At 36.3% G+C, this 72,089-nt stretch overlaps 2 protein-coding genes across 7 annotated transcripts; both read right to left on the bottom strand.

Moving 5' to 3' along the window:
• Window positions 1–35,637: 35,637 nt before the first annotated feature.
• LOC110899605 (haloacid dehalogenase-like hydrolase domain-containing protein Sgpp) lies at window positions 35,638–39,552 on the bottom strand. Its single transcript, XM_022146490.2, has 5 exons — window positions 39,395–39,552; window positions 37,145–37,259; window positions 36,926–37,077; window positions 36,569–36,830; window positions 35,638–36,040 (listed from the first exon to the last, which is right to left on the bottom strand). Exons 1-5 carry the CDS (start codon window positions 39,421–39,423, stop codon window positions 35,861–35,863), a joined length of 738 nt encoding a protein of 245 aa, XP_022002182.1. The 5' UTR covers window positions 39,424–39,552; the 3' UTR covers window positions 35,638–35,860.
• Window positions 39,553–47,492: 7,940 nt separating this feature from the next.
• Window positions 47,493–51,000, bottom strand: LOC110899604. 6 transcript variants are annotated; one of them, XR_004876253.1, is made up of 6 exons: window positions 50,078–50,999; window positions 49,821–49,951; window positions 48,424–48,539; window positions 48,289–48,348; window positions 48,063–48,219; window positions 47,493–47,805 (listed from the first exon to the last, which is right to left on the bottom strand). XR_004876253.1 is itself a non-coding variant. In XM_022146489.2 (5 exons), coding segments are annotated over exons 1-5 (309 nt in total). In that variant the 5' UTR covers window positions 50,079–51,000; the 3' UTR covers window positions 47,493–47,804. The 6 variants fall into 6 exon arrangements, 2 of the variants coding, with proteins under 2 accessions (XP_022002181.1, XP_022002179.1); XM_022146489.2 differs by lacking the exon at window positions 48,063–48,219 and having other exon boundaries at window positions 50,078–51,000; XR_004876254.1 differs by lacking the exon at window positions 49,821–49,951 and having other exon boundaries at window positions 47,495–47,805.
• Between the last annotated feature and the right edge of the window lie 21,089 nt (window positions 51,001–72,089).

The raw sequence follows: 72,089 nt of genomic DNA on the forward strand, positions 1-72,089 counted from the left end.
TGTAGCATGCCAGACGGCTTTTGATGCTCAGCTTTGACTTGCGTACAAGTCAAGCATTTGGCTACATAAGCGGCTACAGACTTTTTCAGGCCTATCCACCAACAATTTGCCTTTAGATCCTGGGCATCTTATGGCAATTCTTAGTTGTTGCTTAATTGGGGTTGCGGTAATTACTATATAAGCAATGTGAACCGTCTTTCTTATTTAATAATATAAAACTTTCAGAATATTGAGTGAGGCTATATGAGCCTACATCTTAAACCCTACTTAATCAAGGTTTCGATTGTTCTATAAGCAATATGGAGTTTTCGTAATACTCCAGCCCACAGCGGGATGTTAAAATTAATTCTACCTGCCTTCCAGGAGGTAAGCAGGGAAAACTTATTAGAAGATAATCTAGATACAGGGAGACTACCGAGATTTTTCATATCTCAGGCTCCAGTTCATTCATTATTGTTTGTGCCAAACAAGTGACACATATAAGTCCACGAATTTCCAATTCGGGAACATTTACTTGGGCAATTCCATTCTGGATATCTTCTTTGAATACTACTAGTCGACTTTAGTACAATATGACCATTGGGATATCTCAGGGGTTCCATGTATTAAACCTCCATACTGATCAGGCATGGAAATAATCTATGGGACACATTAGGATACGCCAATCCTCATTTGGTACTTTTATCAAACATAGTTTGGCATTCGCAGGCGATAGAAAAACAATGAAAGAAGAAAATAATTAAAATAACATATGTTGTTGTACTCTATGCGAAGAAAGAGTACTTTTAGATTTTTCAGAAGGATTTCTTGCCGATACGAAAAGAATTGGTTACTAAGGTTCCCTTGGTAAATTATACCTTGCGGATAATATAAAAGTTTGCTAAGCTTATGGTTTATGAAGATTTATGATTGCCTGTATTAAATCAGGACACTTAGCGGAAATTATCATTGGAAAAAGGATGATGAACATACTTGATGACATCGTAAACTGCCTTTTGGCGTTCATTAGGTGAGTTCAGGCATTTCTTCCTTTAGCCCTTCCCAGGCTTAGCTGCACCCTCTTGGGCAGCTTTATAGTATCTATCTCTACTACGGTCTTACTTACCACAGCCGTGATAGACTGTATTCCTCAGGTCCCTACATTCCGGGGAAATGATGACTGTTCCTTAGCAGATGTCACACTGCCTGGGTTTTGGTTCTATTCGACACTGCCCCTAATGTCTTTGCTAGCAATTCTTACATACAGGCTCTTACCGAACCTTCGTTGCTTTTTATTAAGCCTGTATTCGCTCTCTTTCTTAGATTTATGGGAGTTATCTTCCTCCTTTGGTTCGTCCTTCATATACGAAGTGTGAACCAAACTCTTTTCATGAGCAATTGGACATGGTCTTGAATGAAATTCAGAGCGAGGAGCATTCGGCCCTTGGATTATTTCATGAGCTTTCCATGGTCCTTCCAACTGCTGCGTAACCACAGCCAGGAGATCAACTCCATTAATTTTGAGGTTTACGTTTGTAATCTTTCGTCGCATTAATAGTATTGCGACTGTCGTCTACCTCATCCGAGTTTTCCATACTCGAAACTTGGTACCAATCACCAAGATTTAACAATTATTAGTCATCATTCTGATGACCTGACTTAGATTAGCCACGGCATTCATAAGCCGTATGGGTCATTCTGTTCTGAACATTCTTAGTGAATGCTATCTGGATGTATATCTATTACATTTAGCTTAGGTCACAAAAGGACCATCAATGGCCTTTAAGGTTTGGAGCTAGTCCAATATCTGCTTGACAGGGGACCATGATGTCACAACTGTCTTTGTCACAAGGACGTTTATAAATAGCTCAAAGGCTATCCTTACATGGCCTTGGTTATATATATGTATATACATAAATGGCATAGAAGCCTGTCGCGAGGGACGTAGAAAGATATGGCGATAAGCCTAGTCTTGAAGGATATAAGTAATCATATGGCACGAAGGCCTTGTCGTAATGACATTTAGATGTGGCACAAATGGCCTTGTCTCCAGGACGTCATAGGACCTGGCACTAAGGTCTGTCACCAGTGATGTTAACATTTAATATGTTAACTTGTCACGAACGACGTATTAAAGCACGGAGGCTAGTTATAGGTGACTTGTAAAATAAATTGTGGGTTTGTCACAAGGACATCAATTCATAGGTTGTAATCTTATTAGATCAGGAGTCTTAAGGCTTGAACATAGTCCTTCACCTTTGGACAGGGAGTCATAGACTACAAATGTCATCGTCTTGACAGGCGATTTTATTGACAGGAAGGTAAACCAATTAACATCACTCGTGGATGTCTATCTATAATTATCGTATCTACTGATATTAGTCATGATCACTTCGATCGCAGGGACTATTAGGTTTAGGTATAATCACCATTTTGAACATGGGATCATAAAGATCACTACTATCTTTGTCTTACCGACACTACAATAAAGTATAGCCCGTAGGCATTTCATCTCGAGGGATGTTAATATTATGATCATCATATCGATGCTACTAGTCAGGATTGCAATGATAGTATAGACTATAGGGTTTGAGTATAGCTCACCCCCTTGGGCAAAGAATCACAAAAGATTACGACTGCCTTGTCTCAATTGGATAATATAATATGGCCCTTTAGGCAAAACATCATTAAGGATGCTTATAATGGATTCATCATTTTAGATGATATAAGTCAGGATTGCATTAATCATATTGACTATTTGGCTTGAGCATAGCTCACCACCTTTAGACAAGGAATCATAAAGACCACAATGTCAATGTCTCATATGGGCAATTTATTATAGCCCGCAGGCATATCCCTTTTAAGGGATATTTATGGTATGATCATCTTTTCAGATGGTATTAGTTGAGATCGTATGGTCTCTACCAACTATTATGCTTGGACGTACTCCAATTTCTTTAGACAGGGTCAAGGACCACCACTGTCGTTGTCTTATCGGACGACAAATTTAGCCCGTAAGCGCTTCATCACTAGCGGATGTTTATAACATGATCATTTTATAGGATGATATAAGCCGTGATTTCTAAATCATTAGGCTAGATAAGGAATTGGGAAGAATCCAATATAAGGATGACTGTTGTGATTTTCTCTAATCACATTTGTTAAGAGTGCTAACATGTTCTTAAGTGTTAACAAGGATCTGAATCCCTTGAGTAGGTTTTACCATCTTGGCCGCATAGGCTAGGTTTTACCTTTAAGATTCTTTTTAAACTGCATACTGGCAGAGAAGGAAGGATATTTATTTTACTCAGGATTTTTATCATAAATCCTAATTTAAAAGTTAATACTAGCACAAATGGCCTAGTCGCGTAGACAAGTTTAATTTATAAGCCATGATTTCGGAGAATCGAGGCATTAAGGTTTGAATCAAAGTTCATTACCTTTTCTTGACAGGGAGTTGTAGGCTACCACTGTCTTTAGTCTCAGAGGACATTAACTATAGCCCGTAGGTACTTCCCTTACAGGGGATGTTTGTTACGGAATTGCCCCATAGGGACATTTACTAACCATGGTAAGCAGAGACCATATTTGGTTAATTTATTAATCATATTTATTTAGGATTTCTATTATAATTTATCCTAATTATAAAACATTAGCAGTTCTATTAGTGGCACCCATTGGCCTGGTCACAAGGACAATTTTAATTTATAAGCTAGGAATCCAGAGAATCAAAGCCTTGAGGTTTGAACCTAGTTCATTACCTTTTTCTGACAGGGAGTCATAGACTACCACTGCCTTTTGTCTTATATGACAATTAGTATGGCCCGTAGGCACTACATCACTATTGGATGTCTAATAAGTTTGGCCCGTAGGCACTACATCACTAATGGATGTTTAATAAGTTTGGCCCGTAGGCACTACATCACTAATGGATGTTTAATAAGTTTGGCCCGTAGGCACTACATCACTAATGGATGTTTAATAAGTTTGGCCCGTAGGCACTACATCACTAATGGATGTTTAATAAGTTTGGCCCGTAGGCACTACATCACTAATGGATGTTTAATAAGTTTGTCCCGTAGGCACTACATCACTAATGGATGTTTAATAAGTTTGGCCCGTAGGCACTACATCACTAATGGATGTTTAATAAGTTTGGCCCGTAGGCACTACATCACTAATGGATGTTTAATAAGTTTGGCCCGTAGGCACTACATCACTAATGGATGTTTAATAAGTTTGGCCCGTAGGCACTACATCGCTAATGGATGTTTTAAAAATGATCATCTTTATTGACGATTTAACCCATGATTTATAAATCACTAATTTGGGTTTTGGAATCCATAGAAGGATTCTCTTATAGGAATGACGTGTGCGATTTTTAACGAATCACATCTGCCATGGATGTTAACATGATCACAGAGGTTATCTGGAATTCTGAATCTTTTAATCAGGTCTTACCATCTTGGCCGGGTCTAAAAAGACACCTGGCTAGGTCTTGCCCTTTTTAGGTTTTGCCATTTTATTATAATGGTAGATTTTGCAATAGGAAATATTATTTTTTCCATTTATTTAATATTCTTGTTTAGAATGAAAGTTTAAATTTAATCATTCCACTATATAAAAATATAAGGTTGCCCTAAGCGGGACTTGAAAATAATAATGTTGTCCTCGAAGGGACTGAAAGGTAAATATGTTCTTATAAAGACTTATTAAGGAAACGATCTTCAGCAAGAGGAGTTTCTTCTTCATTCATTTCCTGAATGCTTTCTCCTTGGTTGCATGTTTCATCCTGGTCGTGGTACGAAGCTCAGCAGTTCAAGACTCCGGATGTGGAGACTTCCTATTACAGCTCCTTCGCTTGGCGACGTATAAAAATTTGGAAGCAGAATTTCCAGATCAGAATTTAGAATATTCCTATGTTAAGTCTAGACTCGAACATGTGCAATTGTGTCATTGAGATTAAACACATAAGGATAGTGTTTAATTCACTCAATGTTGGCTCTGATACCAACCTGTCACACCCCGATTTCCACGTGTCTCACCAGTGGGCCCGGTGGGGGATTACCGTGACGTAGTTGGCAACAATATAGTCAAACCACACAATATATGAATGCACAGCGGAAGCAAAAGATAAATATATTTTATTCCGAATAAAAGTAATATCCAAGTATTACAACGGAAAGTAAGGGATCCAAAGGCAGATCTATAAACATTGTTCTACACACTTTAGACGCCTAGAACTTGCAAGATTCCTTATTAATGTCCTGAGCAGCTTCCAGCCTATTACGTACTTGTACCTGTCACTTAGACTTTTGAAAATACGTCAGTTTTCACTGGTAAATACACTCAACTGACTCATTTGAAAAGAGTTTAGGAAAAATTGATTTAGATGCACCAGGCACAAATTATTTTGACACTTTGATTAAAATGCACAGAGGCAAAATTAATCTTTTATAACTTGAGACAATCATAATTATGATCTTGTATACAGATTTACATGTTCGTTGTACATTCAGGGCCCGATGTAGAAACCGAGTCATGATTAATAGACACATCACAAGTATAGGCCCACTGAGCGTGAGATACCGTTTCCCTTATGCAACTGTCAGGTGTATGCCTACACCCCGTGCATAAGACGTGACCATTTTATAATACAATGATGTCAAGGATATCCGGGACATGGTCATTAACCCCTAAAGGCTTTTATTTCAAACAATACAGATCAAACCGGGTTACCTCAATAACTTAATCACAATCCGATTAAATATTCAATACCCGACCAAGCGGTATTATTATACCGTATCCCAAGCCCGTATAGGGAAATAAGTTAAGAGTATTTACCTGAGCTAGCTCCTGTCTTAAAATAGCAAGAATAATAACTCAGCCGTATTCACTCAAGTAAGCGTAGGTACAATTTACCGGAAGGCTCTAGTCTGGAACGATGGTATAAATAACCAATTAGAATGCTAACGGGTCTTTAATTAAGCCTAAGCTTAGACCGGTTAGTCTTAAAGAATTGTTACGGTTTAATCGCGTGAAAGGCGAAAACCGTGAATGGAGTGTGATTTTGACCCAACAAGTTTGAAGACTTGTTTCATATGGGTATAACAATCATACTCTGGATTTTGGGGTTAAAACAATATAGTTTGACCCGTTTCGGCTAAATTATGTAAACCAGTTACATAAGCCGAACCGTGCGCGCAATAGGCGCAACGGGTAACCGTGAGAGTCTTACGCTTATTTCCTAAGTCAATATGCCTTAAAGAGGTTGTGGTATCAGTAGGATACCTTCCATGATGCCCGTAACGAGTTAATATTATGCCCCGTAGGGGTGTTTCGGTCATTTTAAAGACTTTTAAAAGGGCTTTTCGAGTTCTACAGGAAATCTGAGTTTCCCGACCAGTTTATAAAGTCTAAAATACTTTAATTATTATTTAAAATCAGTGGCAACTGGAATCGGGTCAAAAGACCTTGTAGAACCCATGTTTTGGCCGAAAAGGGCATATTCGGTATTTACCGAACCGTAGCCATAACCGCAGGTTATGAGCAAGGTAAAAATTATTAAAAATCTTTAAAATTCCCAAAATATTAATTTATAACAGTGGGTAAAATTTTTGGTGACGAAATCTTGGTTTAGATGGGCGTTATGCTAATTGCGCCGTTTATTACAAAAGTTTATTTTAATTGCGCTAATTAGCATAACTCTCATTCTAGACCTCGGATTGACGTGAAACTTTAAGGACATGCTTATAATTTATTAAGCAAGGTTCTGGTCCATTCACGTATCCGAAATACTCGTTTTAATTTCAAAAGGCCGTTACGGTCAACTTTTAGGCGAATGACGGGAATGCGCAAAAGACTCGGATTACTCATGAACCGATCACAGAGGTTCATTCCAATATGTGACCTGGTCCTAAGAGAGTCCTAAGGCATATCTATACCTCACTAAAACGGGTCAGAACTGAAGTCAAAACAAAAGTCAAACTTTTGCGACATTCGGCTCCGAACCGGTTCAATATAGCAAATGGTCGATTCAAACGAGCGCAAACAAGTTTATATACTTATTATCATGTTTTATGATTATCAAAACAGGTTTCATATCATTTATATCATAGATTATGCAAGAATCGTTAAAATGGAATTCTGTTGACTTTTTATGCATTCGTTTGACTTGATTTTTGACATAGTTAGAGTGGTGATCGTGGGGAACCCTTTCAGAGGTTTATTACCCACATAATTACCAACACATAACCATTTTTGATTCGACATAAGACTGAGCTATTAAGGATTTATCTTGAAGTCAAACCGTAGTTACGACGGTTTGATTTTTAGCTATATTACTAAGTAAAACTAAACCACAAAGGATTTAAACGACTTACAGAAGCTTGAACACGAAATAGGATGCTAGAATACAGCTTGGAAGCTCCAGAGACGATCAAGAGAAAGTGTTTGAGGTGTGGTGAAACTTATGCACATAACATGCCTATTTATAGCAAAGTTTTCATCACAACTTTTGACACACAGGTCCCCCAACTATCCACAACCTTCCAACATGAGTTCCTAATGCTTAGGGGTTGTTTAGGGACCAATTGGCAGGGTTTAAATGCATCTCATGGCGTTTAGAAGGCTGAACAGCCAATTTGAGCATGTTTCTGCATCTGGGCGCCTGACGCGGCCCGCATGGAAGATCCATGCACTTTGTACGCGGGTCGCCTGAGTTCAACATCAGACGCGTACAATTTAGGAGGCTCGCGACCCGCCTCAACTTAACCCAAAACGCAACGCGGCCCGCGAGAGGGTTATTTTTCAAAGATTTTAAATCTTTTGTAATGATGACTAAATCTTTGTAATAAATAACAAAATCTTTAGTAATTATTAATGAAATCTTTAGTAATCATTAACTTGACCTTTCGGGTTTTGAAGGGGTAACAAAATCTTTAGTAATTAATAATGAAATCTTTAGTAATCATTAACTTGACCTTTCGGGTTTTGAAGGGGTAACAAAATCTTTAGTAAATAATGAAATCTTTAGTAATCATTAACTTGACCTTTCGGGTTTTGAAGGGGTAACTTTGCGATTTGGCCCTTGATTATTTACAACTAAGGGCCTCGTGTTATTTACTCGCTTAGTTAAGTCCCTGGTTAGTTTATTTAATTATTCTGAAAGCCTTAACTTTCATTATTGACGCTTTTAACCCTTCTCATACGAATTCGATCGTAATTTCTCGTTTTAAAGCGGAACTTCGCAGAATTTATACAATATATTCTAGTGAGTGTATAATACTGTTACAAAGCCTCGGGAGCGTTAAAGGGTCACTCAGAGGTATAATTAAACATGTTGACACGGTTAACCCCTGTAGCTTGTAATCTCTCACTTTCTTCCGCGTTTCGTTTCCGTACGATCCATGATTTATTCGTTTGAAGGTACAAGCACCATTTAGGGTTACTACACAGTATATTTACCCTTGCTTGACATTTATAACCCTCGAATTTACATATTTTCAAGGTTTGTCAACTTTAGTCCTTTATTTAATATTTAATGCCACGTGTAAACTTATGACACGTGTTAACACATTATTGGACCCAAAATTTCGAGGTGTTACAAGAAACTTGCTCGACTTTACACTTATGAAATCATATGCCGTCATGGTATTCCTTGATGTGTGTAAAATGCAACATATAAATTACATCAAATGAGGCATAAAACTAACCCTTTTTAAGTACTAATGTTGGAAAAAGTGTGTTTTTGTCTTCCTTTTGTATTTTCAGGATTAAATGAGCTCAAATTAACAAAAGAAGCAAAAAGACAACTAAATCTAACATAAATACAAGAAAAGGAACAAAAGTGGATTGCCCGACCCCTCAACAGCATCCTTCCAAGCAAAACAGAGAAGGCAGAAGACTGAACACGCCCCGTGCTCAGCGAGCACGGGGCCGTGCCCAAGAAGCAGCAGAAAAGACAAACCTGTAGAAGCTTCTATTGCTTGGCACGGGGCCGTGCCCAGTGAACACGGGGGCGTGCCCAAAGTACTGTAGGCGCATTAATTGTAATTGCGAATTACAATTAATGAGGAGAGAGAATGTCAGACGGGCACGGGGCCATGCCCAGGCCTCTATTCAGCCTATAAATAGGAGTGCTTGGCTTCATTGCAACTCATCCCTTGGCACACCACCTCTCTCACACTTCATCCACCACCCACCACCATCACAACACCACCATCCACCACCATCATCCATTGTCCATCATAGAGTGTGTGAGTCGTCTCGGGATCCAAGATTGATCGTAAGAGTTCTTGACAATCAAGGCCATGTTTGCCTAAGTCTCTTACATCACTTGGTGAAGACAAGTGTTTAGTATAATACTTTTTATTTTTAATCTTTTGCACTTTTTATTTGGTTTTGTATTAATGACTTTAATAAGTAGTTTCTTATGTTGAAGGTGACTTTTCCTTATCGTTTGTTTGTGGTGTCTTGGCATTATTTTACTGTCTATATAAAATAAAAGATTTTCACCATTCATATCTCCACGGTTTATATGGAGGTATGTTGGCTACCTGGTCGGGGGTTAAGGGAACGGTTTGGTAAGGGGCTTGCCCTTGTTCAGCGTTTAGAGGTCCTGCAAGGGACCTGGGTCAAATTTAGTAGGATCTCCTTCAATACCCAAAGGTATTGGATGGCGGGGATCCAAACTCTTTGACCCCCTCATAAGTTAACTACTATTAATACTATAATCCGGCTATTTAGGACTGTATCCCTGCTGACTCAGACTACTTAGTCGAGGGTAACGTCACCTCCAAAAGAGGGGCCTACCATAATTTGCATTAATAACTTAATTAATTATCTTTCAATAATCCGACCCTTTACGATTGTATCCTTGCTGACTCAAACTACTGGGTTGAGGGTAACGTCGCCTTCAAAAGAGGGGCCTACTACAATAACTGAGATAATCTCTTAAACAAGTGCAAATGTGCAAAAATAATCAAAGGTTATACTAATACACGAGTCGGATCCAAGTGATTCATCTTGTCTATCTGTTTTTATTTTTATTTTATTTTTTAGCATTTAGTTAGTTTTATTTTCTTAGTTTAAAAAATTTTTTCTAACATTTTGATTTGATTAGACGTTGAGGATAAATCGGTACTAAAAGCTCTTGTGTCCTTGGACGACCTCGGTATCTTACCAAATCTATACTGCGTCCACGATGGGTGCACTTGCCCATATGTGTGTTTAGTGTTAGTAAATATCGTGTTTTATAAATTTAAAACTTGGCTAAAGAGAGTGTAAAAATGGCTTAAAATGTATACCTAAAACATATTACACTACACACGCATCATTCCTCTTGACATCATTTCTGATCGTGATGGTCGTTTCACTTCGTGTCTTTGGCAAACTTTCCAGTCCGCTATGGGTTCTCATTTGAATCTCAGTACGGCTTTTCATCCTCAAACGGATGGACATACTGAACGTACTATCCAAACCCTAGAGGACATGTTCCGTTCTTGTGTCATCGACTTTGGTGGTAGTTGGGATGTGCATTTACCATTGATCGAGTTCTTGTACAACAATAGCTACCACTTCAGTATTCAAATGGCTCATTTCGAGGCATTGTGTGGTCGCAAATGCCGATCTCCTATTAGATGGCATGAGATTGGTGACAAGCAATTTACTGGCCCTGAGCTCATACAAGAAACAATGGATAAGATTATTCAAATCCGTGACAATCTACTCAAGGCTAGAAGTCAACAAAAGAGCTATGCTGACAAAAGACGCAAACCATTGGAGTTTAACGTTGGTGATCATGTACTACTCAAAGTATCTCCGTAGAAAGGAGTAGTTCGTTTTGGTAAAAAGGGAAAACTTGTCCCCCGCTATGTTGGTCCTTTCAAGATACTCGAGAGGATTGGCAAGGTGGCTTATCGACTCGATTTACCTCAAGAGCTCAACAACGTTCATCCAATGTTTCATGTCTCGAACCTTAAGAAGTCTCTAGCTGAAGAAGGACTTCAAGTTCCTCTCGAAGACCTCCAACTCAACGAGACTTTGCATTTTGTGGAGAAACCCGTCGAAATCATGGACCGAGGTGTCATGAAACTGAGGTGCAGTCAAATTCCTATCGTTAAGGTTCGATGGGAAGGAAAACGTGGCGCCGAATTTACTTGGGAACTCGAGAGTGATATGAAGACCAAGTATCCGCATCTTTTTGTTACTTCTTCCTAAATTTCGGGATGAAATTTCCTAAAGGAGGGGAGACTGTAACGTCTTGCGTTTTCATACTTTCTATAATTAGAAACCATTGCTTGTAATTCTATTTTTGGAAGTCTTTTGTTATTTTAATCGTTCTTTCATTGTAAGCGTTGTAAAATATGAGACTTGGATCATAGTGAAATTCGTATTTTCTTTACATTCACGTATTACACGTTTCATACTTGTTCATACGCTTGGATTGATTAAACTTGTGATGTGACAACTGGCACTTTTCCATGCATTCCGTACAATAATTAGACAGTAATTTGTGCTTTAATAACTGTGCATGATTTAGTGTACAAGACGAATGAATTTCTTATTACTGTTATATACATACAATGGCATTTCATGTTGCAAGACTTTTATCATTACTACTTGAAACACAATATAGTTCTATTAATGCACAGAACAAACTTAGCACAGTTATCAGAGAAACTAGAAGTACTGATGGGAGTTCAGTACTTAGACAGACGTGATGTTAAGACACAAAATAAGCCCCAAGACCAAGTGTTACACTAGTATAGTGTATAGGAAAGTAGGAATTACAAAACTGCCTTCCTAGCGATGACATAGGTACCGGAAAGTGCCAGAAACACACTAAAACTGCAAAATTCTGCAGAAAATAAATAAATTCAGCAAAAATTCAACTTTTAACAACTAAATATAGTGCAGAATTATGATTTAATGGTCCATAATACTTTCCTAAGTGTTGGGAATCAAAACTATCACAAAACACAACATAAAGCACACTAAACTGCACAATTTAGCACTTTAACGAACAGTAACGAAACGAACAACCGGACACTACCCGAAACATCAAATTTTTACTGGAAGCATTGTTTTAGCAATTCCGAGCTAGTTATGGTCACCAAATATCATAACACACTCTAAAACATTATAACATCTAAAACCCTAACCATTACACTTAACTTTCAACCAAATTACCTAACTAGTAATTGAAACCAAACTAGCACTACCCCCCCCCTAACCGGTTACAAGACATGGGCCCCACTTGAAGATTTTATTTGATTATTTTAGTCATTTGTAGGGAATATTCCAAACATATTATACTTTGTGCTAATAAATGTTGGAAACTATTCTTTAAGAACCATAAGTTATGTTCTATGATCATTCAACACTTTCACAACACAAAACTTCTTCCTCCTTTCCCCCATAGCTACGGCCAACATCCCCTATTACTACACATCCATTTTCAAGCTCCAATCCATCCATTCTAAGGTGATCTAAGGGTGTAAGTAGCTAAGTTAGGAAGCTTGGAGGCCCTGGAGATTGAAGGACCTTCACCATTTGCTTTTAACCACCTTGTTTATCTTTTTATTCATCTTGAGTTCTTCCCTAGCCACAATGATAGTAATAAGCTTCTTTGATCCTATTTTTACTTCTTATTTTGGTGGTTAAAAGATTATGTAAGTGGTTACACTCAAAAATCACAAAGAAATAAGAAGAAGATCACTAACATAAAGCTAAATAACATGAAATATAAGATGATTAAGTGTATGTAAGAAACTTGTTTGTGGATCTCTTGTTTTCATGATGTTGATCACCATAATAACCTTGCTAGATGATGATTAAACACATGATCTAGCAAGTATAAGGATGGATCTTGAAGAAATCATAATGACCATCCTTTATGTTAAACATGAACTTGAATATAAGCTTGTTTTAAAGTATGATGATGATTGATACATGAAATAAGTCTTGTAAATGAATGATTTCAAAAATAGTTTTCTCAAGAAACCAAGGTTATTTACAAGATTTACAAGATCATGATTTTTAAAGAAACTAATCATATTTTTAGTGATAAATCAAGTGTAGAAACATGTTATTAACAAGAAAAATACAAAAGAATTGTTTTTGGAAAAATCATCTTGTAAGTTGTAAAGGACTAGATTTTGCAAGAATGTGATTATTAAACAAATAACCATGTTTTAGAGGGTAACTTAACCTAGTAAATATAAATAACATATTAAGTTACTACAACTTTTTACAAAATTTCAAGTTCATGTCAAAGTGTAATTTGCATAATTAAAGCATATGGTAAGTCTTGAATGATTTGTTGATGATTGATGATGATTTATAAAAGAAAATGATATGCTTTGAATGCATGGAAACCTCCATTTTTAAGGGGAAATTATGGCAAAATGTTTCTAGAAATTAAACACTTAGGAAAATATTTTTAAACAAATGTTTACAAGTATACCTTAACCATGATTTTTCATATAAAGTTTGCCATAATTTTTGTTACAAAAATTACAAAATATTGGAGGTTGGTTTTTGATAATAAAAGTGACTAAATATGTATTTAGGAGAATATATATTTAGATGTCACCATGTGTGTGATTATTTGTATATTATGTGTATTGGTTATATTATTTTAGGGCTTGAAATAATATCACTCACCAAAATACCAAGAAATTACAATCCAAAATATTACCAAAATTCCAAGAGAATGAATATACAAAATATATCCAAATATTGGAAGAAACCGAACAGGAAATATAACTCACAAAAATATTCCGGAAATAAATACATAAGTATATTTTGGTAACTAGTACTTTGGACACCAAGAAAACAAAAATATGATTTTTTACAATAATTACAAAATATATCACATTTTGACAAGGAGAAAATATATTGTTTTTGGTAAGTAAAAGTATATATTTTCTTGGAATCATTAGAATATATATATTATTTCTGGGAGAAAATATATATTTTCTTAAATAAACTTTGGACAAATTATTTTTGGGTGAAAAATAGATTTATATATACTTTCTAAGTTAGACTTGAAAATATATTATTTCTGAGACTTACATGAAAAGTATAAATATTTTTTGCAAGGAAAAATTATAAATAATTTTTCTATGTAATATTTCTTAAAATATATATTTTGGGAATATATATTGATGTATTTTTATTAGAAATATTATTCCGCAAAAAATAATACAAAAATTAAGTATGAGATACTTAATAAACACAATAAAAATACGTATTCTCGTACGTATAATTACACATCGGAATACGTCATCGATACTTGGCAAAAGTATAGGAGGATAAGAATACGAATACAAATACACCCATCCTCATGAAGTTATACAAGTACAAATACATAAACTTGACAAGTTAAAATGTATTATTTTAACTAATATTTCAAAATTCATAAATATAATTTAAGTTAAAATATTTATTATTTTAACATATAATTATATAACTTGGAATAATATTAAGGACACAAAGAAACGTAACTTAAAGACACTAATTAATACTAAGTCAAGGCACGACCCGCTCGTCTAATAGACCGTAGTACGTTGTAGGTAGTCGTGCACACTAGTAGCGGCTTGAGTTACGTCGGATTGAAGAACGCAAACTTGTGAGTTCATGTCCCCCTCTTCTCTTAACTGTTTTTGGTTTTATAACTCTTGGGGGGTGGAATACATGTTACGAATGTTTAAATGGTATGATTTGGCTATGAAATGAACTATTAGATCATGTGAGCATAGATTGAATTTGAAATGCCATTAACTCTCATAAGATATATGGATGAAGGTTAGATCTAACGGGTACGGCCGAGCCTCACTCATGGTCCTTATGTGACCACCTGAGTGCTTTGGTGTCCCAGTCGAGGTAATTCGACAACGGTCAAAGGTAATTTGACACACTCAAGGTAAATTGACACAGTCAAGGTGAATTTGACACAGTCGAGGGGAAATTCGACACAGTCGAGGGAAATCGACGAGGGTATAAGCCTACTCATATTGAGTACTCCCTATGTCTTCACATGCATTAATGTCCTTGCAAAACATTAATTTGATCTGTTCATAGATGCTTTTCATACCTGTTTTCAAAGAAGTCTCTCAAATGTTTACAAGCTTATCAGTACTCATACTAAACGCATGAACTCGCTCAACTTTTGTTGATGTTTTTCAAAATTACATGTATTTCAGGTAACAAGTTGGATCTTGGGCGCGGGTGTTGTTTCTAGAAGTAAATTCCAAGTTAGATGTCATCCACTTTTGTTGGTTTGTAACTTAGTCAAAGGTCGTGTTGTTTGAAACTTAAATGACTGGTGTTTGTAATATTTTAAACTTAATGAATGGATGAACATCGTTTTGATCATATAGTAGTTTATTATGATTGAACGCAATGATATTGAACAAGTCACACATCATACACTTTCGCAAAAGTCAGGGTGTGACAGTTTGGTATCAAAGCTTTGATTGTAGTGAACTAGGATTCCTTATCGAGTCTAGACTACAATCACTAGGACTCTCTCACGAAAACATTTTCACAAAAAGGTTTTTCACTGCATTAACGAAAGCGCCAAGATCCATGAGTCAAACATTTTTCAAAGAAAAGACAAGGCAATGACATTAGTAGGGAAGAGAATACCCCAAATTAAAGTGCCAATTAAGGCATAGTCTACGTGGGATAGACTTGCCAAAGACAAAATGACCACCCCTCCGAAAGGATAAATGAGAGTTATATGTGATATGATGCACTTATTTGCCTGTTATACTAAGTAACATACTTATTTATTAATATATATACGTATAAGTGTACAAAATAATTAAAGACGTGAACGAGATACCTACGACTCTGAATCCAATCATTGTTCTTGACTCGCACGATGAGACTATCAACCTTGCGTTTATTGTGAAGCTCATGGCTGGAGTGATTACCAAACGAGATCATGAGCTTGTTTCCATAGAAGATGGTTGTTCTTCTATCTCGAATGCGAAGGTGCCTAACTACGGTAGTGACAGCGAGGCGGATGAGGCAACCTTGGACAACACCCTCATCCGTGGGACGAGGTCCCGGTGGCTTTTGCGAAACAAGATTGAAGACGCTCTTGTCCAGACTAGGAAGATGAAATATTCATCTTGAAGATGCCCCTCCAACTACTAGGAATTCTCCTTATTCCTATTGCGTCTAAGCATCGTGCTTATTCGCACGTAACAATAACGAATGTTAGCGCGTGGACCACCACAATGGTCCTCCCCACGCCGGAGGCATAAGGACAATAGTGTCCCCTCCTTGGTCGATTATCTGCTTGAACGAGGGAAAATTTGGGGTGACCATGCAAGACGATTTATTATTAACGGGGGCCACGTAATAACGACTTGTAGTGCATGGAAATCCTGGTGGACTCTGCGGGTCAAGCCAATGATCACCACTCATCCAAATCTCTAGGTGTTCACACCTTCATCTGGATAAACAATACCTAGACAGTTGCTTTAACACTCTAAAAAGTTTATGAAACTTGTATGACCGGGGTGATGTAACCTCGAGTTCATTTTGTTTTCCCTATTATAAACAATAAGTTAAGTTGTCAAGCCTATATGAAAGCTCAGTAGTTGTTTCCTTACTTATACATTGTTGAATATATATGCATGTGATATCAAGTGATTACATGTTTGCTTGTGGTAATATGTACCTTATAGACAATTATGGAATGTTGTTTAACCTACCCCATACCTTTTGACAGAAGAAAATGACACCCAGGCGTGACACGAACACCATTACATTAACTAAGGTCCAATTCAATGAGCGCATTTCCCAAGCTATAGCACAGCATGAAGCCCTCCGCTCTGAACACAGCGGTGGCACTCCCGGAAGTAACCCTCCAACTGGCTGCACCTATAAATAGTTCCTGGACAACAAGCCATTGAATTTTGATGGCACAGGAGGTGCCGTTGCTTTTGTTCGTTGGGCAGAGACGACTGACTCCGTTCTGAGAATGAGTAAATGTTCGCCCGAGCACAGAGTTACCTATATATCAGGGTTGTTTTTGGATGGCGCACTCTCCTGGTGGAACCTACAGGTTCAAACCCTTGGTGAAGCTACTGCTTATGCACTGAGTTGGGACGAGCTCAAGGAATTGATGCGGAAGAAGTACTGTTCTAGGGCCGAAATCCAGAAGCTTGAGACTGAGTCCTGGAATTTGAAAAAGGACGGGTCGAAGATTGCTGAGTACGTCCAATGCTTTCACGACTTGTCTAGGGTTGTTCCCTACTTAGTCGAGCCAGAGTTCAAGAGGATTGAGTGGTTCATTTGGGGACTTGCACCTCAAATTCTGAGCATGGTTACTGCCTCAAAGCCTCCAACCATCACAGAGGTTATCGATTTGATTGTCACACTTACTGAAGAAGCTCTGTGTATGGGAAAGTTTTCGGGATCTGAGGCAAACAAGAAAGAGACTCATGTGGAGTCTTCGGGCAATAAGAAAAGGAAGTCTTCGAACCTAAAGATACGCACCCATGCTAGTTATGAAGGCTATAAAGCAAACAAAAGAAGGGAAGTGGACCCGTCTCGTGGCATGCAAGCTTATGGAGCTACTAATAAGGCCGCTGGTAAGGTTTACCTGGGGACTAAGCCGAGATGTGATGAGTGCAAGTTTCACCATGAAGGTCGATGTCTGCGGCCTAAGTGTGATAGGTGTGGAAAAGAAGGTCACAACAAGGATGCCTGTTGGGCGAAGTATCCCAAACAACGAGGAAATGTTGACGGCAACCAAGATGGAAGAGATAATGGTAGAGTTCCAGGATGTTACAAATGTGGTGAAGTAGGGCACTTTAGGAAAGATTGCCCTAGGAAGAACCAAGCAAGGAAGGGTCTTCACGATCAGAGCTCGTGAAGCACGCTAGGATCCAGATGCGGTTACAGGTACGTTCCCTACTAACCAACTCTATGCATCTAATCTTGATTAATATTGGCACCGACTTTAAACCTTGAATGCTTAGAACTTAAGAAACTACTTGGCCTAGTTTCGAGTAGAATAGGTGTCCCGTATTCTTTAGAATTGGTGAATGGAAGGTTAGTTAAGCAAAGGGGATGATTAAGGATTGTATTTTGGAACTTAGAGAGAGGGAACCCCCATTACCGTTGACTTGGGAAGTCACGATATTGTAGCCAGCATGGATTGGATATCCAAGGATAGAGCTGAAGTTGAAAATCATTCGCATTCTTCTTACGAATGATGAGACACTCATAGCACACAACCTTCTTGCAATAGATGCGAGGGCACTAGGCCCCATAAGGCAGTGGATTTGCGACATCTCACATTGGTCGTAGAGACATAGAAGCGCCTCCGAATAGGCTGCATAGCCTTCCTTGCTCATGTTGTCAATAAAGACACCAAGAAGCCAAAACCAGAAGACATCCCCGTTGTGAAGGAATTTCTAGAAGCCTTTCCCGAAGACTTGCCTGGGTCACCTCCACAATGACAAGAGGAGTTTAGGATGAACCTAGTGCCAGGAACGGCAACAGTGACAGATGACGCCTTACCGACTAGCTCCGTCCGAGATACAGGAGCCTCCGATGCAACTGCAGGATCTGCTAGGCACATGAAATTTACCAGGCCGAGCCTCTCACCATGGGAAGCCCCCGGTGTTATTCATTAGGAAGTAGGACGACAGTTTTTACACGCGTACACAGCCTAATCTCAGAGGAACTCAGAAGAACTAATGAGGAAAAAGTATTACGCATAGGTTACAGGGAGATAGACAACTAACCATCAAGGATCGGTACCCCTTACCGAGAATTGATGACTTGACGCCAACTGCAAGGTCCCAGCTACTATTCCAAGGTGGACTTAAGGGCAGGGTATCACTAGTTGAGGACACGAGAAGCTAGTTGGCGGATTCCGTTTTGCATCAACTTCAGATAATTGGATATCAAGGACCGGTATCCTTTGCCAATGATTGATGACTTGTTCAACCAATTGTAAGGTTCTAGTTACTGCTCAAAGATCGACTTGGGGTCCGGATGTCCTCAACTGCAAATACGAGAAGAAAGTATCCCTAAATCGACCTTTAGGACTCGCTTTGAGCATTACGAGTTCCTTGTCATGCCGTTTGGCTTAACAAATACACCGGCAGTATTCATGGACCTCATGAATCGGGTGTGTAAGTCGTACCTAGATAAGATCGTGATTATATTTATTGACTACATTCTTATATGCTCAAGGACCAAGGAAGGTCATGAGTAACATCTGCGAGATATCTTGGAAGCTTTTGAAGAAAGAACAGTTATGTGCCAGGATGTCGAAAGTGCGAACTTTGGATTCGCGAGGTAAGATTCTTAGGATACGTGGTGGATAAGAATGAGATTCATGTCGACCCTGCAATCAAGAACAAATGAGTCCCTAAGACACAACTAAGAATTTTTAGGGATTGTAGGCGGTATCTGACGACCCCTAGAAAAATTGATGTCTTGCAAAATACATCTCTTATTCGTGTATAGTTGTATAATTTTCCATTATATTTAGTTCGTTTTTCATTAGAATGTGGATACTTTGATGAAATCCTGTGTTTCAAGGTCGTTTGTTCTAAAAACGTTGAAAAACCGAAGTATTAGATGCTGGGAAACAAGCTGAAAAGGAGTTAGAAAGATTTCTGAAGTTTTGAGAAGTTGAAGCTGGGCAAATTTCGAAGAGTTCTGTGAAAAACACGCTATGGCGTCGCGTCACGGCTAAATAACATTGCAGTCGCGCAGCGCCATGAATAAAATATGGATTTCTGGAACATTGAGGCGTCGTGTCACGCGACCTCAAGATCGTTTACCCGTCGCGCGACACGACGAGGTTGTTGGACGACTTTCTTCGTTAACGACTAGGGTTACGTATAAAAACTCAAGAAACTGATGATATGCTTTGAAAGCATGGAAACCTCCATTTTTAAGGGGAAACTATGGCAAAATTTTTCTAGAAATTAAACACTTAGGAAAATATTTTTAAGGGGAATTGGCCTGTAATAATCCCATCTAGACCTTACTGGCCACTAATAATCCCACCTCAGAATATTCCCCCCACCAGTCCCACCTTTCACCTATTTTTCCTACAATGGTCCCCCGTTAAAAAAACTTAACGGAGTTAAACTTTTTTCCAAATTACAAACATATTTTTTAGGGCTTTTGATCAGAGCGATGATACGAGCCCATTGATGTAAAACTTACTTTGAAATGGTGCTCCAAGTGACTTGATTTTGGTTAATTTGAAATTTAAGCACCTGAATTGAAGCGACGTTTTCATCGTTTGGAGCACCGTTTCAAGGCAAGTTTTACATCAATGGACTCGCATCGTCGTTCTAATCAAAAGCCGTAACAAATCTGTTTGTAATTTGGAAAAAAGCTTAACTCCGTTAAGTTTTTTTAACGGGGGACCACTGTAGGAAAAATAGATGAAAGGTGGGACTGGTGGGGGGAATATTCTGAGGTGGGATTATTAATGACCAATAAGGTTTAGATTAGATTATTATATGCCAATTTCCCTATTTTTAAACAAATGTTTACAAGTATACTTTAACCATGATTTTTCATATAAAGTTTGCCATAATTTTTGTTACAAAAATTACAAAATATTAGAGGTTGGTTTTTGATAATAAAAGTGATTAAATATGTATTTAGGAGAATATGTATTTAGATGTCACCATGTGTGAGATTATTTGTATATTATGTGTATTAGTTATATTATTTTAGGGCTTGAAATAATATAACTCACCAAAATACCAAGAAATTACAATCCAAAATATTACCAAAATTCCAAGAGAATGAATATACAAAATATATCCAAATATTGGAAGAAACCGAACAAGGAATATAACTCACAAAAATATTCCGGAAATAAATTCATAAGTATATTTTGGTAATTAGTACTTTGGACACCAAGAAAACAAAAATATGATTTTTTTACAATAATTACAATATATATCACATTTTGATAAGGAGAAAATATATTATTTTTGGTAAGTAAAAATATATATTTTCTTGGAATTATTAGAAGATATATTATTTCTGTGGGAAAATTGGTATTTAATAAACCAACCTTTGGCCAGTTGGTAAATAATAATCCAACCTACAGAATTGGTATATAATAATCCTACCTATCAATATGTTGGTACTCAATGAACCTCCGTTAGTTTTTTTTTAACTGAAGTTAGTTTTTAAGTTTTATTTATTACACAAACAGTCCCTGTAGTTGTAATTTACTAGTTTTAACTATGAGTTAATTGCCAAAATGGTCCCTGAGGTTAATAGCCACAGCACCGCCACCACCACCACCACCGCCACCACCACCTCCGCCACAGCACCGCCACCACCACCATCACCACCACCACCACCGCCACCACCACCGCCACCACCACCACCACCGCACCACCACCACCACCATCGCCACAGCACCGCCACCACCACCACCGCACCGCCACCACCACAGCACCGCCACCACCACCATCTCTGTCTTTGATCATCGACGCCTAAGGGGTTTGAATTCAGGTGTAGCAACAGACGATGACTGACCAAAAACATCACAGATCCAACAGCTCTAGCGACGGTGGTGGTGGTGGTGGCGGTGCGGTGGTGGTGGTGGCGGTGCGGTGGTGGTGGTGGTGGTGGTGCTGTGGCGATGGTTACGGTGGTGGAGGTGCTGTGGCGATGGTGGTGGCGGTGCGGTGGTGGCGGTGCTGTGGCGGTGGTGGTGGTGGCAGTGGTGGTGGCGGTGGTGGCGGTGCGGTGGTGGTGGTGGTGGTGGCGATGGTGGTGGTGGCGGTGTTGTGGCGGTGGTGGTGGTGGCGGTGGTGGTGGTGGTGGTGGCAGTGCTGTGGCTATTAACCTCAGGGACCATTTTGGCTATTAACTCATAGTTAAAACTAGTAAATTACAACTATAGGGACTGTTTGTGTAATAAATAAAACTTAAAAACTAACTTCAGTTAAAAAAAACTAACGGAGGTTCATTGAGTACCAACATATTGATAGGTAGGATTATTATATACCAATTCTGTAGGTTGGATTATTATTTACCAACTGGGCAAAGGTTGGTTTATTAAATACCAATTTTCCATTTCTGTGAGAAAAATATATATTTTCTAAAATAAACTTTGGACATATTATTTTTGGGTGAATAATAGATTTATATATACTTTCTAAGTTAGACTTGAAAATATATTATTTCTGAGACTTATATGAAAAGTATAAATATTTTTGGCAAGGAAAAATTATAAATAATTTTATGTAATATTTCTTAAAATATATATTTTGGGAATATATGTTGATGTATTTTTATTAGAAATATCATTCCGGAAAAATTAATACAAAAATTAAGTATGAGATACTTAATAAACACAATAAAAATACGTATTCTCGTACGTATAATTACACACCGGAATACGCCATCGATACTTGGCAAAAGTATAGGAGGATAAGAATACGAATACAAATACACCCATCCTCGGGAAGTTATACAAGTATAAATACATAAACTTGACAAGTTAAATTGTATTATTTTAACTAATATTCCAAAATTCATAAATATAATTTAAGTTAAAATATTTATTATTTTAACAAATAATTATATAACTTGGAATAATATTAAGGACACAAAGAAACATAACTCAAAGACACTAATTAATATTAAGTCAAGGCACGACCCGCTCGTCTAATAGACCGTAGTACGTTGTAGGTAGTCATGCACACTAGTAGCGGCTTGAGTTACGTCGGATTGAAGAACGCAAACTTGTGAGTTCATGTCCCCCTTTCTCTTAACTGTTTTTGGTTTTATAACTCTCGGGGGTAGAATACATGTTACGAATGTTTAAATGGTATGATTTGGCTATGAAATGAACTATTAGATCATGTGAGCATAGATTGAATTTAATATGCCATTAACTATCATAAGAAATATGGACGGAGGTTAGATCTAACGGGTACGGCCGAGCCCCATTCATGGTCCTTATGTCACCACTTGAGTGCTTTGGTGTCCCAGTCGAGGTAATTCGACAACGGTCAAGGGTAATTTGACACAATCAAGGTGAATTTGACACAGTCGAGGGGAAATTCGACACAGTCGATGGAAATCGACGAGGGTATAAGCCTACTCATATTGAGTACTCCCTATGTCTTCACATGCACTAATGTCCTTGCAAAACATTAATTTGATCTGTTCATAGATGCTTTTCATACCTGTTTTCAAAGAAGTTTCTCAAATGTTTATAAGCTTATCAGTACTCATACAAAACGCATGAACTCGCTTAACTTTTGTTGATGTTTTTCAAAATTACATGTATTTCAGTTAACAATTTGGATCTTGGGCGCGGGTGTTGTTTCTAGAAGTAAATTCCAAGTTAGATGTCATCCACTTTTGTTGGTTTGTAACCTACTAAAAGGTCGTGTTGTTTGAAACTTAAATGACTGGTGTTTGTAATATTTTAAACTTAATGAATGGATGAACATCGTTTTGATCATACAGTAGTTTATTATGATTGAATGCAATGATATTGAACTAGTCACACATCATACACTTCCGCAAAATTCAGGGTGTGACATGTGATACTTTATTCATACTTTGTGCTAAATACGTCAACTTGCAAACACGTGATCCTATGTTCAACTTGCAAACAGGGCGCGGGTGTTGATGTGCACAAAATGCAACATATAAATTACATCAATTGTGGCATAAAACTAACCCTTTTTTAGTACTAATGTTGGAAAAAGTGTGCTTTTGTCTTCCTTTTGTATTTTCAGGATTAAATGAGCTCAAATTAACAAAAGAAGCAAAAAGACAGCTAAATCTAACATAAATATAAGAAAAGGAACAAAAGTGGCATGCCCGACCTCCCGACAACATCTTCCCAAGCAAAACAAAGAAGACAGAAGACTGAACACGCCCCGTGCTCAGTGAGCACGGGGCCGTGCCCAAAGGTCAGCAGAAAAGACAAACTCATAGAAGCTTCTGTTGCCCACCACGGGGCCGTGCCCAGCGGACACGGGGGCGTGGTCAGCTTCCTGCATACGCATTTATTGGAATTGCGAATTGCAATTAATGAAGAGAGAGATTCGGATAGACACGGAGCCGTGCCCAGCGCCCGAGCTTCTATTCAGCCTATAAATAGGAGTGTTTGGAGCTCTTGCAACTCATCCCTTGGCACACCACCTCTCTCACACTTCACCCACCACCCACCACCACCATAACACCATCATCCATTATCCATCGTAGAGTGTGTGAGTCGTCTCGGGATCCAAGATTGATCGTAAGAGTTCTTGACAATCAAAGGCCATGTTTGCCTAAGTCTCTTACATCACTTGGTGAAGACAAGTGTTTAGTGTAATACTTTTTATTTTTAATCTTTTGCACTTTTTAATTGGTTTTGTATTAATGACTTTAATTACTAGTTTCTTATGTTGAAGGAGATTCTTCCTTATCGTTTGTCCGTGGTGTCTTGGCATTATTTTACTGTCTATATAAAATAAAAGATTTTCACCATCCATATCTCCACGGTCTATATGGAGGTATGTTGGCTACCTGGTCGGGGGTTAAGGGAACGGTTTGGTAAGAGTCTTGCCATTGTTCAGTGTATAGATCCTACAAAGGACCTAGGTCAAATTTAGTAGGACCTCCTTCAATACCCAAAGGTAGTATTGGATGGCGGGGGTCCAAACTCTTTGATCCCCTCATAAGTTAAACTACTATCAAAACTTTAACCCAGCTACTTAGGACTGTATCCCTGCTGACTCAGACTACTTAGTCGAGGGTAACGTCACCTTAAAAAGAGGGACCTACCACATTATGCATTAATAACTTAATTAATTATCTTTCAATAATCCGACCCTTTAGGATTGTATCCTTGCTGACTCAAACTACTGGATTGAGGGTAACGTCGCCTTCAAAAGAGTGGCCTACTACAATAACTAAGATAATCTCTTAAATAAGTGCAAAAGTGCGAAAATAATCAAAGGTTACACTACACACGAGTCGGATCCAAGTGATTCATCTTGTCTATCTTATTTTATTTTATTTTCTTTTTCAGCATTTTAGTTAGTTTTATTTTTCTTAGTTTAAAAACCTTTTTTCTAACATTTTGATTTGATTAGACATTGAGGATAAACCGGTACTAAAAGATCTTGTGTCCTTGGATGACCTCAGTATCTTACCAACTACCAACACTATACTACGTCCACGATGGGTGCACTTGCCCATATGTGTGTTTAGTGTTAGTGAATTCGTGTTTTATAAATTTAAAACTTGGCTAAAAAGTGTAAAAAGGGCTTAAAATATATACCTAAAACATAACACACTTCACGCACATCAGGTGTTGTTTCTAGAAGTAAATTCCAAGTTAGATGTCATCCACTTTTGTTGGTTTGTAACTTAGTAAAAGGTCGTGTTGTTTGAAACTTAAATGACTGGTGTTTGTAATATTTTAAACTTAATGGATGGATGAACATCGTTTTGATCATATAGTAGTTTATTATGATTGAATGCAATGATATTGAACAAGTCACACATCATACGCTTCCGCAAAATTCAGGGTGTGACATGTGATACTTTATTCATACTTTGTGCTAAATACGTCAACTTGCAAACACGTGATCATATGTTCAACTTACGCTAAAACGACACTTAATCTCGACATGTTTTATAATTTGTTTATGATTAAATTGCATAACACACCCTTAAGTACGATTCTTGTGCTTAAAACATTCAAAATTACACTTAATTATGCATATAGGAAAGTATAGGGGGTAAAATTGATAAAAAATCAAACTTGAACCCAGCCCCAGGGGCTCACCGGCCGTGACCCGGCCACCATATGTGGCTCGCGGGCCGCGAGCTACTCGAATCCGAGACCAGCTTGATCAGACGCGGACATTGGCCCATTTTTGGTGTTTTTGTTGAGTTTCCAAGGTGTTTCTTGCATTTATTACTCATGTACAACCAACCCAAATCCTCCTCTATAAAACCCCAAGTGTCTTCCACACATTTTCCACTTTACAACATACTCAAACACTCTCAAATCTCTCCTTAATCTGCTGGAAATCATAAACAAGATCAGAATCACTCCAAGTCACTTTAGTGAGCATAACTTCTTCATTTCTCATTCTTTTCCTTTAATTCTTCTTTCTAATCACTTGGAACAAGCCTAGTTGTGTTTCCTTGGAAAACCAAGGCCTGGAACATCACCAAAACAGTCTCCAAAGTGATATAAACTTTCTTTTTGATTTAAACTTTGTTAAATTTGCGTAAACTTGAGTTATCTCATACACATTTCTATGTCCTTATGCTCATAATCAATTTTATGGTTAGTTGGGCTTAAAAACAAGGTTGTGACATCTAAAATCAGAGGTTAAAACCTCATAACCATTCTGTTTTGTTTGGGGTTAAACCCACAAGTAATGAACAAGCTTAAAGCTTGATGTTTGTGTGATTATAAGGTTAGCTTGGGCTATCCTACTTAAAAATCCACACATTACTTGATGTTTTCTTAGAATAGTTGTAGTTATTTCCTTTCTTATTGTATGTTCATGACCCTACTTGTTGTCTATGATAACAAGTGTAGTGGTGAACACCAAAGAGGTACCTAAATGGAAGACTTGTCCTTCCTATCTCATGCATGACTTATGTGAAATACAAAAAGGTTACTAAATGGAGGATTTTTCCTCCTACCTCATGCTTGACTTATATGACCTTATGATATCTATATAACTTATATATAATATACAAGTAACCTAACTTTTGATGATGAACTAGTGGTCATTTGACAAATGTAAAGTTACATCATATAAGACTTAATAACTTGTTATGATTCTAATTGGTATTTTGACCCATGAAAACATTTTAACCCTTTTGGGTTTCATAGTGTCAAACAAGTATTATATGACTAGATGATTATTTTCCTCATATGTCTACTTTCATACGCTTTTAAACTCCGAATCTTTAATCTTCCGTTAACTCCCCATACTCACACACCTATGTTTCTTCGTGTAGAAGGACAAGGTGCTCCATTCTAATAAACCAACAACTCTCACGGGATTATCAAGTGGAAAGCTTGAAAAACCGTGAGTATACTTGATCCCGTTTTACTTTTATCATTTTTGGGTGCAACATGTATGTCATACAAAATCACACGACACTTAAACTATTTTAATCTCTATCCATGCTTAACATGAAACTATATGATGCTTGTTAGACTTGTATGCTATGTAAGCTTTTTGTGTCGATATATGCTCATTAACTTTGCTAGCCTACCTTAGCAATTATAGAGCTATAGGATTAACGCACCGCCCACGAAACTTGGGGTATTGTTAAGTTAAACATGTTAACCTCCCATTATTCTTTGGGATAGGAAAAATTAACGCGTTGTATTCTTGGGTTTGAACATATAGTACACCGTTTCAGCATATTTGTAACTTGCATATTGGTTATTCATGTTGGATATGGGACTTTAAAAAATTTTAATCTATATTATTCTATGTATGAAAACTTGTATACTCGCCAACTTTTTGTTGATATATTTTAATACATGTTGCAGGTTGATAGTCGAGATGATGTCATGAAGAAACGAGATTTAGGTGGACTTAGGTGCTGTTTGTTTTTTCAGAGGTAAAACGTTTGTAGTCTGCGGACCACATCTGCAAACCTCTGTAGCAGAAGAGGTGGACCAAATCTCTGCAGTCTGCAAGAAGAAGACTGTTTGTTTTTCATAGGTGTTTCATAACAAACATCAAAAATTCCCATCACCAACACCAAAAATAAACAATATCTTAACAAACAATGGACTGAAATCAAGAACCATTTCTATCATTCAAGATATCTAATTAAGAACTAACATCATAAAACAAACAATCAAGAACAAACAACATAAAAAACAACCAAGAACAAACATCATAAACAAACAATCAATAACAAACATAAAAAACCACAATCAAGAACTAACATCATAAAAAAAACATTCAAGAGCAAACACTACATAATGGAGTACATACCTGTGATTGATGAAGAGTTCGGCTAGGCTAAGGTGGTTGACAGTGGCTCCACCGGGTGGAGGGCGGCAGCAGGTCAGGAGGCAGCAGGAGGCGGAGGAAGTGGAGGTGGTGGCGGAGATGTGGTGGTGGAGGAGGAAGTGGAGGTGGTGGCAGAGGAGTGTGCTAGGGTTTGGGAGAACTTTTGTTTTGAAGGAGAAGAAGATATGAGAAGACCCTTGAAGAGGAGAGTCCACATCTGCCCCAAGAAGAGGTCTAGAAGACCTTTTTTAATGAACTTTTGCTTCTAAAAAACAAACACACTTCAAACTAAAAGGTCTGCGTGGGGCAGACATAAGAGGTTCTGAAGTGCTTTTCACAAAAAAACAAACACCCCTTTAGATACACACCTAGATTAATTTTGTTATTTTGATGTTATGATATGAAACAATGTTGTTTGTATGTCAATTTAGTATTGCAATGAAATTTGAGTTTAATTTATATTGTCACATAGTGTTATGAAGTTTTGAGCAATTTCTTCGTCTCATCACGATGTTTCCGCCATCGCTTGGGGTGTGACAGATTGGTATCATAGCCATAACTACAGAGAATTAGGAAAAGTAGGAATGCTTTGCCCTAGTCTATAGTTTTAGGAACTTTGATTCTTATTTGTCGTTTAAAATTTACATGCTCTCTACCTTATTTGCTTCTTATCTCTTCTCTTTTGGTCTCTTAAACTTACATGTCTTTCCTAAGGCTAACATAATACACTTGTGAAGACTTGAAGACACTCGTAACAAAAACGAGACGAGTCTACCAAAATAGGCGTGAAACCCACAATTTGGTAAACGACTCTCATTCCGCTTAATTCTATTTTGCACGAAATTTCACCATTAAGTTGGAGTGAAATCCATATCTTAATGGTAATTTCCAATTTAAACTCTAGTGGACCCTCGCCAAAGTGTCGAAATTTGATTTTGACCCGACGAGTACCAACCACATTAGGGTACGAAATCGTCAAGTTAGGGGTGAAACCCGCATCTTGTCGATTAAGTCCCATTCCTCGATTTTCAATCTCGCCAAAGTCCCGATTATTTCAATCGATTAGAGACGTGTAGTAACTGGAAGGGTAAGATACCGTTAATCGCTTCTCGATGAGAGTATCTTACCTATAGGCCAAAGCACGTTTCTCTAATTCAAAAGGACTTTCGACCCACTTTGGAATAGTCGACGTTTCTCTACCCGAAACAATCCGATGTTTTATGAGCCTCTCTTTTATGTTATCTCAATTTATATGTGATTTTATACTTGTTACCTCGTTCATTTCAAAACCGTTACACAATTCGCACGTTTATCGTAATAAAAAACAATAATAATCTCTCGTGAACAAACTAAATTTACGATGCTTTCATTATTCATGTTATGCTATGTGTAATTCATGATCATGCTTTGTGAAACTTAATGAACATTTTATGCTATGTGAAACAAATTGAACTTCTTACGTGGTTATGTGAAACTTTATGCTATGTTTCGCATTCATGAAAACGATTTTTCTTAAAACAAACATGATGATCAAGTCTCACCTATTCGTTCTTTTGAATATTAGATGTCTGGCCAACTCTCCAACTCGTCTAAGAAGTCTAAGACCAACTCTCCAACTCATTCAAGATTTCATTAAAAAAAAATAATAATAACAATACACAAAAGGTAATAATTATTATATTAATTTATTTAAACAAATAATTATTATATTAATTTATTTAAACAAAAAAAAACAATTTAAACTATAATGATTGCGTAAAATATATATTATAATTTTTAGAAGTCTTTTTATATTTTAGTTACAATTATAGATTATATTTTAAAAGATTATTGTATTTATTAAGTGTATATATTAAGATTTGTGATTTGCAGTCACATTTAAAAAGAAATGATCTGTACAAAAAGAAAAGTCTAATTATTTTTAAATTTTGAGAAAAAAGAGCAATAAAAGTCTTGTATTTTTCCTCTTAAAGCAAAACAATAAGATATATAATAATGACACATGACAATCTATTCTATACATATAATAAAAGAAACCATGTTAGGGACACATGACGTTCTATGAGTCAGTCTTAATTATTTTTCTAAATATTTATTTTTGAAAGTCAATTATTGATAATATTAAATTTAAAATTTGTAGAAGAGATTTTAATGATAAAGACAAAGATAACTGATAATAATATATTAATTATTATAATCATATATTAATTATTAAAATCTAAAAAAATATATTAGCGTTTTAAATATTTATAAAGATAAATTTTATTTAATTGGTAGTTTTAATTATTTTTATATCTTGATGATAAGGACAATGATAACTGATAATCACATATTGAAATAAAAATATTTATTTTAATCAACTGTTTCGTTAAAAGGATTTATTCAATACATGTAGAACATATATATTATTTTATACATAGTATATTTAGAATCCTATTTCTAATAGAGGATCACATTATCATGTTTTACACTCTAATGAAATAATAATATTAAATCATAATATCCAACTTATCTCTTGTATATTTAATATCCTTTACTAAAATATTTCTTTTCTATTTTATTGCTGATTATCCAACATTGGTAATACGTAAGTTCCTAACCTAATAATAAATAAAAAACAAAATAAATGTTATAAATCATGTAATACACAAGTCTCTAACCTAATAAAAAATAAATGTGAGATGTTACAATAAGTAAATAGTACCTCAAAGTTCCCTTTGTTAGAAAACACATCTTGATGACTAAATGTTTTAACGGATTACATTATTCGTGTAAGACATGTGTTTATTCAAATCGTGCAATACACGAGTTTTTAAAAGATGTAACTGTTTTATTACTTAGTATATAAAATCATATTTATTCAACCCGTGTAATATACGTGGTTCTAACCTAGTTAATAGATTATGAGAAAGCCATATAGTCCAAAATGGTTTTGATTTATTATAATTATAACTAGTTTATATCCCGCGTGAACACGCGGTTTAACAAATGAAAATATAATATATTACTTTAGTCCTTAAAAATAAGTGTGTGATTTTTTGTTAAATATCAATCACAATGAACACACAACAAATCTGTGATTTATATTTATAATCCAATAATTAAAAAGCATAAACAACATATATAAATCCATGATGAATAGTTATAGAAAAGCCAGCTGTAAATATGTAATATATTATTAAATATAAAAACAAAATGGTAACCTGAGAAAAAGGAGTAATAGTGCCATTACCTTGTCAAAGTGTGGTTGATCTCATTTGTCAGTAATGGCTTGTATATTGCACTAACCTGTTTAATGAGTAAATATGAAACATATAATTTGGAATAAAAGAATATATCAATTTTTAAAAGAGGAAGAATGCATACATGTATGTGTGTCGATAAAGAAGTAGCAACATTCGAGTTGCCACCCAAACTTCCATATGGGTCTGCACACAAATTTACATAACATTACCTACAACAGAAACCATTTAAATAATTTGCAATGCCTGTTTGCATATGTGGCTACTTGCATATGTGGCTACTGGTGTGTAGAATTTCTAAATGGAGCTCCACATTCCTTGCAATTATTCATATTCCCCTTTTTTTGCAAATAAACACAAAAAGTGTAATAATATGACCTCCAATCAACAAAGGATAGAGATAAACAAATACGTGTAACAATACCGTAAACACTTAAATGAAGAATTACCAAGATGCTACATCATGTAAACAGTACCATAAAGAATAAGTTTCAACAAAAATTGATAGCGTACAGTTTATTATCCATACTTGAAAGATTTATTAACCAAGATGAACAAATTAAACCTAGAAATTGAAATTGAGCCAAAATTGATGAAGGATGGATGATCCCTTGTATGCTATTAAAAATTGATTACAACTTGTTTTCGTTTTTTTTTTTTTTTTTTGAGTTTAATCGAGTCCCCCCAACCCTTTCCAATTCATCTTCAAAATATAGAGTATACTTTCCCCTGGTTTCAAGATCTTTTCAAATCAACTTTTATCACTTTTATAACATTATATATCCAATCTGATTTGTAAATTTAAAAAAAAACATGAATGAAGCATACCCTAAGATGCTATAAAATAACAAATCTTTATTATCATAACATGCCACATTCAAGAACAATCACAACCGACAAGTATGAGTTATAGAATCAAAAACCCCATCAACAAAAAGATCAAATTAAGTACTATAAACAGATTAATAAATTAGTTTGTTGATTACCTTGGAAAGAGAGATAATCCATGATGGATTAAGTGAGCGTGACATGGTAATAACCGACGACTATTCTAACGATTCCGTGCTCCGAGCAGATGAAAGGGGCTTGGAGGCGACGACTGATGAGGGAAACGGTGGGTTACGATTCCAAGCTCCAAGCAGATGACGGCGGTCTAGAGGATGAATTAATTTGAAATTTATTTATCCATCAAATCTTCTATATTTACTATATTTTTTCTATAATTTCAAATCAAAGCTAAATAAAAAAAAAATCATAGATTACGATTTGAAACATTTAAAATTGATTTGAAAATTAAAAAATTTATCCATTAATTTTTTTTTTAATTTTTAAGCTTTTTTAATAAATTCCAAAAATCCTCGATATTTTATATTTGATATTTTATCCATTAAATCTTCTATTTATCCATTAAATCCTTGATATTTTATATTTGATATTTAATATTTAATTAATGTGAGAAAATCAAATTATTGACGCTCTTTATGAATGACAAGTGTCCTAATAGTGGTTTCTTTTATTATATAGTATAGATATAGATATAGATCACCCTATTTGAGAAACTTGAGAAGCATTCTGGACCACACATTTTTCTAAGCTTTTCGTAATATACACATATGTATAGCTTAAAATTGAGTATATACATATATGTATATTGAATTATACACATATGTATATAGTCAATTTTAAACTATACATATGTGTATATTGCGAAAAGCTTAGAGAAAATGCGTGGTCCAGAATGCTTCTCAAGTTTCTCAATTAGCCTACTACTTCTCACATGATCCTTATCCTGGTTTAATATTACAAAAAATGTACGTTTGACATTTAACTTTTTTTTTAGGTTTGTAGTTGGTTTGTAGGTCTGAGTTTGACCCCAAATTTATAGGTTTAGGATTTATTAGAATTTCAAATATATGTAACCATATTTTTAGGTGATGTTTTTCAACCCAAAAGATTGACTATCACATGTTCTTTACAGATTTGTTAGATGGATCATGTTTTTCAAAAATTGACTATCACCAACGAGCATAGGCTGTTGATGTGGTGGTGATATATGATATAATCTATATTTATAATCTATAAATCTATATCTAGGATAAGGATCATGTGAGAAGTAGTAGGCTAATTGAGAAACTTGAGAAGTATTTTGGACCACACATTTTCTTTAAGCTTTTCGTAATATACACATATGTATAGTTTAAAATTGAGTATATACATATGTGTATAATTCAATATACATATATGTATATAGTCAATTTTAAACTATACATATGTGTATATTACGAATAGCTTAGAAAAATGTGTGGTCCAGAATGCTTCTCAAGTTTCTCATATAGGGTGGATTTCTCTTAGGATCCCTACCCTATTAAACCATACGGTACGAAGAGACTTAAATAATAATGAGCTTTATTCGACACGTGTCACCTATTTAAAATTATTATTTTTCATTTAAAAATTATATATTTCTTATTAATTTTGTTAAAAATAGCATTATTAGTAATATAATAATTAACAATAATAAAAAATTAGCTGAATCAAAGAAAGTGGATAAGCACGCTAAACTTGCGCAGAGAACCAGCGTGTCTTTATCCCTTTTGCCTTTGATACATTTGGATTCTAGCGCCAAAAGCTATCCACTTCTTGACTAGGGTCCAACGGGTCATCCACAGCAATTGTTCAGCCCCAGGGGTAGGAGTTTGTCTTTGAAAGGTTAGGGTTTGCAATTCAGAAAGGGGTGACGACACAGATTGTTGCCCATCTACCTTATGTTTTGATATAACTTGGCAAGTTTTTTTAGTGAAATAAATCTAAACATCAAAAATTTAAATAAAAAGAGAGTACATAACTAAAAACGATTACTTAATTTAAACTAAAAAACGAAACATAAAAAAAAACCGAAACCAATTACGATATTTATCCATTATTTCTTTTTTTAGTTTCTCATACAATTCCCGCTCTTCCCCTTGTAGACGATCGATCTTCATAGCATGTAATTTCATATACGTTCGCTTTTGCTTTTCTTCATAAAGGCTAAAACCCTTTATTTTCTTTTTTGTTGGATGTTGTTGAACACGTGACTTTCTTCTTGGATGCGGGCCAAAACGTGGTTTTTTTTTTTCATCACTCGTAGTAGATAATTTTTGGGCTTGCTTTTTTGACTTATCTCTTCCCGGTAGCCGTTCGGCTTCAAAATCATCATCGCTTAGGTTGATTTCAAAGTAGGTGCGAGCATCCGAGAGACTAGTGGAGGAACAACTTTTGGACCTTTTGGAGGACGATTGCCTCGCTAAAGGTACTCGTGCCCATTTTGGCAAGTTTTTCGCAATGCGCCAACAATATATTTAAAGGTGGCCCCTTTTTGCCTTCCGAATACAAGGACATTACACGCGTCAACAAGTTGGTGTCCGTTTCGCCACTTTTTGGGTTGTTTTTTAAGTTGTTGTAGTGGCCGTTGAAGGCAGTCATGGCGGTGTTTATTTCATGCCACTTAGACGAGAGACTATCATTTTTCTGATAGAAGTCTCGTCCCAAAGTACTGTGGAAAAGATCGTTAATTCGGTTCAAAAAATTGTCACTATGTTGGTTGATACGTATAAAATAATATACATTTAAAAAAATGGTAGTTTTATACATAGAGGAGGTGAATTTTTTTTAAATGAAAAATCTTTTTTTTTTCAAATAATGCTGTTGGGGTCCAATGGTTAGTGGTGACCCCCAATCAAACCACGCCATATCAACACTCATTTACTCTCAACGCCAGTGAGAAATCTCAAGCCTGAATGACAACGTCAGGCACAGTATGGTGTGTGCGGCGTGAAAAGGCAACAACACCGCTCCACCACGCTCACACCGTGTGTCTTAGAAATGTTCACATACACTCAATCACACACGAAGAACAAACTTAAGTACACAACACATAAAGTTAAAGTTATACAAACACTCACGAAGAACAAACATAAGTACACAACACATAAAGATAAAGTTATACAAACACTCAAAAACACAAAAACTAGAAAAAACAAAAAGTCAAAACCCTTGACTCAGATCTAGGAAAGGAATGGAGAATAACAGTCGACAAAACGGCAATGACACGAGATGGAGTTGTTAAAAAACGTCATTTGCTTATTATGATGGAGTTGCTAAAATGACTTGTTTCATCCCAACTCCGTTTTAGTCAGTTTTGACCCGAATCAAATTGGTATTTGTTTAAAAACGACCCATTTTGACCTGAACTTGTTTGACTCCGCCCCTTTTGCAAGGCTTGCAGTAAACTCATAAACAAATCCAAATACTTATACATCTCATAGCTTTTGAAACCCAAATGTTTTTTTTTATGTTTGACTAAACTTGAAATAACTAAACTAACATACCTCCAGATATCGAAAAACAAAAAGAAACTATGTTTGACATGAATTGATCTTTGTTGCTAGCTGCAAACATCAACAGCTTGTGAATTTAGTAGAATGAGTTTGAGATTATTATCAATTATCGTACTAATATATTTGTCATCGAGGCCTTTCAAGTCAGGCAAGAATGATGCAACAACATTTATAAACGGTTTGAATCTAAAGACACGTACGCGTGTTAGCTATGATCAACGTTTCAAGCGTCACCTGCCTTTTTACCAAGCCCTTCTAAACATGCCCACAGTTTCGGGTCTTCATAGTTTTTAACAAGAAGTGTCGGGTTTGCTGTCATGAGCATTTGTTCTGGATTTCTAGTTGTTAAGCCGACAACTGGCATTCCAGCCGCAACACCAGCCTTTATCCCGGAAGTCGAATCCTAAAACATCATCACACAACATTAATCACTGCATCAAGTTATTTATAATCACGAGTAAAATGCCATTTCCGTCCCTCAGGTTTGGCCAATTTTGCGACTTTCATCCAAAGGTTTGTTTTTCCGCATCCAAAAGGTTTAAAATCTTGCCATTTTCATCTGGCTCGTTAACCCCGTCCATTTTTCTCTGTTAAGTTAGGGGTATTTCCATTTTTTTGTTAACTCAAAGGGCAATTCAGTCATTTTCAGGGGTATTTGGTCTTTTTACATAAAGTGAAAAAGACCGAATTGCCCTTTAATTTAACAAAAAAGACGGAAATACCCCGGACTTAACGGAGAAAAATGAATGGAGTTAACGAGCCGGTTGAAAATGGCAAGATTTCAAACCTTTTGGATTCAGATGCAGAGAAACAAACTTTTGGGCGAAAGTCGCAAAAATGGCTAAACCTCAGGGACGAAAATGGCATTTTACTCTAATCATAATGCAAATTTGGCATGAAAAAAATTCCAAAACAAACAGGAAATTAATACCTCACAGATGAATGTGTGATCTTTTGAAACATTGAGAAGTTCGATAGCCTTAAGGTAAGGGTCGGGTGCTGGTTTGGCCCGTTCACACTCATCACCAATGATAACATGATGGAAGAAATCAGTAAGACCGAGAGTCGAGATCATGAGCTCAGCGTTTGGTCTAGGAGCATTGGTAACAGCAGCCCGTTTCAACCCGTTATCTTCAACCCATTTTGTTAGTTTGTATAGACCCTTTATGGGCTCAACCTTTTCCTTCACCAATCTGTTTAAAAAAAACGTTAAAAACAAAGATCAGGTACCGAATCGAAGAGCAGAAACGCATAGAAAAAGTATCAATGAGAGGGCATAGTCGCGTACTTCCTAAAATACGCTTCTTTATCTACACAAAATTTTAATCCCCTTTCGATATCGTCAGGGAAAAGGGTAGCTGCGATGTCATCGTTATGTTTTCCGGCAATATTCTGAATGAAATATTCTTCGTCTATTGGAACCCCACCATTGAAACCGATCTGTTGATGTAAAACATGTATTAGTAACTTTGATATGCGATGTTTTAAAGGGAAAAACATGATCAACCTCTTTAAGCATTTCTTGAAAAGCAATGAGGTGGATTGGATCTGTATCACAAAGAGTTCCATCAACGTCAAATAAGACTGCTTCAAGTGGAGCAAGTGCTTTAAATGCAGCTTTGCTGTTGCAGATAACCAAACAATGAAGTCAGCGTAATTTTTTTTTTTCGCGTTCTTGTGTTGCAACAAAAAATTATAATGCCTATACATATAAACCAAATAGTTATATAGATTTCACTGTATATCCAACTGTTTTTTCCCCAATATCATCTGCCAAAGCTGATGTGAGGATCAAATTTGCACAATTTCACCATCTTCATATGGCTTCAAAGTTCTCAAAAGATAATATAAGAATTAAGTATCAAATTGCTCAATATGAGACAGAATCAGACAAACTCCCTCATTGATGTGCAAACAAATAACTCGAATCCTCGATGCTAATATACGAATCAGACAAACTCCCTCACTTAAGCATCAAATGGCTCAATATGAGACAGAAACAGTGAATGCTAAACATAATTCTATACGCATCATTTCTCAACAAGAGCATAATTCACAATCAATCCTTTCAATAGAACACAATCATCACGTTAATTACAGTAAAATAAGCAATCCTCGTCGATACTACTATACGAATCAGACACATTCCATCAGTTAAGTATCAATTTGTTCAGTATGAGACAGAAACAGTGAATACCAAGCATACAATCTCAAACTCTAGATACTTCTAAACAAATCATTTCACAACAGAATTATAAATTAAAATCAATCCCTCCAATCGAACACATTTATCACGTTAATTACAGATCAAAACACTCAATTCCTCATTGATCTGTAACATCAAACTGATTAAAACAAATACACGAACAAATTGCACAATGAATCGTGCTAATAAATATAAACATGAAAAACCTAGGGCAATCTGATCAAATATCGATCAAACATAACAAACAATTTGTGAACGAATTGAAAACTCTACCGACATAACAGGACTCAAACAAACCTTCATTCTCACTCTATGTATCATACAAGGTGGTGGTGTTTGGATGTATTCTTTGAAAGTGATTATCACGAATCAAAATCAATCATAATCAGATAACTAGTTAATTATAGTCATATGGATAGGTCTACATTCAATATTCGTACGGTAACTTACCTAATGTCATTGTTTCGCCTTAAAATTATCACAAAAACAGTGAATACTAAACATATATTCTCAAGCTCTAGATGCTTCAATGCTTCTATACGAATCATTTCTCAACAGTAAACCCTACGAGCATTGGTGCAAACAAATTGCTCAATATGAGAGTGAAACAGAGGGTGTTAAACATATAATCTCAAACTCTCGATACTTCTAAACGAATCATTTCTTAACATGATCACTACTCACAATCAATCCGTTCAATAGAACACAATCATCATGTTAATTACAGATCAACAAGCAATTCCTCATCGATACTACTATACGAATCTGACACATTCCATCAATTAAGTATCAAGTTGCTCAATATGAGTCAGAAACAATGGATGCTAAACATGTAATCTCAAACTCTAGATACTTCTAAACGAATCATGTCTCAACATAATCATAATTCACAATCAAACATTTCAATAGAACACAATCATCACGTTAATAACCGATCAACAACCAATTCTTCATAGATCCGTAACATCAAACGGATTAACACAAATACACGAACAATTTGCATAACAGATCGCACTAATGAACGTAAATGCGTAAAACCTAAGGCAATCGGATCAAATATCGATCAAATATTCATAAACTACAAACAATCTGTAACCAAATCAAAAAATCCGATCGATACAACTATCATAACTCCATAACCGACTAATTTAGGATTCAAACTCGCGTCAACGGACATAAACATGAAAACAACAGGTCAATCGGATCAAACATTCTTAAATTACAAACAATTTGAGAACAAACTGAAATTTCGATCGATATAACTATCATAACCAGCTAATTTAGGATTATAATTCGCGTTAACAGACATAAACATGAAAACATTAGGTCAATCGGATCAAACATTCCTAAATTACAAACAATTTGAGAACAAATTGAAATTTCGATCGATATAACTATCATAACAGACTAATTTAGGATTATAATTCGCGCTAACGGACATAAACATGAAAACAACAGGTCAATCGGATCAAACATTCATACATAACAAACAATTTGTGAACGAATTGAAGATTCGATCGATGAAACGATGATAATAAGTGAGTAATTTACCTTTTCTCTGAGATTTCGCCTGCTGTCATCGTGCGTTTGAGATCGAATCTGAAACAGAATACGAAGAAATGTAATGTAGTGAAATGAAATGGAATCGAATGGAATCTTTTATAGGAATGTGCTTGGTGAGTGTTTGGCTATGAACACACCAGAGGCTTTTTTTAAGAGCTTTCAAATTGTGACGTTTGAAAGGGGTTGTTGGTTGTTACCATAATTACTAATTCATGTCCCTTGAAAATATTGAAAATGTATAAACAACCCACCTATTTTCAAGATATACAAGTTTGGTCACTTAACTTTTTTCACTTTAAACCACAAACTTATAGCTTTTATTTTAAGGAAAATCACCAAAATGACCATTTCATCCTACGAGTTTAAAAAAATAGATTTGACTTTTTTTTCTAGTTTTAGTTAAGATAATGTTTCAACCAATCAGAAGCCTTCACATGGTACATATTATCGTGTCGATATAGCAAATTTTTGTTACATTAGATTTCTATTTGACGTAATTTAATATGTCGAACATTGATTGATGGATTTTTTTTTAAAGTTAAAGTTAATTTGTTAAACTCATTGGTAAAGATGACCATATTGATGATTTTTCTTATATTTTTAATATCTTAAGTAGTTGAAGTCATGTACCATAACAAATTTGTAAAGTTTTGATTTACTTTATGAATCCTGAAGTTTAACTAGATTTTTGTTTAATAAACTCGTTCAACAAAACCCTAAACATCTCATATTGGCATTATCTATTACCACATTAGCGACACAATTATTTATGTTTGTTTTTAAGAATATAAGGATTGGTTATTTTTTATGTATATTATGTGTTTATATACATGTATAAAGTGATAAATTTATACAACACACGTTTAATATAAATTAGCACAAAAATTGTTTATTAATATAATAATAGGGAAAGATCCACTAAAACGTGGGTTTTCCTATATGGTGGAATGGTGGTCCCATATGTTTGTTTTGTATTTATTTTATTCTTTTCTTATTTTAATTTTTTTGATATGCATAAATAAGTTGTACACTATAAGTTTTAGTCACTTGTATATCTTTTTTTTTTCATTTCAAATATAGTAATTGGACAAAATTTTAGTCACCTGTATATCTTTTTTTTTTTTCATTTCAAATATAGTAATTCGACAAAATAAAAAAAATGTAATGTTTTTATTTTAAAACATAAGTTTATTAATGCTACTTTAATAAAAATAAATAAAACAAAAGTTTAAGATAAGTATATATTAATGTTCATCTTTAGAAGTTTAATGTTTGTTTTTATAATTTTTGATATAAATAATGAGAAAATAAAAAGAAATGTATATTGATAAAACAACATAATTATTAAAAATACATGTAAAAGTGGTGATGATGTAGAAATATATATATTGGTAAATATGTTTGTATCCTTGGAGAGAAAATTTGCATTTTTAGTGTATTTGTGGAAATTTGTGAATGTATTTATCACCTTGTATTGGTGATGGTCTAAGTAGTATAAGAAGAATTGTGGAAATGACATGTGATATTCCTTATAAATAGGATACAAAGACATTTTAGTACTAAAGCACAAAAAAAATCTAGTACAAAAAATCCAACAAAAAAACCTAGTACAAAAAATGTAACACAAAAAATCCAACACAAAAGAAATCTAGTATAAAAAATTCAGCACAAAAATATAGAACATTAAATCTAGCACAAAAATGCTATACGACATAGATATACAACACACTTTTTTGGGTTTTATAGTTGTCATTTTATATAGCAATATGGTACTCAATTAAATATAAAAATGCTCGATTTTATAGTGACTTTAAAAAAATAATAATGTCATAACGTTTAAAAAATAGTGAGAATACGCATGTGTCATGCATGTGGATAGATGAAGAAACAGTGATCGGAATTGATAGGAATCAATCAGATTGGGGTTTTGTCTCAACATAAAAGGGTTAATCCTCTCGTCGATTTGGGGGTTTGCTAGTTTCCTTCTCCGGTGATCACTGCAAAATAGAAAGTCGTTAGACTCGCCACAGGGAGAATGGGGGTTCACTCCGTGACCACCCTCCAGCGTGAGAATAAGTACAGTGATCTCGATGAAGAAGATGAAATAATAAGAGTGAGAGTAAGTGAAGTTAACTTCCGAGATTATACCTGCAGTGCCTTATTTATAGCCAGTTTTGGCGGGAAACTGGTGCGACGGAGATAGTAACGGAAAGTGCTTTTCCGTTTGTTAGTTATTTTTCCTTCCGTTAATCTTCGCACACGGATCGTGGGTCTTAATCAACGGTTGGGGAGTTGCCACGTGGAAAGTTGTTTTCGGTAGATTCTTCTCCAAGTCAGTGACATCATCGTGATTTAGATGAGCGTCTAGGATTGTGCCACGTCATCTTCGGTTGTAACCGAATGGCCATGCACGATGAGCATTTAAGGCTTTCTAGAAGATCTACAACTGTAAACCGTTATGTCTTTGCCACGTGTCCATTCTGTTGTAACAGAAAAGGTTCCTTCGTTCAAGTCTTGATTTCAGGCGTGTGGAGATGTTTAAGATTTTATCTTCAACCTAACTGTACCCTTGCGCGAGACCGCGCAAGGGTGTTAGTTGAATGTTTGTTTCTCCTTTTCTCCGGCGCATGGTTATCGAAGACTGTTTTCTTCCATATCTTGTTTTAGGACTGCTGCGCAGCCGCACAGGGTCTTGTTAAAGATGTTCTTGGAATAAGGCTATGGTATGGTCCTATGCGAGTGCGCAAGGTTTTTGGGACCATACCCCTTCAATAGACAAAGTCAACAAATAAGTTATTCCAAAGTGTTATTGGATTTTATCACCCTCAACTATTGGCTATTGGCCGCTGTTAAACCGAATTGCCACTTTGACGCTCACCACCTCCAACTTAATACTGTGGTTGTCCTGTCACCCCGTCGTTAATAAAACAGTAACCCAGTTACTGTTTTTGCTGATGTAGCCATTTTTGCTAACGTGGCGTGGTGAAGTGTAAACGATCTCCTTTTTTAAATCTGACTCAAAATAAAATTTTCGTTTTATAAAACCCCAACCCACCCCTGCCATCACCTCCACAATCACCCCACCACCTCCTACCACCACACCTTCTCTCTGTCCTCGTTGCTTTCCTTTTTTCAGTCGTCATTCTCCAAATTTGTCCATGAATCCATCTAATTTTGAGGGAAATCCTCAAAATAAGCCTCCTGATCCATCTTACATACTTAAGTCGTCTGAATTTCCATCTCCTGAGTCTAATAATCGGGGTTTTCCTCCCCCAATACCGATTCTTGAAGGTTCAAATGTGAAGTCGGTGTGCAATTTCCACCCATTTGGGGATGTTGCAACTGTGGTCACCCAAAATCAACACCAAATTAGCGGTAATGAAGTGGCGGTGAACCTAAATCTGGACGACTTTGTCCAAGATTCGACCAAAGACCCTAGCTCTTTTCAAACTGCGCATGAGCAGGTGAGATCCAATTTCGTGGAGGCTCTGGGTAGTTGGTGTAAACGAGTGGCTAAAAAATCGATCCAGCGAGAGCGAGGGCCTGTATGTTACGACTGCAGGGAACATATCTAGGATGATCAAAGAACAGATCTAGAAAACCATCCTCTTTGCCCAGTCTCCTTCGTCCCACCACCTCTAAGACCAAAGAACAAATCTAGGATGATCAAACTACCGTTGTCCATCCAAAATTTCCTGCCACCCAACCACTAACCAGGGCCGGACCTATAGTATAAGTAACACATGCTTGTGACTAGGGCCTCCAAAAAATAAGGCCTCCAATTAAAAGAAAGTTTATATGCTTACTAATAATATTAGTGCAAATTTATTGTTTTAGATTTGTTTGATTTCTTATACAAACAAACCACTCTGTGTTAAAGTTGTGTATTGTTTCAGATTTGTTTGATTTCTTATACAAGCAAACCACTCTGTGTTAAAGTTACATTAGATTTTTTCTTGGTTACAAACACGAATATAAGAGTAATCAAAGAAGGAAAAAGTGTCCCAAAATTTAATTTCGTCTTGGGCCTCCAAAAAAGTTGGAACGGCGCTGCCACTAACCAACATCTGCCTCTCTCTCCCTCTATCAACTTAAGAAAGTAAGGTGTAGGCTAAAGATTAGGGTTTGTTCTTTACTATAACATGCTTTTTAAGGGTTTTAAAGGGATCTTGTGCCACGTAGGAAAAGGAGTGATACGTAGGACAAAAATATAACTGAGTTAGTGCTCGGTTAACGACGTGGTGACACAACACACTAAGTGTTAAATTTTGGGTGGAGGCGTTAAAGTGATAGTTGGGGGTGGCAACGACCAATAGCCAATATTTGGGGGTTCCAAGTATACCCTTACACCTCTCTTTTTTCATACATTTTTATCTTAGATATTGATTTGAAAAATGAAATGTTAAGATTCCTTCTTATCCTACAGAGTCAAAATTAACTTTTAATTTAATCCTACTCCTAATATAATATATATCCGTCGGTTATTGTAACATGTCTATGTAAAAACTTTAGATGGGCAATGTATAATAATTTGTTTAATGAAAGTTTAGGCATAACATTTGGTGTTTTAAAATGGAAAATTAAATTATAAAAGGCGGTGATTGCAAGTTATTTATAAACTTGGAGGGGTTCAAATGTGAATATCAAATATTGTAGAGACGTGAATTCTTTTGCGAACAGCCATACATGTGTTTGATTTGAATTAAAAATTTTAGTCCTGTTATAATAATTTTCAAATTTAATATATACCCAATTTTCATCCTTATTTATTTTAATATGTTGGTTTAGTCAATGATGGATAGAGTCTAGCCTTCTTGCAAATGTATGATGTTCTATCATTCTATCCTGTGGTTACTCAGGTTTTCGTCCTACCGTGTGTTACGCCAGAGAGTATTCAACTCTTGCGGTTAGTGGCGGACATACCTTGTATTAAGGGGTAGCCTCCGCTACCCCTTGATGATCCGACGGTAGTGTAAATTTTGGAAAAATTTGACGTTTTTTATTTGGTTACCCATATTTTTTGAAACGTTACCCCTATAAGGATTTTCTAGATCCGCCACTGCTTGCGGTGGCACGTCTGTCAAGTGACAGTCAACGATATGGTTTCACAGGAGAACACTAAAGCCAAACTATACGATATTGAGGGACGTATATTTGAGTTTTTGAATGGTGGAATAGTATAGCGTGTTAAGGGTGACATGAAATGTTGACTGGTGTTGCACATCATTTCTTTTTTGTGTTAAGAGCATTAAAGGATTTATTTGTTAACATGTTAATGGGATGTTAAAATATTATTACTTTTTTTCTTTTTTAAACAAAAACTCCTAAAAAATATGATTGGCTATAGTTAATGGAATTAAAACACTTCCTTATGGTAGGGTGGAGTGAAATTAGGAAAATGGCTAATGTGGCAGTTAGATGGAGCTAAGGCTAAATGGTGTGATCATTACCCTCATGATTATTATGATTTTTATGATCATTATGACCCTTTCACATATACACCGTGTCACATAACTCTAATCTATCATTCAAAACCATTACTCTAAGGATCTGATCATGACTCAAATCACTATCCTCTTTATCATTTTACTTTGTTATTTAAAGTGTAAAATTTTCTAAAAATGGAAAAGATGGTCCTTGGTAACTGAAATCTATTTAGCCAAGGAACACTTGTCAGTATTGATTGATTGAAATCTCTTTACCCAAGGTACATTTGTCAATATTGGTTGGTTGAATTTTTTTAAAAGTTAAAAGCTAATTTGTTAAACTCATTGATAAGGGTAAGTGGTATGATGGCTATTGAGTTAGGGTGTTTGAGTTTTCTTTATCTAATAATATAAAGTCATGTCAACTCCTCTTTTCACTCCTCACTTTCTACTCAAACACTAGGTGTGGTTAAACACCCACTCAATTAAAAAATAAAAAATTTTGATTGGTTCTTCTCTCCTCTCTCCTCTCTCTCTCCTCCATCACTCTTCTCCACCTTCGGTAACTATTCACCGATTTCTCTTCCTCTCTCCTACTCAAACACCCTAACTCAATCACCACGATATGGTTCACTGATCGGTGAAAGGAGTCACCGAAGGCAAATCAATGACCATACCGCCTACCCTACAGATTGACCAATTTGATGATTTTTCTTATATTTTAATATCTTAAGTAGTTGAAGTCATCTACCAAAACAAATTTGTGAAGTTTTGATTTACTTTAGAGTAAATTTCAAAGTCCGTCCTTTATGTATGTCTAAAATATCAAAGTATGTCCTTTATCTTTAATAACTTCAGAAAACATCCTTAATGTTTGAAAAACCAATCAGGTTATGTCCTTTAGTCATAACACAATTAGTTTTCATGGTTAAAGTTGACTAAGTCAATCCCATATAAGGGTATTTTAGTCATTTTATCCTAAATATTATAATTAATAATCATAAAACCAATAAATAAAACAATTTATTACAGATACACAAACAACTCACTTAGCCACCTCCACCACCACTTCCTTTACTCTCACCACCATTCCCACCCCAACCACCGTCCACGGCCACCCCCTAGACACCACCATTTCACCTGCAATCTATGGCAACCTCCGGCCATCACCACCCGCGCTTGCCGGAAATAAACTCAAGCAACAACAAACCATCAGAACCACCACCACCGAGCCTGCAACCTCCGGCAATCTCTAGCCATCATCACCCATAACCACCCGCCGGACATAAATCCAAGCAACAACAATACAAACCTCAACCAGTTTTAAATCGACCTCTTACCTTTCTCTTTCCAAAATCAAATGCAATTACAAATCCCAGGCTTCAATTATAGATCTCAAACACCAATTACAGATCTAGGGCTTCATCATAAGTTCCAAAAATTTCAAGTCTTCACTTACAGATCTAGATCTCAGGCTGGTCACAGCGGTTAGGGTTTCAATCACTGAACAGATCTCCGAAAATTTCACTGAACAAATCACTGAACAAATCGTGTGCTGGTCACAGTGGTTAGGGTTTCCGAGTTCTGGTTGCGTGCTGATATGAATCGGAAGCGTGCTGGTCGCGCGGTGGTGGGGGAAGTGGTGGTGGTTAGGGCGGTTGACGACGCCGAGGAACTCTGTGTCAATGAAAACGATGTCGATGCTTCAAGATGGTGGTTGCTGATGGGGTGGTGGTGTTGTTGGTGGCAGGTGGATGGTGGTGACGACGGTTATGGTGGGAGACGGTGGGAGCAGGTGGTGGTGGTGGTAGGGGAGTTAGAGAGAGATAGAAATGTGATAGGAGAGAAAAATTATGTCTCTATATATGTATAATTAGACAGAGAGAAGAGAGAAAGTGTGTGTGTTTGAGGTTATTAAAGATAAAGGACATACTTTGATATTTTAGACATACATAAAGGACGAACTTTGTAATTTACTCTTTACTTTATGAATCCTAAAGTTTAACTAGATTTTTGTTTAACAAACTCGTTCAACAAAACCCTAAACATCTCATATTGGCATTATCTATTACCACATTAGCGACACAATTATTTATGTTTGTTTTTAAGAATATAACCATTGATTATTTTTTATGTATATGATGCGTTTATATACATGTATAAAGTGTTATAAATTTATACAAGACACGTTTAATATAAATTAGCACAAAAATTGTTTATTAATAGAGTAAATTACGATTTTGGTCCCTGTAGTTATATCAATTTTACCATTTTAGCCTCAAAAGGAATCTTTTAACATCTGAGCCCTCAATGTCTTTTTTTCTAACCATTTTGGCCCTAACACTAACCCCATCCATTTATTTTTAGGGGCCAAAAGGGTTAGAAAAAAAGACGTTGGAGGCCAAAAGGGTTAGAAAAAAAGATGTTGGGGGCTCAGACGTTAAAAACTTCTTTTTTGGGCTAAAAGGGTAAAAGTGATATAACCACAGGGTCCAAAATCGTAATTTAGTTTTATTAATATAATAATATGGGAAGGATCCACTAAAACGTGGGTTTTCCCTAAGACCATGACTAATGCAAAGCATTTAGCTTGCATTTGGCTTATGTGGATTTAGCATTTGATGGGTTTGCATTTGATTGAAATGATTTTGAGGAAGAACTAGAAAAGTAACCCGTCGCGATGCGGCGGGGCTAGAGTTATATCTATGTTAAGCTAGCTGTCATTTAGTTGCATCCATTAGGTTAGATACATCAGCTAGAACCAAGATTTTGTACATTTGTTATGGTTGCTACTTAGGTTACTAACACTAAGTGTGTTAGTTACATAAGTTGCGCAAAATATATTTTTGTTGACAATGTTGCTTGCTACACTTCGGACTGCAGGTTCGTCTTTTTTCCTACTTGGCAGTTGTACGAAAGGTGTCTGACGCCCCTATCATTCCCCGCGTCCCTTGTTTGAAGTATTGCTAGCATCTAGGATGATAAAAAAAGATTATTGACAAAAAGGTGACAAAAGACAAAAATAACATAATTTACTCTACTTATTTATTGCCTAGCTAGTTTAAACAGTTGGAAAATAATTCTACCCTTGTTGGGTTTCAAACCGAGGGACATCTGATTGTGTAAGCACAAATGTGCAACATTTATCAAATAACTAAAATGAGTGTCATATGAAAAATGAATCCAAATAAATAAATCTAAAGGACTATTGGTAGGGTTATTGATCTAACACATCACTATAGAGGCATATGCGTTTCATCAGTTCATCTTCTTCCATATCACGATGCAGCGGGGTGTAAACAGGGAAAAAACTAACAGCATGCGTGAATTGCCACGGAACCAACATATTACATGACAAAAGTGTCTTCCAAGAAGATTGCCGCAACCCTAACCATGAAGTAAAGTTACCATTGCATAGCTAATGAATAAGGAATTCAAGAAGTATATATAACTTACCATTTCACGTGATCTAGGTGCAGATTCTCCAAATATATCATCCTCGTTTGATCTCTCACTCTGTAATATTCATTGAAAAATAATTAGTACACACAGCGAGCCAACTTAAATCTAAATTACAAAATAAAAATGCACCTTTGCGGTACCCTCTCATAGACCGCCAGTAGCAGATGTCCGATGAACACCAGAATAACCATTTTGTGAGCGATATTCTTAGTGTTCTTAATGCACTCATTGAGAACATTGCCAGCCTGCCATTAAAAGACAAAAACCAGCAGACTAATAATTTAAAACCCTCCCTCTTTTGTAATAGAACCACCAAAATCTAATATTTGTGTCATATACACTCGCATTCAAAGTGCGTCATTTAGGAAGTTCAAAACAAATTAAGCATAAAACCTATTTGATCCAGTGACCCGTTACCTAACCTAGCCGACCCACACATTTAATACAATCCCATGCATATTGATTTCCATGCCTAATTATTGAATATAGTGTTGGCCTTGGCCAACGTGTTTTCATTCATATGTGGTTACTAATAAACTAACTTACAAAATTCAAAAATGGGAAAAGAAGCTCTTCTTGGGAAGCACAACATAAATAACGCACTTTGACAAACTCATTGTGACACCAATCCATTTTGACATATTATATTTAGTTTTAAGGTAATATACTGCACAATTCATATCCTATGCCACAATCAAAGGCCCAAAACACTTAAAATGGCTCCGATACAATGCACATGTAACTTTCTGAACACTACAAACACATCAATGAGTATAAGAAAACGGTAGATGCACGGTACCCTTGACCGCGGGAGTGATCTCATTTCCCAAGCTAGCGACCTGACAACGCTGCCTGGCGGTGAATACCCTGCCAACTCGAGGGGAACAAATAGCCTGGCGTTACCAGGTTTCGAACCCGCGACCTCAAGGGCCCTTGGGCCGGTTTTAAACGGGTGTCGGCGGCCACTAAGCCGAGACCCAGTGGTTATCAATGAGTATAAGATCAATCTATATGTTGAAAACCATTCTCTAAATGTAACATTCCAAACAAACATTACAAAACAGAAACAAACTTACTAAAGTCTCGAAAAAAAGGTTGACCATTAAGTAAATCCACCCGATTCACTTTATACATAATATAAATCTTTGAGTTGTGCATTTAAAAAAAATAACTAATAATCTTATATAAGTGAGGTTGAAAGTCTATAACTGACCTCAACCTTGATTCTATACCATTTAAAATAGCTCTTCATAGAGACATGGAGTACAATCTAGTTTTCTTAAATCAAGCAAGATACATCAGGCAAATTGTATAGACATAATGATCTTAATTAGTGTTAGTATGTCAATCTTAAAGCCAGAAGATCATTCAACCTATCATCATTTCATGTTCAAAATTACTTAAAATATGCAAACTATAAAAAGAAATTGGTTTTTTAGCTATCAAAGTGGGGCGAACAAAGAACAGTAACCTAATCTCCACGTAAAGAGAAAAAGACCAAATTAACTAACCGTAGAATGTCATACCATGCCCTGTTGATTCATAGGATGCCATGCATTTGGAGTAAGAAAATACTGCATCCCCTCACTAATACGAACTATAATGACCACAAAATATTGCATCCCCTCACTAATAGCAACTATACTGCATCCCCTCACTAATACCAACAAAATAATCTACTTTGGTATTGAAACACATGTAATCAAAAATCAAATAAAAACTATAATAAATAATAATCTCGATTACACATAAATTGAGACCGGTGAGGGAAACAATAACTTACTGAGGTGACGGCCTGACCGCTTCCGGTGCTGACATCCCAAACGACGCCGTTCCTTGGCGACACGGAGGCGATGAAATTAAACAATTGTTTGTTGTGGATAACTTGGTCGAGTCTTCCAGTATTGCTTTTCTTGTTCAAGGAACAAATCCGCCATTCTTCTATGGCATGTTACTTGAATTCAACATTAAACATACAACTAAACTAATATATTCCATAATTTTAATTCGAACACAACAATAAAAAGCTTCAAATGATACAAAATCAAGAACACCAAAAAGCTTAAAAACAGAAACAAAAACCATGTTTTTTCATCAACGGGAGATGGCGATCAAGTAAAGTAAATATAAATACAAGGATTTCTACTTGGTCTACAACAAATCTTTTGAAGTTTTATTAGTTTTTTTATCATAACTCAAAAGTATTTCTCAATATGGTAGATATAATCTTCAAGATTATTGGAGCCCTCTATAATAATCAAGTAATCAGAACCAGAACACATGTAATCTGAGGATAGAAGGGGACCAAAACAGGGTGGCCGGCTGTAGGTCGTGGCCGGATCGAGGATGGAGGCGGAATGTGTCTGATGAATGCTCTGTGGCTTTTCGTATTTCACTTTAACCCTAACAACACACGTCGACCGGAACCCTAAGCTACCCAACCACTACCGTCACCGTCGGCCTTCCAACGATTGCAACCAACAACCGCTCCGGCTCTTTCCGTCTCTAATACCGACCGTTCTTTCTCTCTCTCAAATTTTTGTTCTCTGTCGCGACGCGTACTTGAGGCGGAGAGGAGGTAAGTCGAATGGCCGGTCGGAGGCAATGGACACGCACCTTCACCATTGCATTTCTCTCTCTAACTTTGTCTCTGTCTAGGGTTTGTGTTGTGTGTTGTGTGTTGTGTGGATAAGATGAACAAAAAGAAGATAAAAACGATATGTGGCTGGAGATGATAACATCATGCATCAACAATTTGTAAGTACAATATTATAAAGCACAAACTATAAACTAAGCATAACGTACAACTTCTAATGCATAGAAATGTTAGAAATTAGAGTATTATATAATGGTGCATTTGGTGGAATGGTGGGCCCCTATGTTTGTTTTGCATTTATTTTATTCTTTTCTTGTTTTAATTTATTTTGATATGTATAAATAAGTTGTACACTATAAACTTTAGTCATCACTATAACATTTTTTTTTTCATTTTAAATATAGTAACTGGACAAAATAACAAAAAAATGCAATGTTTTTATTTTAAAACATAAGTTTATTAATGCTAATTTAATAAAAAAAACAAAAGTTTAAGATACGTATATATTAATGTTCGTGTTTAAAAGTTTAATGTTTTGTTTTTATAACTTTCGATATAAATAATGCGGAAAAAAATGTATATTGATAGAAATAACTTAATTATTAAAAAATACATGTAAAAGTGGTGATGATGTAGAAATATAAGTATTGGTAAAGATGTTTGTAGGCTTAGGGATAAAATTTGTATTTTTAGTATATTTATGGAAATCTAATGTGACAGGGTTGTGAATGTATTTATCACCTTGCATTGGTGATGGTCTAAGTAGTCTAAGATGAATTATGGAAATGACATGTGATATTCCTTATAAGTAGGATAGAAAGACATTTTGGTACTAAAACACAAACTATCACCCTTTTATTTTCTAAAAAATCAACAAAGAAATCTAGTAAACAAATATGGCACAAAAAATCCTGTACAAAAAGTTATAGCACAAAAAAATCTATTACAAAAAATTCATAAAAAATCCAGCATAAAAAAATATAGTACAAAAAATCTAACACAAAAATACTAGCACAAAAAATTCAACACAAAAAATCTAGTATAAAAAATTCAGCACATAAAAATACAGCACAAAAAATGTAACAAAAAAATATAGAACAATAAATCCAACACCAAAATGCAATACGTCATAGATATACAACACATTTTTTTTTGGGTTTTATAGTTGGTCATATTTTATATAGCAATAGGGCAATCAAATTAAAGATAAAAAATGCTCGATTTTATGGTGAATTAAAAAAATAATGTCGTAACGTTTAAAAAATAGAGAAAATATGTACGTGCCATGCATGTGGAGAGACAAAGTCAACAAATAGGCTATTCCAAAGGGTTATTGGATTTTATCACCCTCACTATTGGCTATTGGCCGCCGCCACCCCCAACTATCACTTTGACGTCCACCACCCCTAAGTTAAAACTCCGGTTATCCTGTCACCCCGTCGTTAACAAAACACTAACCCAGTTATTGTTTTTGCTTATGTGGCCATTTTCACTGACGTGGCGTGGTGATGTGTAAAAGATCTGTTTTTTAAATCTGATTCAAAAAAAAAATTAAAATTTCATTTTATAAAACCCCAACCCACCCCCTTGCATCACCTCCGCCATCACCCCACCACCTCCTACCACTACACCCTCTTTCTACCCTCGTTGCTTTCCTTTTTTTAGTCGTCATTCTCCAAATTTGTCCATGAATCCATCTAATTTTGAGGGAAATCCTCAAAATAAACCTCCTGATCCATCTTACATACTTAAGTCGTCCGAATTTCCATTTCCTAAGTCAAATAATCGAGATTTTCTTCGTCCAATAGTGATTCTTGAAGGTTCAAATGTGAAGTCGGTGTACAATTTCCACCCATCTGGGGATGTTGCAACTGTGGTCGCCCAAAATCAACACCAAATTAGCGGTAATAAAGTGGCGGTGAACCTGAATCTGGACGATTTTGTCCAAGATTCGACCAAAGACCCTCGCTCTTTTCAATTTGCGCATGAGCAGGCGACTTCCAATTTCATGGAAACTCTGGGTAGTTGGTGTAAACGAGTGGCTGGAGAAAATCGAACCAGCGAGGGCCTGTATGTTGCGGCTGCTGGGAACATATCTAGGATGATCAAAGAACAGATCTAGAAAACCATCCTCTTTGCGTCGTATCCTCCGTCCCACCACCTCTGAGATCAAAGAACAGATCTCGGATGATCAAACTACTGTCGTCCATCCAAAATGTCCGACCACCCAACCATTAACCAACATCTGCCTCTCTCTCCCTCTATCAGCTTAAGAAAGTAAGGTGTAGGCTGAAAATTAGGGTTTGTTCTTCACTATAACAGGCTTTTTAAGGGTTTTAAAGGGATCTTGTGCCACGTCATAAATGTCACGCAGGAAAAGGAGTGACACGTAGGACAAAAACATAACCGAGTTAGTGCTCAGTTAATGACGTGGTGACACAACACACTAAGTGTTAAGTTGGGGGGAGAGGGGTAGGCGTCAAAGTGATAGTTGAGGGCGACATTGATCAGTAGCCAATAGTTGGGGGTTCTAAATATACCCTTTACACCCCTCTTTTTCGTACATTTTAATATTAGCTATTGATTTGAAACATGAAATGTTAAGATCTCTTCTTATCTTACTCAGTCAAAATTAACTTTTTATTTAATTCTACTCCTAATATGATATATATCTGTCGGTTATTGTAACACGTCTATGTAAAAACTTTAGATGGGCAATGTATAATTATTTGTTTAATGTTTAATGAAAGTTTAGACATAACGTTTGGTGCTTTAAAATGGAAAATCATAATATACAAGGCGATGATTGCAAGTTATTTATAAACTTGGAGGGGTTCAAATGTGAATATTAAATATTGTAGAGACGTGAATTCTTTTGCGAACAGCCACACATGTGTTTGATTTAACGAATAAAAAATTTTAGTCCAGTTATAATATTTTTCAAATTTAATATATACCACCAATGATCTTGTCACAGTAGTTAAGAGAGAGGTGAAAAGCTTTGATTCTTTTAAAGATTCTAAGTTCAAGTCCAGATAAGGAGGGTTTTAATAGTAACATACTAACTATTAACTTGGTTAGCGTTATCTTAATTGTATGCCATTCAAATATATATATATGGGGTAAGATCAAATAAAAAGTTTATTTTGCCTAAGTAGGATGATAAGGAATCTTTACCATTCATTTTTCAAATCAATTGTTAAGATGAAAGTGTAGGAGAAAGGAGGAGTGCAAGGGTATCTTGGGAAAAATCCTATTTATGGACTTTCCCTCTCCACATGCAAGGCACGTGCATATTCCATCCCCGTTTTTTAAACGTTCATAACTTTTTTATACGATATTATTTTTTCATAAAAATTTCACCATAAAATTGAGCGTCTTTTTATCTTTAATTTGAGTAACATATTGCTATATAAAATATGAAGACTAAAAAAACCCACTAAAATGTGTTGTATTTCTATGTTTTATAACATTTTTTTGTGCTGGATTTTTGTACTATATTTTTGTGCTAAATTTTTTTGTCTTAATTTTTTTCTCAATTTTTTGTGCTGGATTTTTTTTGTACTACATTTTTTGCTGAATTTTTTTGTGCTATATTTTTTTGTACTAGATTTTTTTGTGTTATATTTTTTTGTACTTTTTTTGTGCTATATTTTTTTTGTACTACATTTTTTGTACTATATTTTTTTGTACTACATTTTTTGTACTATATTTTTTTGTACTACATTTTTTGTGCTAAATTTTTGTGTACTAGATTTCTTTGTTGTATTTTTAAAAAAACAAAAGGGGTGCCACATGTCATTTTTACTCCTATTTATAAGGACCAAAATGCCTTTCATTCCTACTTATTAGGAGTGACACATGTTATCATCACAATCCTTTTTAGGCTACTTAGGCAAAATCTACTTTTTAGTGGATCCTTCCCCATATATATATATATATATATATATATATATATATATATATATATATGGATGGATAGAGCCTAGCATCCTTGTAGAGGTATCAGGTTCTATCATTTTATCCTAAGCTCATCTGGGTTTTTGTCTTACCGTGTGTTACGCCAGAGAGTATAGACTCTTGTGGTGGCACGTCTGTCAAGTGACAATCGACGGTATGGTTTCCCAGGAGAATGCTAAAGCCAAACTCTAAAGTTAGCGTGGATCCGGTTAAGACAAAATAGTTTGGGCGGAATGAAGCAAATGTGGCTCTCCAATTTGAGAAATGCGTTAACCTAACCCAAGAAAATCGTTGTTCAAAAGAAAAAAACTAAATTTTATACTATATAATTAATTAATATATTTAATAGTATAAGAATTATCTGAAAATGATATTATTTGGATACATAGTAAATACTTCATATACGATATTGAGGGATGTATATTTGAGTTTTTGAATGGTGGAATAGTATTGCGGTTTTGGGCGTATCCTAACATCTAGCATATTAAAGGTGACATGACATGTTGACCGGTGTTGCATATCATTCATTTCTTGTGTTAAGGGCATTAAAGAAGTTATTTGTTAACATGTTAAGAGATTAATTTTTATTTTCTTTTTTAAAACAAAACCCCCCTAAAAATATGGTTGGTTGTATTTAGTGGAATTAAAACACTTTCTTAGGGTAGTGTGGAGTTAAATGAGGAAAAATGTTTAATGTGACACTTAGGTGCAGCTAACGTTGAAGGGTGTGATCATGACCCTCAAAACGATCATGACACTTCACATAGGCACCATGTCACACACCTCTAATCTATCATCTAAAACCACTACCGTAAGGGTGTAGTTATAACCCAAACCACTATCCTCTTTATAATTTTAATTTATTATTTAAAGTGTCAAATTTTAGGAAAATGGAAAAGGTGGCCCGTGGTAACGTGGTTCAATCCACGCCAACCACCATGTATCATTGAGAGGGATGATGTAGTCTTTCATTTATGTTCCTACATGGCAAATCATGTTCCAAACATGACCCCACACCCTTCAAGGAAGGTTAAAGTATACCCCATGACTTAAAGTCCTTTACCTATTTAAATGAGAATAAAGATTACTATCTATAGTATACTATAATACATATAACTAGGACAAAATAGTGATTTTACGTAATTTGAAGACTTTAAGTAATTACAACGTTTAAAACATATGGTACAACGTTTTTAAAAACATAATGTTTGTCACACCCTCAAATTCCACATGCGGAGTATTATCGCGAGGCGTGTGACTGACGAGGATCATGCCACCAATCATATTGAACAGTTTGATTAAAACAAACAAAAATTCATCATCATCAATACGATTAGTAACTAAGTGTTCAAAGTCCAAAACAAAGTCTAAGTATCATCGGAAGCATAAAGTTTGAAACCAAAATTACAACTAAGTGTTCAAAGTTCAAAACAAAGTCTAAGTATCAGCGGAAGCATAAAGTTTGAAACCCAAATTACATATAAAATGACTGGATGGCTTTTCTCGTTAACAAAAAATGGATGAAGTTAACTCAGCGGACTAAAATGGAAACGATGACACCTTTTTGGACCCATAAACAAAAAAATGAAACATTTAGACTAAACTGACAAAATAACTCAAACCAGAGGGACTAAAATGACATTTAACTCTTAAAAGAAAATGAGAAAAGGAGAAAATATATGATTAAGGAGGAAAGGGAAAGTGAAAATTTATGATTATTTAACAAACTATATGTTTTGTATGTTGGTATAAGAATGGAATGGAACTTGATTTCTTTTGAAATATAGAAAAGATGAAAGTAGTTTATTTATCAGAAAATTACAAAACTAGCTATTTTTATGATGTGTTATATGTTTTTGGTTATCTGCAAGTAATCTCACACAAATAGGCATGGCATATTCCACTAGGGTGTCACGGCTCCCCGACCCACCCTGGACGGAGTCGGGGGCTGCGAGGCAGTTCCCGTGGTACCCGTGGTATTTAATTTATGTGACAGCGGAAGTCTTTTATTACAGGATCTTTTCACCGTAAAAAGCTCGTTTAATATATTACACAAAGTTTAAGGGATAAATCCCATAATTTACAATAATTTGATTTCACACAGAAATCTTTATTTTTCAAAACATATTTTATTGATTTATTCATACTGAGCCACTTCCTTGAGCTTGTAGTGCTTTACTGCACTTTTCCTGGATCACACAGATCACCTGAAACATGTTTGAAAAAGGTTTTGTCAGCGGGGAAATACTGAGTGAATCATTCGGTTTTTCTAAAACGACCCGTTAGTTATAAATTACAGTATTAAGGGGAATTACAATGTTTTTATCAACCAATTATCAAGAATGGGTATTTGTCACTTGACCGGATCTGTGACTGTGGTCATACCACTATTGGGTCCCGTCGCCCCAATAGTGACGGCTCACTCACCTAGAGTAATAAAAATAGTAATGTGCACAATACCCCACATACCAGTTGTAATTTGGTGATTACAAAGACTTAATCCCTGTAATTATAACCTTTGAAAATAATTTGAAGTTTTGTAATACTTACTCACAAACTGTGAAAAAATAGTTAAAAAGAAGAATGACTCACATTGCAGAATAACGAGCAAATAGATAAGCCTACTGATTAGCCTTGATTATACCTAGTTTAACACAATGCACACACAGGCAGGTTAGTAACTAATACAGCAGTTACGTCAATTCACGAGATTAAACCCTCACAACGATTAATCAGTGCAATACTCGATAATTCAGTCGGATTCACAACGAATAACAGAGCATAGTCCGAATTCGAACAGCACTCTAATATTCAAGTCGAAATCACGATGAATAATCAAAGTACAAGCTCAATTGAGCAGCACCCGGACTATCGTTGGATAGTTATAATCGATCGGACGTTGAATCGTAATAGCGATCGAGTTATTACCCTGATTGCGGCAGCGTTTCGTGATCGTGTGTGTGTGGTGAACTGATCGGAGTATAACACGACGTACATACAGTATCTGATCGACGTTTTAACATCAAAATTCTAATGCCAAGGTCGGCTATTTATAGCTAAAATTTCGATTGGCTTACGAACCGTATGACTAAGCCCTTACGGTCCGTAAGGGAACCCGGTCAGCTTACGGTCCGTAAAGCTAATCCTTTACGGTCCGTAAAGGGTGCAGCCTACTTCCTAGCCTAGCTGAGTTCGGTTGTAGCTTAGGTGATTCAACAATTTCAACAAATAAGAACTGAGCAACGAATTACTTAAGATAATTATCAACGAGGGTTTGCCCCCTCGAGTTTTAGGGGTCCTGATCCTGATTCCGATTGTTCCGGAAATTTCAGGGTTTATGCCAAATTACTTGGGTGTCTTAATTAGGGTTTTCTTATTGAATGATTATTATCCTAATTACCGGTTTTATTGATAGTTGTTACATCCTCCCCACCTTAAGAAAAATCTCGTCCTCGAGATTTACTGGAAGAGATGAGGATACTTTCGCTTCATTTCTGATTCCAGCTCCCAAGTGTATTCTGGTCCTCTCTTTGAATTCCACTTGACTTTGACCAATACTAGTCGTTTATGCTTGAGGAATTTGACTTTTCGATCTTCGATTTCTAATGGTTTCTCTACGAATTTTAATTTTTCGTTTACCTCTACATCCTGTAGAGGGACTACCAGGGATTCGTCTGATAGACATTTCTTGAGATTGGATACATGAAATACCTCATGTACTCCGGCTAATTCTTCTGGTAGTTGTAAACGATAAGCTACTGGTCCTATTCGTTGAATCACAGGGAATGGTCCAACGTATCTTGGACTTAGCTTTCCTTTCTTACCGAATCGTACTACTCCTTTCTAAGGAGAAACTTTTAAAAGTACTTTATCTCCGACTTGAAATTCTAAAGGTTTGCGACGATTATCTGCATAGCTCTTTTGACGATCTCGAGCTGTTTTCAGTCTTTCTTTGATCTGGGTTATCTTGTCGGTAGTTTCTTGTACAATTTCAGGACCTGATAATTGACTTTCTCCGATTTCTGCCCAACATACTGGAGTTCTGCATTTGCGTCCATACAGTGCTTCGAATGGAGCAGCTTCGATGCTCGAATGATAACTATTATTATAGGAGAATTCTATTAATGGCAAATGGCTATCCCAATTACCACCAAAGTCAATTACACATGCTCGGAGCATGTCTTCTAACGTTTGTATTGTCCTTTCACTTTGTCCGTCTGTTTGTGGATGATATGCAGTACTTAGATTTAGTCGAGTTCCCATTGCTTTCTGAAAACTTTTCCAGAAATGAGAAGTAAATCGACTATCTCTATCCGATACAATGGAGAGTGGGACTCCATGTAGGGATACTACTTCGTCCACGTACAGTTGTGCTAACCTTTCCATGCTAAAGGTTTCTTTCATTGGTAGGAAGTGAGCTGACTTGGTTAATCGGTCTACAATTACCCAAATCGCATCATTACCTCTTTTGGTTTTGGGTAACTTAGTAACAAAATCCATTGTTATGAGTTCCCATTTCCATACAGGCATTTCTAATTGTTGTAGTAATCCGGAAGGTTTCTGGTGTTCAGCCTTAACTTGTGAACAAGTTAAACACTTGGATACGTATTCGGCTATATCCTTTTTCATTCCTATCCACCAGAAATTATTTCTTAAATTTTGGTACATCTTATTGTTTCCTGGGTGCATGGTATACCTAGATTTATGAGCTTCTTCTAAGATCTTATCTCTTAACTCTCCTTGCTTAGGTACCCAAATTCGTTTCTTATGGAATCTCCAAATTCCATCGTTTCCTTGTTCTAGTTCTTTTAGGTAACCTTTCATTCCTTCAGCATCATCTTTGATTGCTGTTTTCTGAACTTCTTTGATTTGTGCCATTAAATCTACTTGTAGATTCAACCTCAGAGCACGGACTCGTTTCTGTTTCTCATGGTACTTACGACTTAAGGCATCGGCAACTACATTTGCCTTTCCTTCGTGATATTGAATATCACAGTCGTAATCGCTCAGCATCTCCATCCATCTTCTTTGCCTCATGTTTAATTCTTTTTGCCCAAATATATATTTTAAACTTTTATGATCTGTATAGACAGTAAACTTACTTCCATACAGATAATGTCTCCAGATTTTAAGGGCAAAAATTATGGCTCCTAATTCTAGATCATGAGTCGTATAATTCTCTTCGTGCTTTTTCAATTGTCTAGAAGCATATGCAATTACCTTCTTGCGTTGCATCAACACACATCCATAGCCTAATTTTGAAGCATCACAATATACTTCAAAGTCTTCTGTTCCTTCAGGTAAAGTTAAGATTGGTGCATTTGTCAATCTATGCTTTAAAATCTTAAAGGCTTCTTCTTGTCTAGGCCCCCATTCAAACTTAGCAGCTTTACAGGTTAACTTGGTTAAAGGTATGGCTATCTTAGAAAAATCTTTGATAAATCGTCTATAGTATCCATCTAAGCCTAGAAAACTTCTTATCTCCATTGCTGTTTGTGGAACTTTCCATTTTGTAATTGCTTCTATCATAGCAGGATCTACATGGATACCTTCGTGATTTACCACATGTCCTAAGAATTGTACTTCTTGCAGCCAAAATTCACATTTTGAGAATTTGGCATAAAGCCTTTCTTTTCTTAACAAAGTTAAGAGAACATGTAAGTGCTCACAATGTTCTTTTTGGCTTTTGGAGTAAATAAGTATATCGTCGATGAAAACGATTACAAATTTATCCAAGTATGGTTTACAGATGCGATTCATCATGTCCATGAATGCGGCTGGGGCATTCGTTAACCCAAAGGGCATGACTGTAAACTCATAATGACCATACCTAGTTCTGAAAGCAGTTTTAGGTATGTCTTCTTCTTGTACTTTCAACTGATGGTATCCGGATCTTAAATCTATCTTTGAGAAGTACCTAGCTCCTTGTAATTGATCAAAAAGATCATCAATCCTAGGTAATGGGTATCGATTCTTAATCGTAACCTTATTCAATTCTCTATAATCGATACACATTCTCATCGATCCATCTTTCTTTTTCACAAACAATACTGGTGCACCCCAAGGGGATGAACTAGGTTGTATGAATCCTTTGCTTAATAATTCATCTAATTGTTTTTTCAATTCTAGCATTTCGGTAGGTGCTAATCTATAAGGTGCTTTAGCTATTGGTGCAGTACCTGGAATTAAATGAATTCTAAACTCTACTTCTCTATCAGGTGGTAACCCAGGTAATTCTTCTGGAAAAACGTCTGGGTATTCTGACACTACCGGGATATCCTGAAGTTCTTTATCCTTAGTGTTAACGATTACTGAAATCATATACACCATTTCTTGCTTTCTCGAATAATTAGCCAATTTCATTACTGAAATGAATTTCAGTGGCTTTTGGGGTTTATTTCCAGTAATTAAAATTACTTTTCCGGAAGGGGATTGAATTTCTACAGCATTTTTATCACATAGGATTCGAGCATGGTTGGCTATTAACCAATCCATTCCTAACACTACATCGAATCCGGCTAAATTCATTGGTAACAGATTTGCAGAAAACTTATGGCCTAATAGTTCTATTTTTCCTTCTTGCCAGACTTTATCTATTTTCACAGAATTTCCTTCTGCGGTTTCGACTGTGAAGACTTGTCTAAGAGTGGTTAAAGGTAACTTAAGAGCTTGACAAAATGAAGTATTAATAAAACTTTGGTTCGCACCAGAGTCAAATAATACTTTTGCAAATACGTCATGTACTAGGAACGTACCGGCTATCACATCTGGAATGAGTTCGGCTTCTTGAGTGGTCAGCTGGAATGCACGTGCATTTCTCTTGGTTGCTCCTTCAGCTGGTTTGGCTTGGTTGGCTACAGGTTTAGCTAATTTAGGACATTCAAATTGGAAATGACCTCTTTCTCTGCAATTATAACAAATTCTTGTTTTCTTCCTGCAGTCTTCTTCCCGATGTCCTTTTGTCTTGCAAAAATTGCAAACCATGTTGCATTGTCCATAATGCTTCTTTTTGCAAGTTTTGCAGAACGGAGATGATGAGGATTGCCCCGTTCCTCTTTTCTTGGTATTACCCACACGAAATCCTTGGGTAATCTTTTGTGCCAGTTCCTTCTTGCGATCTTCTTCTCTTGTGCGCACTAATTCATCCGTTAGGGTATTAGCTAATTCCACAGCATCGTCAATAGTACGAGGTCTCGCAGCTTTAACGATGTTTCGGATTTCACTAATTAACCCCCAGATGTAACGGGAAATAAGTACCGGTTCTGGCGAAGCCAGTGTTGGCACTACCCTTGCGTATTCAAAGAATGTCGAAGTATAGCCCCGACAATCTACCCCTGTCATGCGGTGACTTAGGAATTTGTTTGCCATTTGATCTTTTTCATATTCGGGACAGAATTTTCTTTCTACAAGACTCTTAAATTCTTCCCAACTCATGGCATAGGCTATCCTTCTTCCTTTTGCCTGGAGAATCGTATTCCACCATTCTAGCGCTCCTTCTTTGAATAGATTTGATGCATACATCACCTGATCCTCTTCGGCACATTTGCTTATTGCAATTACTGCTTCGGTTTTCTCTAACCAGCGCAGAGTTGCAGTTGCCCCTTCGTTACCTGCAAATTCAGCGGGTTTGCAAGCAAGAAACTCCTTGTAAGTGCAACCAGGTGTTGCAGCTTTTATTCTTTTTAGAAGTGGGACTTGTTGCGGATCATGATCGTTATGATTGCCGCCTCCATTTATGATGTTACTGCCGTTATCCTCCAGAGTACGTTTACTAGGATTTAATTGTTGTGGTTCGGCAGGTTTTTGAACAGCAGCCACAATTGCTGGAATAGCATGGGCTATCCCTTGGGCGATAAAGTGCTCGATATCTTGTCGAGTTATATATTGATCTTCCTGTTCTTGCTCAGATTGATTTACTTCATTAATTGGTTCATTGTTAGCGTTTTCCATCTGCTAGTTAGTAGGAAGTATTAGTGTCTAACTTATAACTAACAAATTTAGCACAGATAAACACAACACACAAACATAACCAAAATTGTCGATTTCTCGACTTTCATTTTGTTATTGTATATTGTATATGCCTCCGTACACACCATATCTTACAGAGTTTTATTGCCCATTTTACAAAGTCTTACATTACTTATTTACATTATTATACAGTACGGCTTCCTGTGGTTTAACTGACAGTTCTAGTAACGATGTTCCCTCTCATCGTACTTCCAAGTTAAATGCTCTCCCATTTCCCTGATCCTATTACCTGTACCTATCAGTTCTTCACCGAACTGACGAAGTTCAGCTAGGTTTTCATTACTCATGGGAGGATTCGGGATTGGTTCTGGATCGAATTGTGGAAGGAAACTATAAGGACTATTGACTATGTTTTGGAATTGCCAGTCGTTTGTCCACCATTCCTCCAGTTCGCCTAGTGGTCGGGTGTGGATTAAAGGTTCAGGAATAGCTGGTGCTACGTTTAAGGGAAATTGAACTGTAGCCGGGTAAGGGTACAAGTTAGTGCGGATTGGGCTTATGACCTCACAGTTTTCTAAGAGACGGTCTATTTCGTCTTGGAACGTAATTTCTTCTGGTTGTTTAGAGCTTTCGCCAATCTCTATTCCCTTTTGCTTAAGATCTATTCCTATTTCTTTTTCTGGTGGTTTCGAACTTTCTCCAGTTTCTATTTCCTTTCCCTTGCTCACGATCACAGGATTTTCTATTTTAGGGAGTCTCCTAGTGGCTGGTTTCCTACGGCGTACTTTCCTCCATCCTACGTATCTTCTTTTCTTTTTAGGTTTGGCTTTTTCCAGCGGTGGAGCTTGGAATTCCACAGGTTCTTCTATGTCAGCAACGTAACCAGTAAAGTCGTAAGAGACTTCGATGGGCACTGGATATAAGTTGAGATTCTGGAATGCTTCCGACATCTCATTCATGCTGCATAGTATATATGCAAAATACAAGAATGTAATGTTAAAACTTTGGGACAAAGTTTAACAAACAAACACTGAAGTTTTATTGCATACTAATTTATACAAAGGACAACAGAAATAAACACACTAGGATTTTATTTATTTACTGGATTGTGATTTCTCTTACTAGACCCAACTTATCGGATATTTAGAGGTTGGCATTTTCTGCTACAGTAGCTAGCATATAGAGATTTGCCCATTTCTTGTCTATTTTATCTTCCCAAGGTGTACTATTACCCAACTCTTGGACTTCTGGGTTAAACCTAACTCTCTTGGTTCGGGGTTTCTTTTTCTCCTGACTCTTTTTAAGTATCGAATCCCTTTTCTCTGGGGAAAGAGGATTCTCATAGTTTGCCTTGCGGACAAAGATTCCTTCTTTTAGGTTTACTGGGTTTTTAGAAGAAGATGCAATATCTAATTTGTGATAGATAGCAGACAGCCTTTGTTTACCCATACTGTAACTAACAAATAATCAATTAATACAACAAATAATCTCAGAATGATAACTAGTAAAATTAAGTATTTTGTCAAATACTTAATTCCGTAATAGGCTTAAATCAGTGGCTCGATCAGTGGCTCAATAGTTATTAATTATTAGCTCTGATACCACCTTCTACTGTCACGGCTCCCCGACCCACCCTGGACGGAGTCGGGGGCCGCGAGGCAGTTCCCGTGGTACCCGTGGTATTTAATTTATGTGACAGCGGAAGTCTTTTATTACAGGATATTTTCACCGTAAAAAGCTCGTTTAATATATTACACAAAGTTTAAGGGATAAATCCCATAATTTACAATAATTTGATTTCACACAGAAATCTTTATTTTTCAAAACATATTTTATTGATTTATTCATACTGAGTCACTTCCTTGAGCTTGTAGTGCTTTACTGCACTTTTCCTGGATCACACAGATCACCTGAAACATGTTTGAAAAAGGTTTTGTCAGCGGGGAAATACTGAGTGAATCATTCGGTTTTTCTAAAACGACCCGTTAGTTATAAATTACAGTATTAAGGGGAATTACAATGTTTTTATCAACCAATTATCAAGAATGGGTATTTGTCACTTGACCGGATCTGTGACTGTGGTCATACCACTATTGGGTCCCGTCGCCCCAATAGTGACGGCTCACTCACCTAGAGTAATAAAAATAGTAATGTGCACAATACCCCACATACCAGCTGTAATTTGGTGATTACAAAGACTTAATCCCTGTAACTATAACCTTTGAAAATAATTTGAAGTTTTGTAATACTTACTCACAAACTGTGAGAAAATAGTTAAAAAGAAGAAGGACTCACATTGCAGATTAACGAGCAAATAGATAAGCCTACTGATTAGCCTTGATTATACCTAGTTTAACACAATGCACACACAGGCAGGTTAGTAACTAATACAGCAGTTACGTCAATTCACGAGATTAAACCCTCACAACGATTAATCAGTGCAATACTCGATAATTCAGTCGGATTCACAACGAATAACAGAGCATAGTCCGAATTCGAACAGCACTCTAATATTCAAGTCGAAATCACGATGAATAATCAAAGTACAAGCTCAATTGAGCAGCACCCGGACTATCGTTGGATAGTTATAATCGATCGGACGTTGAATCGTAATAGCGATCGAGTTATTACCCTGATTGCGGCAGCGTTTCGTGATCGTGTGTGTGTGGTGAACTGATCGGAGTATAACACGACGTACAGACAGTATCTGATCGACGTTTTAACATCAAAATTCTAATGCCAAGGTCGGCTATTTATAGCTAAAATTTTTATTGGCTTACGGACCGTATGACTAAGCCCTTACGGTCCGTAAGGGAACCCGGTCAGCTTACGGTCCGTAAAGCTAATCCTTTACGGTCCGTAAAGGGTGCAGCCTATTTCCTAGCCTAGCTGAGTTCGGTTGTAGCTTAGGTGATTCAACAATTTCAACAAATAAGAGCTAAGCAACGAATTACTTAAGATAATTATCAACGAGGGTTTGCCCCCTCGAGTTTTAGGGGTCCTGATCCTGATTCCGATTGTTCCGGAAATTTCAGGGTTTATGCCAAATTACTTGGGTGTCTTAATTAGGGTTTTCTTATTGAATGATTATTATCCTAATTACCGGTTTTATTGATAGTTGTTACATAGGGATTAGCTAATGTTAATCAATACCGATACTAAAAATTCTAAACAATTAATATTGGTACCGAAAATACTTGGTATAGTACGATTCGGTACTGGTATCAATATGAATCAGTATTTGAAGGTAAAAATCAATGTCGAAAACGTTAAACATCGATACCAAAAATATTTTGAAAAATTCAGTACCGGTTCAGAACCGATACCTGGTACCATTTGCTCATCCTTATATTAGACAACTAATTTTTCTCGTGAATTATTTTCTAGTCTAATTATCAATGTTTTAAAAACCGGTTTTTTAACCATACCGGGTTAGGCTTAAAAATGGTTTAACCGGTTGTACCGGGTTGTGTCGGGAGATTTAACGGGATTGACTTATTAACCCATATAATTACATAAAGATATAGCTTCAACTTAAAAAATAATCCAAAATTACATGATTCCATAATAAAAAATAAAGTTTCCAACCGAGTTTTTTTTTAAATTATTAGTCTACGATAATTTATGGCATTGGAATGTTAAATGCATGAATTTCACGATTGCTTAAAAGTTGAAATTTACTATCATAATCCACAAACGTTGGATATATTCAACACCCATCTTAATCCTAAATAGATGTTAACAAATCATTCATATTTTTTATTATTTAAGTTATACTCGGATACTTTACCTTATCATTTACTGATACACATGATCAATATGTGATCGATTGAACGAAAAGTGTCACTTTTTAACAAAGGATGTAAGTGTTACAATTAACATACTTAATACAATTTTTTTACCAACTGTTTGCAATGTTTCAAGATAAAGTATCTAAGTTGTTATCTTTGCACATATTGAATTTGGGGCCACATTATGCGTTGAAACATGTTTTATGATTATTTTCATTTTTATTTTTATTTTTATTTTTAAGGGGCCACATTATGCTTTGAAAGATGTTCTCCGGTGCAACTATAGGTTAAACGAAACCGGTTAGCCGGTTCAAACCAGTTATACCGGAAAACCGCCGGTTCAATGCAAGACTGAAACCCTATTTAAACCGGTCTTGTTGTACCGAGCTCATCACCGGTACGCGTTTGAACTGGTATAACCGGCTTGTTCAAACCAGTTTTTAAAACACTACTAATTATAGTATATAAGCTATGGCATTTAAAGAATTCTTTCGACAATTCCTTTATGAGGAAATCACAAAACAAGCTATTTAGAGTAAATTAAGATTTTGGCCCATGTAGTTTGGGCTGGCCATGCTTACAGTTGATTTTTCCAACGCTTTTAACTTAGTTGACCGTTCAGTTTTGCTTCGCGAGGTCCATCGTCACTGTCCCTCCATATTCTCGTGGGTTCAATTTCTGTATGCTCAGCCTGCTAGGCTATACGTGGGGAATGACCGCATCGGGGCATTCACGGGGGTGCAGCAAGGGGATCCCTTGGGACCTTTGTTTTTTTGCCCTAGCCTTACACCCCTTAGTGCTTCAGGTGCAGGAAAACTGTAAACTCCCCTTCCATGCATGGTACTTGGATGACGGGACGATTATCGGGGACGCTGTTCAGGTTGCTAAAGCTCTCGACATCATCGGTTCGGAGGGTACAGCCTTAGGGCTACGGCTTAATTTTAGAAAAACTGAAATATTTTGGCCAACATGTAACGGGGTGAAGGTCCGGCCAGGGCTTTTCCCCAGTGAGATTGGGAGGCTAGAGAGAGGTGTCAAACTGCTAGGAGGGGCAGTCAGCCGTGATACCGGTTTTATTAGTGGTCTAGCGGGCTAAGAGGGCAACACGTGCTGTTGACATTATGGGACACCTTCCCTTGTTGCGGGATCCTCAAAGCGAACTTCTCTTACTTAGATCTTGTATGGGGGTTGCAAAGTTGCTATTTGGTTTGCAAATTTGCCAGCCCCCCTTTGTGGATGATGCTGTTTCATGTTTTGATAAAAGTCTTCGGGAGGCAATAGAAGACATTGTCGTATGTGGGGGTCCTTTTTTTTGGTGAATTACAGTGGCGGATCGCGACCTTGCCAATGCGGCTTGATGGGTTGGGCCTTCTCTCGGCCCGGGATGTGGCTGCCTATGCCTTTGTGTCTCCTAGGTCTCTATCTTGGTGTCACACCCCTAATTTCCACGTGTCACCGGTGGGCCTGGTGGGGGAGTATCGTGACGTAGTTGATATCATCATAGTCAAACAACACAAATTATAAATGCACAGCGGAAGCATAACGATAGATTTATTTCAACCAACAAATTGTAATATCCAAGTATCACAAGTCGTCGAAACAGATCCACAGGTGGATCAAAAATAAAAAGGAAAATTGTTCAACAGATTCATTGCATCCAAGCTTGCGTGACTCTAAACGATGCTAAGGAGAGGCCAGCCTATTTCGTGTAGAACATGCACTTAATCTTTTGGGGAAAATACGTCAGTTTACACTGGTAAATACAATTTAACTGACTCATTTTGAAAATGTTTTAAAAATTGATTTAAATGCACATGGCACAAAACTTTTTATAACTTGGGATAATTAATCAAATCTAAACTTGTAAAAGAATTACATGTTTGTTATGCATTCAGTCGCCCGGTTCGTGCCGGGTTTAAGATTAATAGACACACCACATAGTATAAACCCGCGGCGGGAAACCAACGGATTATACCTAAATAAATATGGACACATTGTCGGGTGTACGCCTACACCCGCGTGTCAAGGTCGTGGCCATTTCATGAATGATGCCAAGGATATCCGGGACATGGTCATTAAACTCCCAAAGGCGTAAATCAAACAAAACCAATTCTTAAACGGGTCATCTTGATAATACTTAACCACTAATCGATTAAGGTCAATTGCCCAACCAAGCGGTATTTTATATACCGTACCCCAAGCCCGTATAAGGGAAAATGAGTTAAAAGTATTTACCTTTGCAAGTATAATTCACAACAAGCAAGTGCACGTATCTTTACTGGATCTCCTATTCTGGAACGAAGGTTTATAATAACCTATTAGAATCCTAACGGGTCTTTAATTTAGCCTAAGCTTAGACCAGTTATTTTTAATAAAAGAATACGGTTCAATCGCATGGAAGGCGAAGACCGGATTAGAATGTGGTTTAGACCCAACAAGTTTGGAGACTTGTATAATATGGGCAAACTAAACACATTCTGGATTTTGAGACAAAGATGGTATGGTTTGACCCGTTTCGGCTAATATGCGTAAACTAGTTACATAAGCCGACCCAAACGCGAAAGGGCGTAACGGGTAACCATATAAATCATATACAAGTTTCCTGAGATTATATGCACTAAATATGTTGTGACATCAGTAAGATATGTCCAGTTATGCCCAAAATAATTTTAAACTCAATTTATGCCTTATAAGGGCGTTTTGGTCATTTTAAAGGGTATAATAGAGTTAAACTAGTAATCTGAGTTACATATCTGAATAAATCAGTAAATATACTTAGTTTACTATGTTATAACAGTAGGGTATCATATTTATGTGAATTTTATAGTTATAACCATCCTATGCACCGAAAGGGCATTTTGGTAATTCCACATAAGCCTAAAAGGTCAAAAACTGGAAATCTGAGTATGGAACTTTAGCTTACTGTTATAATATAAAAATTTACTGAATATATCAGTAGGTATCAACCCTTATATATAAACTAGTTTTAATACACTCTATGTCGTAAAAATGCCTAAAAAGGCGATTTGGAGCCAAATTCCGGGTTTTGAAAGAAAAGCTGATATTTTTATAATTCCAGAAGGCTCGAAATAATATATTTGACATAATAAACCAGTAGAAAAAGGTTTGGGGTCAAAAGGATTTATAAAACTCATTTTATGGCCAAAAAGGGCAAAACCGGCAACAACCAAATTAAGCTTAGCCTAAAAATAAATAAAAATCTTTAAAAATCCCAAAATATTATTATATATCAGTGGGTATAAAGTTTGATACAAAAATTTGGGTTTAGATAGGCTATATGCTAATTATGCTAATTAATTACTAAGAAAGCTTCTAATTACGCTAATGAGCATAACTCTTAATCTAGACCTCAAACTGATGTCAAATTTTAGGTACAAGTTTATAATTCAGTAACTAAGATTTTTATCCTTTTATATTTTCAAAAATCACATTTTATGGACATTTGGCATAATGGTCAACATATGGGCATTTAACGGAAACTTGCATAATAATTAGACAGCTAGTGAACCAAGCCGTATAATCACAAAGGGTTATACTAACATGTAATTAGGTCCAAAAGAAGCCTTAAGGCAAACCTAAACTTGACCAAAACGGGTCAGAACTGAAGTCAAAGCGAAAGTCAAACTATGCGACTTTCGGTTCCAAACTGGGTCTAAACAGAAAATTGTCGAGTTGAACATGTTGGGACATGTTCTTACGTTAGTTACCAAGTTATGTTAATGATCAAACAGGTTGCATGTGTCCTACATTGCTAATTATGAGTTAATTTGGATTTAAGCATTCTGTTGACTTTTTAAAGTAAGCTTTGACTCGACAATTATCATGGTTAGAGTGGGAACTTGGAAATACCCTTTTAAGGGTTTGCTACCCACATAATTACCTACTTATAGGTATTTTTAATTCGAGATTTGACTGAGTAATTATTGACTAACCTCGAAGTCAAACCTTAATTACGATGGTTTGACTTTTAGCTAATTAACTAGGCTAAACTGAATTAAGGGAGGTTAAGGACACTTACGAGAGTCCTAATTACTGCTAGAGATCACTAAGAAGGTTGCTTGCTGTCCAGAGAGCTCCAGAGAAGTCTTGAACAAAAGTTCCAAGTGAGCAAGTCTAATGTTCACAACTCAAGCTCCTTATATAGTGAACCTCATGGCTCAAGATCATGCCAAGTGACCCTAAAATTGTTGTGAGATGATCCCAGGTGCCCCTATGTGGCTAAATACTGCCTAGCAAGTCCCTGGTTTTGAAAACCATGCTCATAAGTCGGTGCAACTGGCTGAACAGGCAGCTGTCCATTTTTTGCTGCCAGGGACAGGCTTACGGACCGTAAGCCTAAGACCTTGCGGTCCGTATGCTACTCTTGCGGACCGTATGGTTGAACTGTTTCGGTCCGTAACCGACCCTTGCTGAAATCGCCCAGGTATGCACCTTACGGACCGTAAGCTTAAAGCCATACGGTCCGTAACCGATGGCCAGAAGCCAAAAATCTTGCAAACTTCCAAGTATTGACCATGCAATTGTGTAGTGTCGGATTCCTCATGCTTTTATTGCAGTGTATGGACCATTATGTCAGACCTTGCATGCTTGCATGCCTTTACATCACTTTGGCTTTTTGTCTCAAGCTTTGGAAATGTCGGAAATGTAATAGACATTAATTTGTTCCAATTCAATTCTTTTTAAATCAAAATCCAATTTCCGAATGTCATAGCAATATTCTTAAAATTAAAATTTTCCATATAGAAATGGAATTTTATTTATTTAGAACAACCGGTTATATATCAGATGTTTATCAAACGATTTAAGGATCTTGGGATTTATAATTTGGGTCGCTCAGAGGTGTTTTAATAACATGTCGCCCTTGGGTCGTTCAGAGGTATTTTCAACAACATGACGCCCCTCTTTAAATCCTACCATACATCCTTATTTGATCCGGGTTCCTGACACGTTTGTCTCACATGACACGTGTCTTTATTTTATTGGACAAGAATTTCCGAGGTGTTACATCCTCACCCCCTTAAAAGAAATCTCGACCTCGAGATTTACTGAAGTAATTGAGGGTATTTTTCTTTCATTGTGGATTCTAACTCCCATGTATAATCGGGACCTCTACGGCCATCCCATCTGACCTTGACAATAGGCACATACTTCCTTCGAAGCTTCTTTACCTGTCGATCCTCAATCGACACAGGTTTTTCCACAAATTTCAAGCTCTCGTCTATATGCACATCTGTGTGTGGTATGACTAGTGATTCATCAGCTAGACATTTCTTCAGATTGCAGATGTGGAACACATTGTGAATACCACTGAGCTCTTCAGGTAAGCTTAACTTATAAGCCACAGACCCAACACATTCGATGATCTCAAATGGTCCTATATACCTCGAACTTAACTTACCTTTCTTACCAAATCGCATTACCCCCTTCCAGGGTGATACTTTGAGCAGAACTTTATCACC

The sequence above is a fragment of the Helianthus annuus genome, chromosome 13, assembly GCF_002127325.2.
Source record: "Helianthus annuus cultivar XRQ/B chromosome 13, HanXRQr2.0-SUNRISE, whole genome shotgun sequence".
Taxonomy (NCBI): domain Eukaryota; kingdom Viridiplantae; phylum Streptophyta; class Magnoliopsida; order Asterales; family Asteraceae; genus Helianthus; species Helianthus annuus.

Excerpts from the sequence above, each read along its gene's own strand:
- LOC110899605 (XM_022146490.2), bottom strand. The coding sequence starts at position 39,423 with ATGACAGCAGGCGAAATCTCAGAGAAAAG. Across the intron at positions 37,260-39,394 it reads GGCGAAATCTCAGAGAAAAG|CAAAGCTGCATTTAAAGCAC; the intron begins GTAAATTACTCA and ends TATCTGCAACAG. Across the intron at positions 36,041-36,568 it reads ATCACACATTCATCTGTGAG|GATTCGACTTCCGGGATAAA; the intron begins GTATTAATTTCC and ends ATGATGTTTTAG.
- LOC110899604 (XM_022146487.2), bottom strand. Across the intron at positions 48,540-49,820 it reads CTATGAATCAACAGGGCATG|GCTGGCAATGTTCTCAATGA; the intron begins GTATGACATTCT and ends TTTTAATGGCAG. Across the intron at positions 48,220-48,288 it reads CACCTAGATCACGTGAAATG|GGTTGCGGCAATCTTCTTGG; the intron begins GTAAGTTATATA and ends CTTCATGGTTAG.